Raw genomic sequence first — 72089 nt, forward strand, 5'->3', positions numbered from 1 at the left:
TCTTGTGATTCTTGAGAGCAGGATATTTTTTATATCCCAGAAAATAGTAAAAAAGAAAGAAAGAAAGAAAGGGAAGTTGCTCAGTCGTGCCCAACTCTTTGAGACCCCATGGACTGTAGCCTACCAGGCCCCTCCGTCCATGAATTTTCCAGGCAAAAGTACTGAAGTGGGTTGCCATTTCCTTCTCCAGGGAATCTTCCCGACCCAGGAATCGAACCTGGGTCTCCTGCATTGTGGGCAGATGCTTTACCATCTGAGGCACCAGGGAAGCCCCAAAGCTTTTTCTTTTTTCCATAGAAATGTTGTTATTCAAAGATTCTACTAAAAGTACTGGAGCTATTAAACAGATTTAAACTGTGCTATATACTTAATGGGACTCATTTCTGCAGCATCTTTTAGTCACAATTCAGTTCAGTCACTCTGTCGTGTCTGACTCTTTGCGACCCCATGAATCGCAGCAGGACAGGCCTCCCTGTCCATCACCAACTCCCGGAGTTCACTCAGACTCACGTCCATCGAGTTGGTGATGCCATCCAGCCATCTCATCCTCTGCCGTCCCCTTCTCCTCCTGTCCCTAATCCCTCCCAGCATCAGAGTCTTTTCCAATGAGTCAACTCTTCACATGAGGTGGCCGAAGTACTGGAGTTTCAGCTTTAGCATCATTCCTTCCAAAGAAATCCCAGGGCTGATCTCCTTCAGAATGGACTGGTTGGATTTCCTTGCAGTCCAAGGGACTCTCAAGAGTCTTCTCCAACACCACAGTTTAAAAGCATCAATTCTTTGGCACTCAACTTTCTTCACAGTCCAACTCTCACATCCATACATGACCACTGGAAAAACCATACATAGCCTTGACTAGACGGACCTTTGTTGGCAAAGTAATGTCTCTGCTTTTGAATATGCTATCTAGGTTGGTCATAACTTTTCTTCCAAGGAGTAAGCGTCTTTTAATTTCATGGCTGCAGTCACCATCTGCAGTGATTTTGGAGCCCCCCAAAAATAAAGTTTGACACCGTTTCCACTGTTTCTCCATCTGTTTCCCATGAAGTGATGGGACCAGATGCCATGATCTTCGTTTTCTGAATGTTGAGCTTTAAGCCAACGTTTTCACTCTCTACTTTCACTTTCATCAAGAGGCTTTTTAGTTCCTCTTCTCTTTCTTCCATAAGAGTGGTGTCATCTGCATATCTGAGGTTATTGATATTTCTCCCGGAAATCTTGATTTCAGCTTGTGCTTCTTCCAGCCAAGTGTTTCTCATGATGTACTCTGCATGTAAGTTAAATAAGCAGGGTGACAAAATACAGCCTTGACAGACTCCTTTTCCTATTTGGAACCAATCTGTTGTACTATGTCCAGTTCTAACTGTTGCTTCTTGACCTGCATACAAATTTCTCAAGAGGCAGGTCAGGTAGTCTGGTATTTTCATCTCTTTCAGAATTTTCCACAGTTTATTGTGATCCACACAGTCAAAGGCTTTGGCATAGTCAATAAGGCAGAAATAGATGTTTTTCTGGAACTATCTTGCTTTTTCCATGATCTAGTGGATGTTGGCAATTTGATCTCTGGTTCCTCTGCCCTTTCTAAAACTAGCTTGAACATCTGGAAGTTCACCATTCACATATTGCTGAAGCCTGGCTTGGAGAATTTTGAGCATTACTTTACTAGCGTGTGAGATGTGTGCAATTGTGCAGTAGTTTGAGCATTCTTTGGCATTGCCTTTCTTTGGGATTGGAATGAAAATTGATCTTTTCCTGTCCTGTGGCCACTGCTGAGTTTTCCAAATTTGCTGGCATATTGAGTGTAGCACTTTCACAGGATCATCTTTCAGGATTTGAAATAACTCAACTGGAATTCCATCACCTCCACTAGCTTTGTTTGTAGTGATGCTTTTTAAGGCCCACTTGACTTCACATTCCAGAATGTCTGGCTCTAGGTGAGTGGTCACACCATTGTAGCCACAGTCTTTTCAAATTCTCCAAAACCATGTGTGAAAATTTCTGTGTTCCCTTAAACTACCTCAGCATCAGTTTATAGTATTTATTACCTTAAACTTAAAAATAGTATATGACTTCTTCATAGAATTAAAAAAGTTTCTTTATTATATTTATATAATATAATATGAAGTGTGGAAAGCTAGATGTACTTTACATTTAGGTCCAACTTTTATAATCAACTCTCCTCACTCCTAAAGGAGACATATAAAGAGGAATTGGTCATATCTGGTACCTCAAGATAGACTCAATATTGTTATTAATACATTAAACACTTAATCCTTGCACTTCCCTGTGGTTCAGTGGTAAAGAATCCACTTGCCAATGCAGGAGATGTGGGTTTGATTTCTGGATTGGGAAGATGCCCTGGAGAAGTAAATGGCAACCCACTTCAGTATTCTTTCCTGGGAAGTCCCATGGACTGAGGAGCCTCGCAGGCTACAGTCCATGGGTCGCAGAGTCAGATATGACTTAGTGACTTAAATAACACCAACCGTTAATCCTTACAGGTTGAACTTGCATTTGCATCCTGCCTTGCCCAGGTCGAGTGAGTTTGAGTGAGTTATTCCCTCACATTTTACCAAAGTTCTATCATATAACCTTTCTTAGTTGTTCTTTCAGTTGTTACTGGTGGTTAGATATAATAAGTTAGATACTGTCCATCTTCATTCCCCCAAACTCAGGTCTATCCACAAGCCCAGAATATGAACTTACATGAAAATAGGATCTTTGCAGGTGTAATTACTCAACATGAGGTCATACTGAATTAGAGGGGGTCCTAACTCCAATTGTTCTATCTTTATAGGAAGAAGATGAACACCTAGATATATGAAAGAGAGGAAGGCCATGAGATGATGATGGCAAAAAGTGGAGTGATAAAGCTACAAGCCAAAGAATATCAAGGATAGCTGACAATCACCAGGAGCTAGAAGAAAGGTGTGGTACAGATTCTCCTTGTAGATAACTCCAGAAAGACTAGCCCTGCCTATAGCTTAATTAGAGATCTTTGGCTTTGTGAGCTGTGAGAGAATACATTTATATTGTTTTCAGCCAGCCAGTTTGTGGTAATTTATTATCTCAACCCTAGAAAACCAATACATTAAGCTATTTTCATTATAGCTCCTATGCTTAAATTTATTAATCCCCAGATTTATGTGTGACTATGATTTCTATTCGGAGAAGGTAATGGCAACCCACTCCAGCACTCTTGCCTGGAAAATCCCATGGGCAAAGGAGCCTGGTAGGCTGCAGTCCAGGGGGTCAGGAAGAGCTGGACACGACTGAGAGACTTCACTTTCCCTTTTCACGTTCATGCATTGGAGAAGGAAATGGCAACCCACTCCAGTGTTCTTGCCTGGAGAATCCCAGGGACTGGGGAGCCTGGTGGGCCACCATCTATGGGGTCGCACAGAGTCGGACACAACTGAAACGACTTAGCAGCAGCAGCATGATTTCTATTGCTGATTCTACTAAAGACAGAGAACTTCTTCTGAAAATAGTGAGGCTCAAGTCTCAGAGTCCCCACAGTTTCACATTTCAAGAGTTCCTTCCAAAGCCCTGTATTAGCACAGTAAATACTCTGTTAGAATGAATTTATTTTCATCAAAGCAGGTCTACAAATAGCTTAAGCATCAAGTATCATAAAACGTTTGTTAACTCTTGGTAAAGAGGTTCCTGGGCACCTAGTAGAAGGTCAATAGATGAATATGGAATGAATGAATATTAAATAAATGAATAAATATCACATTTATATGATATTCTTTAAACTCAACCAGCTAAAAAGTGAAATTTAAAACTAAAGTTATAGTCTTTGGATATTCTTAATTCTCATTGGCATCATCCTTCTTTTCTAGAAACAAAAAATGCAGGGAGGAGTATCCAGAAGTAGGAATTAGGACAGGAATAACTTAAGGAACCAAAATAATAAAGGGACCAATCAGTAGGGAAAACTAAATTCAAGGTAAGTATGGATAATAAAATATATTCTAAATGACTTTATCTTAAACCATATTTTAAAATGTTTACAAAGTCATTTTAAAATATTTAAAAATACTTCATCAATTACCTGATTTTTAACACAGAATAAAATACAATTTCTTAATATTTATTTGTTTGAAAAAATAAGGTCATCTAGTTTTTCTCATTAATGTTAAAACTACCAGAATACTGTGTCAACAAATATACCATATATAGCCAATTCTCATTATTTGCAGTAGTTATGTTAGATAAAGATTCCATGAACACCAACTCTGCAAATACTAAACCATTGCTCCTGAGGGGAAGGCAGGGTTAGATTCCTAAAAGTCTCTGACTATGAATTGTTTTGCCAAGTGGTAAATACATAATCTGGTCTTAAGGACATCTTATTTAACATATATTATTGATTCATTAACATTGAACTCATGTCCAACAACAATGTTACTCGTGCCTGAAAGATGCTTATCTAAGACATATTTTTCCCCCATAAGGCACATCACAGTCCTTTTCTGCCATGGGACACTAAAACACCACTTAAAAACTATTCTTGAGGACCATTTCAAAGAGTGAAATTACCATTGAAAAGAACAACACAATTTTTTAAAATGTTGCTACTAAATATACCACAACAATGACACTCACTTACATTATGAGATCAGAAAGATGAAGGCAAGGCATTACTTTTTCCAAGCTGGGAATGTTCACCCTGTTTTCGTTCAGTCACTCAGTTGTGTCTGATTCTTTACAACTCCATGGACTGCAGCACGCCAGGCTTCCCTGTCTTTCACCATGCCCCAGAGTTTGCTTAAACTCTTGTCCATTGATTCGGTGATGCCATCCAACCATCTCATTCTCCGTCATCCCCTTCTCCTCCTGTTTACTTTGGACAACTCAAGTTTTTCAGTATTCTAAGATGTCCATCATAGAACTGTGAAAGTGTCTCAAGTATTGCTTTTGGGGTTGTAAATAAATTTTAGGGGTAGGTGAATTTTCAAATGCAGACTCTATGAATAATGAGAACCAACTATATTATGATTTTGTAATGAATGATACTTACCTTTGTTTTCATATTCTGTGATAATTTCTGTTATCACCCTCTTATTTTCCCTCTTATTTTTGTCAACTTTTATTACCTACCTACTACTAGGGTTTTTTGCTATGCTCCTTATCACTATTTTTAATATCAAGGTCCAATGCTGCATTTCCTAATGTCCACCATAAAATTCAGCATGGGTAGTCTATTAACACTTTGATTTTGTCCTACTATTTTCTTTGTAAGGGCTGCAACTTCTCCTTACTCACTATTCTAGTCAATGACAGTATGATGGTTAATTTTATGTGTTAACCTGTCTGAGACAATGTGTGCCCAGTCATTTGATCTGAGACTGTGGGGGTTTTTGAATGAGACTAACATCTGAATAAATAGACCAAATAAAGCAGATTGTCCTCTCTAATGCAGATAAGCACCACCCAATTCAGGCTAATTCAAAGTCTGAATAGTATAAAAAGAAAAGGGAATTGGCTTGCCTGACTGTTGAACTGTAATCCCAGTCTTCTCCTGTCCTTGGACTGGAATTTATATCATCATAAAATCTGACTTCTTCAGATTTGGTCTCCAGGGTCTCCAGCTTGTTAACTGCAAATCCTGGAACTGCTCAGCCTCCATAATCATATGAGACAATTCCTTAAAATAAATCTATCTACCTGCTATCTATGTCTATATCATTTATATCTATGTCTCCTATTGGCTCTGTTTCTCTGGAGAAAGCTAATAGAGGCATGACTATCCTTCAGTTCAGTTCAATTCAATCTCTCAGTCATGTCCAACTCTTTGTGACCCCATGGACTGCAGCACCCCAGACTTCCCTGTCCATCACCAGCTCCCAGAGCTTGCTCAAACTCATGTCCATTGAGTTGGTGATGCCATCCAACCATCTCATCCTCTGTCATCCCCTTCTCCTCCTGCCTTCAATCTCTCCCAGCATCAGGGTCTTTTCCAATGAGTCACTTCTTCGCATCAGGTGGCCAAAGTATTGGCACTTCAGCTTCAATATCCATCCTTCTAATGAAAATTCAGGACTGATTTCCTTTAGGATTGACTGTTTTGATCTCCTTGCTGTCCAAATTTTGGACTTAGCTTTGCTTAACCTCTTGCTTCTCTCTCTCAGAACTAAATTTGTCAACCCCTCTCATTTTTCTCTTTCATTAAATGTACCCTGACTATGATGACAGTTCTCTAACTAGACTCTGTTTTAGACATCCTAAACAGTGGATTATAAATACATATATATTTAAAATAGAAGCCTATGTAACAACAATTTATAGAAGTACATACCCTAACAGTAGTATATATGAGAATGTTGCACATTCTGTGGTACTTATCATCATTTTATAAAAGTTCAACTAATAGGAAACCAAAAAGAGTAAGCAAAATAAAACAAGTCTCCATTGTAAAGGTGAAGGTTCAGTTAGATATTTAAAGATGAATAATATTTAAATAACAGGAAAGGATGAGAAGGCACCATTGGTAGTGAGAATATGTGCATAGTCCCAGAGTAATTATGTCAGGAGTATATTCAGCAAGAAATCTGCCAGAATGAAGTGAAGTTGGTTTGGGATAATGATTAATTTTAATGTGTAAAAAGCAGAAATGGCCAGTTTATGAATGTACATGGAATTCAAACAGGAGGACTGATACTATGAATTCAGAAATAGTGTGCTACAACTTGTTTATCTAATAAAAGTACTATGTAGTAGTGGTCTTGCAGGAGGATGCAAGATTGCTTGGAGTGAAGAAACACCTGAAGAAGAGCTTGGGATGAATTCGTTCAGCACATGCAGTACTGGGTTCCAAGTGATAAAATCTGGATTAGCTGCAGAAAGTTGGAAAAGGAGGGGGGGAAATATACAGGTGCTATTAATATAATTTTATTTTTGTTGCTTGGATGTCATCTGGAAGCAACTAAAATAAAATTATATTAATAGCACCTGTATATTTTCCCTTCTCCATTTCCAACTTTCTACTGTTAATCCAGACTTTATCACTTGGGACTCAGTACTTTCCAATGACAGGTGGACTTCCCTGATGGCACAGCAGGTGAAGAATCTGCCTAAAGTTCAGGAGACACAGGAGATGTGGCTTTGATCCCTGGGTCAGGAAAATCCCCTAGAGGAGGAAATGGCAACCCACTTCAGTATTCTTGCCTGAAAAATCCCATGGACAGAGAAGCCTGGAGGGTTACAGTCCAAAGGGTTGCGAGGAGTCGAACGTGACTGAGCGACTAAGCACATAGATGACATATGTTACAACAATTTTTTTTCTTTTTTAAAAAATCAGAAACTACCCAAGAGCAATAGTTCTCAACAGGGACTGCAAATGCCTTCAAAATCAGACTCTGAAAATATCTTGGAGATTTTTAGATGCCATAATGTCTGGAGAGTGTCATTGGTATCTAGCACACTGAAGTAAGAATCTTAATTTTCCTTCATTGCTAGTGGAGTCACAAAAAACAAAGACATGCTACACCCAAAGCATCAGTAGTATTGCCTCTGAAATGCCCTGAGAGAAAGTGGTCTTAATTAGAAATCTTTGGCAGTTTAAAAATATTCTTCACTTTGCTTCACACTGTTTTATGTACATAGTACACTTTTCCCAAATCTGTCGACCAATCCAGGTCCTGAACCTCTGGTAAGACACAGGTAAGCCCAGTTCAAATGGCACCCAACCTCCAGTCGGTGTTGACATCTTCCTTTGCTGGGCTCTGTTAGGCCTTGCTAATCTTTTAAAACATACATATGTGTTTTAAAACATATGTCCTGGAATGCGAAGTCAAGTGAGCCTTAGGAAGCATCACTAGGATCAAAGCTATTGGAGGTGATGGAATTTCAGTTGAGCTATTTCAGATACTAAAAGATGATGCTGTGAAAGTGCTGCATTCAATATGCCAGCAAATTTGGAAAACTCAGCAGTGGCCACAGGACTGGAAAAGGTCAGTTTTCATTCCAAACCCAAAGAAAGGCAGTGCCAAAGAATATTCAAACTACCACATGATTGCACTCATCTCACACACTAGCAAAGTAATGCTCAATATTCTCCAAGCCAGGCTTCAACAGTATGTGAACTGAGAACTTCCAACGTTCAATCTGTATTTAGAAAAGGCAGAGGAACCAGAGGTCAAATTCCCAACATCTGTTGGACCATTGAAAAAGCAAGAGAGTTTCAGAAAAATATCTATTTCTGCTTTACTGACTATGCCAAAGACTTTGTGCCAATCACAGCAAACTGTGGAGAATTCTTCAAGAAATGGGAGTACCAGACCCCACTACCTGCCTCTTGAGAAATCTGTATGCAGGTCAAGAAGCAACAGTTACAACCGGACATAGAACAACAGACTGGTTTCAAATTGGGAAAGGAGTACATCAAGGCTGTACATTGTCACCCTGCTTATTTAACTCATATGCAGACTACATCATGCAAACTGTGGAGCTGAATGAAGTACAAGCTGGAATCAAGAAGCCAAGAGAAATGTGAATAACCTCAGTTACGCAGATGACACCACCATTATGGCAGAAAGCAAAGGGGAACTGAAAAGCCTCCTGATGAAAGTGAAAGAGGAGAGTGAAAAAGCTGGCTTAAAACTCAACATTCAAGAAACTAAGATCATGGCATCCAGTCCCAACATTTCATGGCAAATAGATGGGGAAACAGTGGAAACAATGGCTGACTTCATTTTTGAGTGGCTCCAAAATCACTGCAGATGGTGACTGCAGACATGAAATTAAAAGATGCTTGCTCCTTGGAAGAAAAGGTATGACCAATCTAGACAGCATATTACATAGAAATTACTTTGCCAAGAAAGGTCCATCTAGTCAAAGCTATAGCTTTTCCAGTAGTCATATAAGGATGTGAGAGTTGGACTATAAAAAAAGCTGAGCGCAAAACAATTGATGCTTTTGAACTGTGGTATTGGAGAAGACATTTGAGAGTCCCTTGACCTGCAAGGAGATCAAACCAGTCAATCCTAAAGGAAATCAGTCCTGAGTATTCATTGGAAGGATGAATGCTGAAGCTGAAACTCCAGTACTTTGGCCTCCTGATGTGAAGAACAGACTGATTGGGAAAAACCCTGATGCTGGGAAAGATTGAAAGCAGGGGGTGAAGGGGACAACAGAGGATGGATGGTTGGATGGCATCACCAACTCAATGGACATGAGTTTGAGCAGTCTCCAGGAGTTGCTGATGGACAGGGAAGCCTGTCATGATTCAGTCCATGGAGTCACAGAGTCAGATACGACTGAGTGACTGAACTTCACTGAACAGATGCTGTATATATAATAGCTAGAACAGGGAAGCAATCTAGATGTCCATTGACAGATGAATGGATAAAGAAGTTGAGGTGCATAACACAATAGAATATTACTCAGCCTTAAAACATATATTTGACTCAATTCTAATAAGGTAGATGAACCCAGAGCCTATTATACAGAATGAAGCAAGTCAGAAAGAGAAAAACAAATATCAACAAAATATTTATTAATAAATAATAATATTTATTCATTAACATTTATTATAATAATAATAATGATAATGATAATAATTATAATGATAATGATAATAATGATAATAATAATTAATGATATATATCATTATTGATATATTAATATTTAATATATATTAATATATTATATATTAATATTTAATGTTATATTTATATTTAATATTTAATATTAATATTTAATTAATATTTAATAATTAAATAATAATATTTAACATTATATTTAATAATTAATATAATATATTAATATATTAATATATAATATATTAATATATAATATATTAATATATAATTAATATATAATATATTAATATATAATTAATATATAATTAATATATTAATTAATTAATGATAATAATTAAAATAGTATTAACAAAATATAAAGTATCACCAAATATTATCAACAAAAATAAATATAATGCAGATATATGAAATCTTAAAAGATAGTACCGTTGAACCTATCTGCAGGGCAGCAATGGAGACATAGCCATAGAGAACAAATCTGTGGACACAGAAGGGAAAAGGAGGATAGAGCATAATAAGAAAGCAGCACTAAAATGTACATTAATACACTGCCATATGTAAAATTAGATAGCCAGTGGAAATTTTCCGTATGACCCAGGAAGCTGAAATCCGGGGCTCTGTGACAACCTGGAGGGGTGGGATGGTGTTGGAGGCTGGAGCAAGGTTTAAGAGGGAGGACATACACATTCCTATGGCTGATTCATATTGATGTACAGCAGAAACCAACCCAGTATTGTAAAACAATTATCCTCCAGTTAGAAATAAATTTAAATTCTGCTCAAAAAAAAAAAAAAAAAAAAAGGATGCTAAATACAGACAGTACCTAGCTTAGTTAGGATGGTTCAACTTATGGTGGTTTGACTTGAGACTTTTTGACTTTATGATAGTACAAAAGTTGTACAGATTCAGTAGAAACTGTATTTCAGATTTTGAAGCTTGATCTTTTTCCCAGGCTAGTGATGTACAGTGATACTCAGTGCTGGAGAGTGGCAGCCAGTCAATACCATCAAGTGTGAACAACCCATACACATATAATCGTTCTTTTTTTAACTCTCAATAGAGTATTCAATAAGTTACATGAGATATTCAATACTTTATTATAAAATAGGGTTGATGTTTAAATAATGTTTACCCAACTACGAGCTAATGTAAGGATTCAGAGCATCATCAAGGTAGCCTAGACTTAAACTACAATGTTCAGTAGGTTAGCTGTATTATATTAAATTCATTTTCAACTTATAATGAGCTTATCAAGACATAATGCAATTTTAAGCCAAGGAAGGTCTGTATTAACATACGATTAATATGTAATATATAATTGGAGAAGGAAATGGCAACCCACTCCAGTATTCTTGACTGGAAAATCTCATGAACAGAGGAGCCTGGTGGTCCTGGGGTAACAAAAAGTTGGACATAACTGAGCAGACATTATTATATTATATAATGCAATAAATATTATATGAAATAATATATTGATGTATGTTAAATAATATTGATTTGATATATGATATCATATATAATAGTGATTCTAGTTATATGTTTAGCAATCTAATTCCATTATGACTCAGCTATACTGGGTAGGAATTGTGCTTTATTAATCTATTCCTACAACATAGACAACATATTAAAAAGCAGAGACATTACTCTGCCAACAAAGGTCTATCTAGTCAAGGCTATGGTTTTTCCAGTAGTCATGTATGGATGTGAGAGTTGGACTATAAAGAAGGCTGAGTGCCAAAGAATTGATGCTTTTGAACTGTGGTATTGGAGAAAACATTTGAGAGTCCCTTAGACTTCAAGGAGATCCAACCAGGCCATCCTAAAGGAGATCAGTCCTGGGTGTTCATTGGAAGGACTGATGTTGAAGCTGGAACTCCAATACTTTGGCCACCTCATGCGAAGAGCTGACTCATTGGAAAAGACCCTTATGCTGGGAAAGATTGAGGGCAGGAGGAGAAGGGGACGACAGAGGATGAGATAGTTAGATGGCATCACCGACTCAACGGACATGAGTTTGGGTAAACTCCGGGAGTTGGTGATGGCCAGGGAGGCCTGGCGTGCTGAGGTTCATGGGGTCGCAAAGAGTCGGACACAACTGAGCTACTGAAATGAACTGAACTGAAGTGAACAACACACTGATGTTTAGCTGGCGTTTAAAAAATGATTGTTTAATGAGCAAATAACAAGATTAAGTTGTTTCATGTCCATTGGCTAAGTAAATTGACGAAGAATATGTACTAAAAACTCCACACAAACAAGTAGTAGCTTTCCATGCTTGGTTAATAGTTAAGGTTTCTTTAAGGTATTTCCTATTTACACAGTGAAGTTACTCCCATTTCAAAGCTAGGGTTTGGGCCTAGGTATAAGATTAAAAGTAAAAAGGTCTAGGAAGTAAGAAAGGCAATGATTTGTGTGAGCATGCCTATTGAGATGTACTTTAGCTATTAATTGTGCATATACTAGATACTTGTGTTCTCATCTTCTTTTTACAACTATTTCTAATTTCATGTGATTTTTTTACCTGTTTCTTCTAATCCTCAACCATGACAGTGTGAATTTTATCTAGGTTTACCCTGTGAATAACAGGGATTATTCTAATACAATCAAAATACATGACAAAGTAAATTAGAAAACTTATTTTATGATCCCTCTAAATGCTAGAGAAGGCTTTCCAGGTGGCGCTATTGGTAAACAACCTGCCTCCCAGTGCAGGAGACACAAGAGATGTGGGTTCAATCCTTGGGTCAGGAAGATCCCCTGGAGGAGGAAATGGCAACCCACTCCAGTAATCTTGTCTGGGAGATGCCAAGGGCAGAGGAGCCTGGTGGGCTACAGTCCGTGGGACTGCAAAAAAGTTGGACACCACTGAGCACACACACACTAAATGTTAAAGAGAGTAGGTCTTTATGCTGTCTGAGACCAGGAAGTTTTAGAATTAGGTATTCTTGAATATCTAGGGGCATATTTCTTGGCATGTGAAAAGAACTTGAAAGAAAATAAAACACAGCAGAGAAAAGATCCACTGTAAGACAATGAGAAAGAGAGGATGCATGTATCAAGAAGAAAGATTTCTAAAACTATCACTTGATCTTTTGCATATAATGATGCTTGAATCTACCCATTCAAATCTAAGACACTGCAATTAAGTGATTTATAAATTTCTTTTGGTTATGCTGGTTTCAATTTGTTCTGCTTCCACTAGAAGGGTCTTGATTATGCTTCTCCCTCTTTCTTTCTATTATCATGATTCTTTGAGAAATGATAGCATAGTTGGTCTGATTTTATATTCTAGAACATGGTGACTAATATTAAAAATATTTTTAAAATCTGTAACTTTTCCTTCACTAAACATATACTAAACATTATTTGTTAACATGACCTCCACATTCTTATAGAATCTATGGCCAAAAGAACATTGATATCTTCTACTCTATTTCTGAGATGAATCACTAATTTCAATTTTCATACATCCAGTGAGTGGGAGATACCAACTTTATAATGTAAACAACATCAATGAAGAGAAGATCATGGAAAATTCTTACATATGTTGATTCATTATCTGTGTTCTTATAACTTTTAACTTCAGCACAATACTGAGTAAACACCTTCTTTTTGCATTTGACAACTCCTCACACATTTGAATGGAGAAGGCAATGGCAACCCACTCTGGTACTCTTGCCTGGAAAATCCCATGGACGGAGGAGCCTGGTAGGCTTCAGTCCATGGGGTCATGAAGAGTCAGACACGACTAAGCGACTTCCCTTTCACTTTTCACTTTCATGCATTGGAGAAGGAAATGGCAACCCACTCCAGTGTTCTTGCCTGGAGAATCCCAGGGATGGCAGAGCCTGGTGAGCTGCCATCTATGGGGTCGCACAGAGTCGGACATGACTGAAGTGACTTTGCAGCACACATTTGAATACATATATTTACTTTTCTCAAGTTCTCTTATTTCTGAGTTAATCTTATCTCATTCACTCAATTATTCCTATTAAATAAAATTCAGATTATATAATATTTTCCTTCCTTTTCATAGATGTTTTCTTTTTGACTATGTCATTTCCCCTTAAAATATATTCCCTTGAATTGAAATCAATTTGCAAAATGCTTTTCTGGCTAGCTTAGTATATAATGAAAACATTACTAATCATGACTAGAATACAACATAGTTCTTAATATAATCTAAGCCTATGCGGTATTTTAAAGACTCTTGAGGTAATATTGAACTGTGGTTAGTTAGAACCTAAAGATCATTTACACACAAATCACTGCAAACACTGAGCTTTACTATCTAAGCTGACAGTGTGGAGAACTAAGCAATCCATCTACTATTTGCTTTTCTGCATATTTCATTATTAATCAGTACAGATCAAGTAATTATAAGTTATTCAGTAGTATTATTTTGAAGATTCTTAGCAGAGTATTTTACAAAGACAATTTAATCTAAGTTGACTAAAATAATTATCATACACATATAGTAACCTTACAAATGGCTAGTGGATTGTCTTTTCATTTTTAGCTGAACTGTGTAGTTCTGCTTAATACATTAAATAAATCAATAAGTTAATATGATTGTAAACTCCAATTTCATACTATATCATATTCTGAAGGCTATATTTTCAGTAACATCTATTGTACATGTTTCTGACTATGAAATTTAAATATGCTTATTTTGAAAAATTCGGAATATAACCAAAGGCATAAATGACTTAAAACATTTTTCAACACTAAAAGAGGACAATTAGTAAGGTTTATACACATATACCAAGGAAAAAACACACAATATACACAACGCTGAAAACTGTCCTTCTCTGTAGCTCATTAAATTCATTCTACTTTACTTACAGGAAGCTTTTAAATGTACTTCATCCTCAGTAGCACTCTTTCTAGCTCTAACTAGTTCAAACTGAAAACCCAACTGCCCAGAGCTTATCTCATAACAATTTTCCTTTCTGTCCTGGATTTGTATATCTTTTGTAAAGGAGCCTAGTTATATCTCCACTGCTATGTTACAAAGCCCTATTATTATTCTGATTTTGCCTGTGCCATATTTTCAAGACAACCAATAACTTGAGAAGCACATACATATGCTTGTTTGGCCTCAAGGGCATCTCTGACATTAAACAGTCAAGCAACCACTACAAAACAGAAACCTCCTTTCCTCCTAAAACTTGGCTCCCTTGTTTTATGAATCTTAATAATCAAATTTCTATTACATTAACCAGGGGCAGTCTCTAAGAAATACGGAACTGGAATTGCTTTTTACTTCTTTCTCTCATGCATTAAAACTCAGATACCAAGTCTTTAGCTCCAACAGCTTAATCTGCACATTAACACAACTTCAGTGATGACTATCCATTATACCATTGATTCTTAAAGTTGGATTGAAACCCTCTGAGAATTCATTCTCCCTCAAATCAACTCCACATCCCCATTCTTTTAAATATGTTTCCCTCTCTCTAGAGTTTGAGAACACGTCAATGCCATCCCTTTCAAGTTTTTCTTCTACATGTTAAATTTCTGAATTTCAGTGATTTCCATAGTTATTTTTTTCCTTAAGGGACTATGTGGAACATCTTAGATATTTATATTCTAGCCTGGAATAACTAGGAAAGAAACTAGCTGTGAGGATAAATTGTCCTTTGAAAAAGAGTAGAAGGAAACATTTTTATCTGAAAGAATAAAAATTTGAGTTTAGAAGTGAAACAATAAACTGTGGAAAATTCTGAAAGAGATGGGAATACCAGACCACCTGACCTGACTCTTGAGAAACCTATATGCCAGTCAGGAAGCAATAGTTAAAACTGGACATGGAACAACAGACTGGTTCCAAATAGGAAAAGGAGTACATCAAGGCTGTATATTGTCACCCTGCTTATTTAATTTATATGCAGAGTACATCATGAGAAATGCTGGACTGGAAGAAACACAAACTGGAATCAAGATCGCCGGGAGAAATATCAATAACCTCAGATATGCAGATGACACCACCCTTATGGCAGAAAGTGAAGAAGAACTAAAGAGGCTCTTGATGAAAGTGAAAGAGGAGAGTGAAAACGTTGGCTTAAATCTCAACATTCAGAAAACTAAGATCATGGCATCTAGTCCCAGTACTTCATGGCAAATAGATGGGGAAACAGTGGAAACAGTGTCAGACTTTACTTCTGGAGGCTCCAAAATCACTGCAGATGGTGACTGCAGCCATGAAATTAAAAGACGCTTACTCCTTGGAAGGAAAGTTATGACCAACCTAGATAGCATATTCGGAAGCAGAGACATTACTTTGCCAACAAAATTCCGTCTAGTCAAGGCTATGGTTTTTCCAGTAGTCATGTATGGATGTGAGAGTTGGACTGTGAAGAAAGCTCAGCGCAGAAGAATTAACGGTTTTGAACTGTGGTGTTGGAGAAGACTCTTGAGAGTCCCTTGGACTGCAAGGAGATCCAACCAGTCCATTCTAAAGGAGATCAGTCCTGGGTGTTCATTGGAAGGAATGATGCTAAAGCTGAAACTCCAGTACTTTGGTCACCTCATGCGAAGAGTTGACTCATTGGAAAAGACTCTGAAGCTGGGAGGGATTAGGGGCAGGAGGAGAAGGGGACGACAGAGGATGAGATGGCTGGATGGCATCACCGACTTGATGGACATGAGTTTGAGTGAACTCCGGGAGTTGGTGATGGACAGGGAGGCTTGGCATGCTGCAATTAATTCATGGGGTCGCAAAGAGTCGGACACGACTGAGCAACTGAACTAACTAAGTAAAACAAAATGATATTAATTTAATAAATATGAATAATTGGGGCAGTATTTTTAGTACAAAAATGGTCAGGAAAAAGTGGAAAGGCTTGGAAATGGGACAAAAATATTACTGAGATTTCTTTAAGAGAATGCTGGATATTTTCTAGTGGACTCTCTGAGGTTATCTGATGCTATAGAATGTGTACCTTTAAATATCTTTGACTAAACTACTTTATAGGGACTTCCTTGGTGGTCCAGAGGCTAAAACTCTATGCACCCAGGGCAGAAGGCCCAGGTTCTATCCCTGGTCGGAGAACCAGATCCCACATGCCATAATTAAGTGTTTGTATGCTGCAACTAAAAAGACCCCACATCCCGCAACTAAGACCTGGCACAGCTAATAATAAATAAATACTTAAAAAAAAAAAAAAGTATCTTAGAATTCTGAAGGAATAGAAATTAACTTTAATTTTAGTAGAAAACTAAAAGGAATACAAGTGTTTCTTGATCATAGCAATGAAATATTTCTCATTTATCCTTATGCAAAAGAAGTTTAACTGATAGAGGATGTAAATGTCTGTGATCCAAGTCTTTATTTTACTGATTTTATACTCTTACTAGTTTCCTAAGTAATTGGTGAGTTAGAAAATACTTGATATGTTTATTTTATATTTATATGAGAAGTGCGACGGACCATGTAGAAGCATGGCCGAGAAGAGTTACCCCTCGCCTGAGGTTAGTGGCGGCGTCAGGGAGGAGCTAACCCACGCCCGAGGTCAGGGGTGGCAGCCGAGAGGAGCTACCCCACGTCCAAGGAGCAGTGGCTACACGGATGCAGGAGGGCCAAGAGGAGCTACTCCACGTTCAAGGTCAGGAGGGCGGCTGTGAGGAGACACCCCTCATCCAAGGCAAGAAGTAGCAGCTGCACTTTGCTGGAGCAGCCGTGAAGAGATACCCAACGTCCAAGGTAAGAGAAACCAAGTAAGATGGTAGGTGTTGCGAGAGGCATCAGAAGGCAGAAACACAAACCATGATCAAATAAAACTAGTCAATCTAATCACATGGACCACAGCCTTGTCTAACTCAATGAAACTAAGCCATGCCCTGTGGGGCCACCCAAGACGGGCGGGTCAAGGTGGAGAGGTCTGACAGAATGTGGTCCACTGGAGAAGGTAATGGCAAACCACTTCAGTATTCTTGCCTTGAGAACCCCATGAACAGTATGAAAAGGCAAAATGATAGGATACTGAAAGAGAAACTCCCCAGGTCAGTAGGGGCCCAACATGCTACTGGAGATCAGTGGAGAAATAACTCCAGAAAGAATGAAGGGATGGAGCCAAAGCAAAAACAATACCCAGTTGTGGATGTGACTGGTGATAGAAGCAAGATCTGATACTTTAAAGAGCAATATTGCATAGGAACCTGGAATGTTAGATCCATGAATCAAGGCAAATTGGAAGTAGTCAAACAGGAGATGGCAAGAGTGAACGTTGACATTCTAGGAATCATCGAACTAAAATGGACTGGAATGGGTAAATTTAACTCAGATGACCATTATATCTACTACTATGGGCAGGAATTCATTAGAAGAAATGGAGTAGCCATCATGGTCAACAAAAGAGTTTGAAATGCAGTACTTGGATGCAATCTCAAAAATGACAGAATGATCTCTGTTCGTTACCAAGGCAAACCATTCAATATCACAGTAATCCAAGTCCAAGCCCCAACCAGTAATGCTGAAGAAGCTGAAGTTGAACGATTCTATGAAGACCTACAAGACCTTTTAGAACTAACACCCAAAAAAGATGTCCTTTTCATTATAGGGGACTGGAATGCAAAAGTAGGAAGTCAAGAAACACCTGGAGTAACAGGAAAATTTGGCCTTGTAATACAGAATGAAGCAGGGCAAAGGCTAATAGAGTTTTGACAAGAGAATGCACTGGTCATAGCAAACACCCTCTCCCAAAAACTCAAGAGAAGACTCTACACATGGACATCACCAGATGGTCAACACCAAAATCCTATTGATTATATTCTTTGCAGCCAAAGATGGAGAAGTTGTATACAGCCAGCAAAAAAAAGACCGGGAGCTGACTGGGGCTCAGATCATGAAATACTTATTGCCAAATTACGACTTAAATTGAAGAAAGTTGGGAAAACCACTAAACCATTCAGGTATGACCTAAATCAAATTCCTTATGATTATACAGTGGAAGTGAGAAATAGATTTAAGGGACTAGATCTGATAGATAGAGTGCCTGATGAAGTATGGACAGAGGTTCGTGACATTGTATAGGAGACAGGGATCAAGACCATCCCCAAGGAAAAGAAATGCAAAAAAGCAAAATGGCTGTCTGGGGAGGCCTTACAAATAGCTATGAAAAGAAGAGAAGTGAAAAGCAAAGGAGAAAAGGAAAGATATAAGCATCTGAATGAAGAGTTCCAAAGATAGCAAGGAGAGATAAGAAAGCCTTCCTTGGCGATCAGTGCAAAGAAATAGAGGAAAACAACAGAATGGAAAAGACAAGAGATCTCTTCAAGAAAATTAGAGATACCAAGAGAACATTTCATGCAAAGATGGGCTCAATAAAGGACAGAAATGGTATGGACCGAATAGAAGCACAAGATATTAAGAAGAGATGGCAAGAATACACAGAACTGTACAAAAAAGATCTTCACGTCCAAGATAATCACGATGGTGTGATCACTCACCTAGAGCCAGACATCCTGGAATGTGAAGTCAAGTGGGCCTTAGAAAGCATCACTATGCACAAAGCTAGTGGAGGTGTTAGAATTCCAGTTGAGCTATTTCAAATCCTGAAAGATGATGCTGTGAAAGTGCTGCACTCAATATGCCAGCAAATTTGGAAAACTCAGCAGTGGTCACAGGACTGGAAAAGGTCAGTTTTCATTCCAATCCCAAAGAAAGGCAATGTCAAAGAATGCTCAAACTACCGCACAATTGCACTCATCTCACATGCTAGTAAAGTAATGCTCAAAATTCTCCAAGCCAGGCTTCAGCAATATATGAACTCTGAACTTCCAGATGTTCAAGCTGGTTTTAGAAAAGGCAGAGGAACCAGAGATCATATTGCCATCCTCTGGATCATGGAAAAAGAAAGAGAGTTCCAGAAAAACATCTATTTCGGCTTTATTGAGTATGCCAAAGCCTTTGACTGTGTGGATCACAATAAACTGGAAAATTCTAAAAGAGATGGGAATACCAGACCACCTGACCTGCCTCTTGAGAAATCTGTATGCAGGTCAGGAAGCAACAGTTAGAACTAGACATGGAACAACAGACTGGTTCCAAATAGGAAAAGGAGTACGTCAAGGCTGTATTTTGTCACCCTACTTATTTCACTTATATGCAGAGTACATCATGAGAAATGCTGGGCTGGAAGAGGCACAAGCTGGAATCAAGATTGCCAGGAGAAATATCAATAACCTCAGATATGCAGATGACACCACCCTTATGGCAGAAAGTGAAGAAGAACTAAAGAGCCTCTTGATGAAAGTGAAAGAGGAGAGTGCATAAGTTGGCTTAAAGCTCAACATTCAGAAAACGAAGATCATGGCATCTGGTCCCATCACTTCATGGGAAATAAATGGGAAAACAGTCAGACTTTATTTTGGGGGGGCTCCAAAATCACTGCAGATGGTGACTGCAGCCATGAAATTAAAAGACGCTTACTCCTTGGAAGGAAAGTTATGACCAACCTAGATAGCATATCAAAAGCAGAGACATTACTTTGCCAACAAAGGTCTGTCTAGTCAAGGTTATGGTTTCTCCAGTGGTCATGTATGGATGCGAGAGTTGGACTATGAAGAAGGCTGAACACCGAAGAATTGATGCTTTTGAACTGTGGTGTTGGAGAAGGCTCTTAAGAGTCCCTTGGACTGCAAGGAGATCCACCCAGTCCTTTCTAAAGGAGATCAGTCGTGGTTTTCTTTGGAAGGAATGATGCTAAAGCTGAAACTCCAGTACTTTGGCCACCTCATACGAAGAGTTGACTCATTGGAAAATACTCTGATGCTGGCAGGGATTATGGGAAGGAGGAGAAGGGGACGACAGAGGATGAGATGGCTGGATGGCATCACCGACTTGATGCACATGAGTTTGGGTGAACTCCGGGAATGGTGATGGCCAAGGAGACCTGCTGCTGCTGATGCTGCTAAGTTGCTTCAGTCGTGTCCGACTCTGTGCGACCCCATAGACGGCAGCCCATCAGGCTCCCCGTCCCTGGGATTCTCCAGGCAAGAACACTGGAGTGGGTTGCCATTTCCTTCTCCTATGCATGAAAGTGAAAAAATAAAGTGAAGTCGCTCAGTTGTGTCCAACTCCTAACGACCCCATGGACTGCAGCCCACCAGGCCCCTCCGTCCATGGGATTTTCCAGGCAAGAGTACTGGAGTGTGGTGCCATTGCCTTCTCCAACAGGTAGGTGTGGATTGCCGCAATTCATGGGGTTGCCAAGAGTTGGACACGTCTGATCGACTGAATTGAATTGAACTGATGATAATACAGTTTAGTTTATTGGAAATCCTACTTTAACAAAATTATTGCAAAAATTACATTGCGAAAAATAAAATAAGAAAGGTCTGTTCTGCTTCTGGTCATAAAAAAAAAAAAATTGCCAGATATTGTTATACTATAAGCAACCTAAACCAGTTATAAATATGTTTGAGAAGCTGTGGTCTTAACAAAGCAAGTTTTGTATATGTGTATGTATGTGTGTGTGTGTGTGTATATAATTATAAATGATCCTCTATGATGGAAGTAAAATTGCATTTTTGTATAATACTTCACCTTTTAAATACCTTTTCACCCAATTTTCTTTTGTTCAAGCCTGTTGCCTCAGTCTTCACTACTTTAGTGGAATAAGTCAGATAGTGGAAGATAAACAGTTTTTATCTCACTTCTCTGTAGAAGGTAAAAAAGTCAAACTCAAAGAATAGTGGTTGCAGCAGCTGAGAGGTGACAGGGGGCAGGGGGGCGGGAAGGAAGTTAGTTGTTTGTCAAAGGATACACACTTCCAGTTATAAGATGAATACTTTCCAGGGAGTTAATGTACAGCATAGTGATTACTGGTAATGATATTATATTTTATATTTAAATTTGCTGAGAGTAAATATTAGATATTCTACTACACATACATGAAATATGAGGGTAATTATATGATGTCGTGAATGTGTTATTGACCTATTGTGGTAATTGTTTCACAATACATATGTATATAAAATCATCACCAAGTTGTATACCTTATGCTTACATAATGTTGTATGTCAGCTATATCTCAATAAACCTGGGGCTGGAATAAGCAATACAATCCTGGTGTGTGGCTAGCAGTAGCTTCTGGGCAAAGTAAATATTAACAGGTAGAGCTTAATGGGACAGTTGTTCGAACTCACCTGAGAAGAGAAATATCACTAAAACACACTGGTTCCTCTCTAGACAAGATAGGGTTATGAGATCTTAAGGGGAAGCCTAGGGTTTTATTAAGCCTTGAAAATAAGGACTTTATTTTTATGAACTCTTTTGTTTCCATAAACTTCTAAGGCTTGAAGGACAATCTATGGGATGATGACAAAGGTCTGGAGATACTGTATATTAAATGTACAGTGCCTTGCAGAGGAAGGAGTTTCATAGACTCTCTTGTTTTAAGTAAAAGAACTTTAATTAAAGACATTCTCCAATTATTAATAATTTTTCCCAGAAGTTGTTTTTCTTTTCCACTATCAAATTTTTCATTACTTGTAACAGATTAAGTTAAAATTAATATATAAATTGCTTTGTTGAGCTTTTTACTCTCTATTTCTCTTATATTTGAGCTTTATGAACAAACTTTTATAAGTAAAAATTTCCAGTCATAAAATAAATAAAAACTAAGGATATAATGTACAATATGATAAATATAATAACACTGCTATATGTTATATATGGAAGCTGTTAAGAGAGTTAATACAAATAGTTGGTCTCATCACACAAAATAATTTTTATCTATTTTTTAAAAAATTTGCACCTTTCTGAGATGATTTATTGTGATAATCATTTCATTATGTATGTAAGTCAAATCATTGTGTTGTACACCTTAAACTTGAACAGTGTGCCAACTGTATCTCAATAAAATGGGAAGAAAATTATTTTTAAATGCATATATGACAAAAGGGGGAAAATAAAATGAAAGGAATATTTTTTGTATCTATAGTATTTTCCTTTAAAAAATTATTCTTTGTCCCCTTTTGGGGATAATATCTGGCAAAATATATTTGTGATTTCAGAATAATAAAAGACATTCATAATTTATGATCAAATTATTCATGTATCCACTCAATATATTTCATTAAGCTGCACTCTATAACAGACATTTTTGCTCTGCCTGTGAGGCAGGGCCAAGGTGAGGAGGAGATGAGAAAAGCATATAGTCTAGATTTCAAGACTTTACAATTTAGTGGTAAGGACAGATACATATAGTCACAACTATTTTTCAAATCAAACTGTGGTTGGTACATTAGGAGAATTAAAAACAGAGTACTATAAGATCACAAAGATGGAATAAATTAATTCCAACCAGGTAATATGTAAAGATTTCAGGGAATAAGAGGAGCATTTTATAAGAGCTGTGATGATAGGTAGGAATTTACTGAGCAGAGCTGTAGAGGAAGATGGATGAGCAGGCACTAGGCAGGGAGAAACACAATAAGAGGCAGAACTGAAACAGTACACAGGGAAGGGTTAGAAGAGGAGGAAGGTGGGGATGACTGGAGGCTTGCAAAGACACGTATATAATAAGAGGAGAGAGATGGTGTGCAATGTGATACACAGCTGCTGCATACAGTTCACGCCAAAATAAGAAATACTGATGAAATAAGTGCACAGTGAGGAGCCACCAATATGTTTGTCCATTGTGAGGTGATGGCAGAGAGTCACAGATGCATATGTAAGAAGTTTGCAATGATTACATTATTCTGACAAAAATGAATGATTACATTAATAACTCAAAACTAGTAAGTGACAAAACTGATAGTAAAACCCAAATCTTGACTCTACATTGATTTGTGTCTAAAATTATAAAAGTTTCCTTAAATATCAGACATTTTATTTGGGTTTGTATTTTTAATTTCCAGAACAGGTCAAGAAAAGATTACGTGGAATGAATGCCAAGATCATTTAAAAATATATCACTTTAGAATTATTCCCTGCAGTAGCTATTTGAAATGTTTACAAATAATGTATTATTATTGTAATAGAAATGTTGATACTAGTGACAGGTACATTAAGAAAAAATACTCAAATTCACTTTTTAAGAGAGATACTCAAGAAAAGTTATTTTTTCAATTATTTTTCCAGTTTTATTAAGATATAATGGACAAACAGTGCTATATAAGTTTAAGGTAGTTACTTGGTTTACATATATCATGAAATGATTACCACAATTAGTTTGATTAACATTGATCATTTCATATAGGTTAAAAAAAAGAGAGAAAGGAAAAATAAATTCCCATGTGATGAGAAATCCTAGGATCTACTCTCTTAACGACTTTCATATGTGGCATGTAGCCATGTGAATCATCATGCTGTACATTATATCCCCAGTACCTATTTTTCTTATAAGTGGAAATTTCTAAGTTTTGAGAAAAGTCCCTTTTTAAAGTGTGAAACTCAGTATCCAAAATAAGATTATGAAGGTTTCTTCAAACTTCCAGCATGTATTTATATTTTCTGTATTTTGAAAATACTAATTTAGAGTTTTATCTTTTGGTATGCAAATAAACATACCCTTGGTCAAATTACATAATATATAAATATATTTTACATACAGAACATCTTAAAGCATATGTTTTCATTTTAAATTTTATGCTGAAGTAAGAAAATTGCCAAAAATGCATCCCTTAAAGTTTCTTAAATATTTCCATTTTTTTCCACAGAGCCTATATCACACCTAGATTTTTAAAGTAATAATAATAATAATAATAAACTCTCAAGCTAGAATTCATGGTCATTTATGTCATGCTAGAAAGGTGAGTGAACTCCAGATTTGAACCATGGAGATTTCTCCCCTACTATGAAATGGCCAGTATATAAAGTCTGCTCTTATATTTTTTTATGATGCTATTTGACCCCTACATGGGTACTTTCATTATTTGACAATAATATTCCATTTGCAAAACTCTACCCAGCCACTTGAAAGTGCTCGGCATGCAGGGACATCTTTGGTATTTTGTGTTGGTTTTACAGAGGGCCTTGTAGTGACCAGACTGGTACCTTCCATTTTTCCCTTGTAACAGTTGGGTTACTGATCTCACAAATCATATTTTAGTTGGAAATGAAAGGTGCACCGCTGCCAGCATTTTGTTAGAAATAATGACACACTTTACTACCTGTAAGTGCTGACCGAGTGCTTCTGCCTTTTCTTCCCAAGGTGACTGTAACACAGATTGATGAAAGATTCTGCAGGACGACAAAGGTTAAAGATGCAGACCCAGAGCGAGAAGCCAGTGCTGACACTGATGGAGTGGAGTGCAATGAGAAGGCCCACATTATTGTCCTATCCACTGATAACCAATGTAATATGAAAACTGACTACAGAAGAAAGGAACAAATTAAATCCATTAATCAAGCATATCTCTGCTAAACAGTTGTTCTAAAAAGATGAACAAATGAAAAATTTACTGTTTGTTTTCATGCTTGCAAGGATTGAGGAAGAAAATTAATTATAAAGTACTGGCCACGCTATTAGTTAAGTTTTTCTTGAGGAAACATTTATTGCTTTGTCAAAGGACAAATGAACCTCATTAGGGAGATTAGTTTCAGTTGGTAGTTTTGCATTAGGACAAACTAATAATATACACTTCAAAAGATACCCTAAGTGAAATTATGAAAACCGAAAATCCATTTTTTTTTTTACTTCTTAATTTATGAACTGTTTGAAAATGACCACTCTATTGCCTATCACAGAACTAGAAGGAAATCAGACATAGCCCCACTTTTCAACCAAGTGCCTGAAGGACAATTATTTCAATGTGGGACTTGCAAGTGTTGTGATGATGAACTTATGTATTCAGGGGTTATAACTCGACCATGGCATTTTACTCTTATGTTGAAGCATGTCAAGCAGAGCTCCATGCCAAAAGCAATTTTTGATAAGCTCCTTTGAAATCCTTTTCTTTTCAAAATGTTTTAAGTGCCCTGAACAAATAGCAAGCTGCCGCCTGGTATTTTGAATTTCCCCTTCAATCTGCACAGTGCGGGGCAGGAAAAAGAAAATCCTGCTCGGCTATCAATCCTGTCTGGCCAGTGGACTGAGGCTCCTGGGTCAGCCACAGTGTTGTGCTTCAGTTTCAGTGTTCATTTAATCCCTGGCCTTTCTTGTCCAGGCTGCTAACAAGGGGGCCAATTACTGCTCTGTGGGAAGGGGGTGCTCGACTGCAGACACCTGTCTTCCAAAACCTGGAGCGAAAATAGACTCATTCCATCGATTGTATAAATCAGCTGTGAAATAATAATGACTTTCTTGGCTTCAGCTGACCTGGGCAGGATTCAGACAGCTGACCCAGAAAGGAAAGCTGCATATATCCCATTACTGATCCTGTGAGGCATTGAAGACATTCCCATCCGATTCTGACTTGCTTTTATTTACAGAAGTCTTGCTTTTGTTTATGGGAATGCAAGCCAAATTGACATTTCCTTATTGTTTTTGTTTTTGTTTGGTTTGTTGGTTTAACTTCTCTAATTTAACAGCAGCTTAGGGGCATGGCTGCTGAATGAAAGAGGTCAAAATGACATCCAAGTTTACGGCTTCAACCTCGAAGCTCTGATATTGAGGGATGATAGAGGTCGAGGTTTAAAATAGTTTTCTTAATATAAAACTAAAGGTTTTCCTTTGCACAGATTATCTCATGATATTAAAAAAAGTTTCAGCATTTATTTTAAAGATCATGTGAATCTATAACAGTAATTCCCACTGCCTACCTATTGGCTTGTGGTGAGTGAGAAGCTTTCAGAATTAAATAATAGTTTTCTTTTTTCCATAAGTATGCCACATTGAATGGAGGATCTAGGTTGTATAGACCTTGAAGTTTACACAACACAGGGAATGCTTTGGTAGTGGTAAAGAATTTACCTGCCAATGCAGGAGACACAAGAGATACAGCTTCAGTCTCTGGGTCAGGAAGATCCATGGGAGGAGGACATGGCAATCCACTTCAGTATTCTTGACTGGAGAATTCCGCAGACAAAGGAGCTTGGCAGGTTTCAGTCCATGGGTTCGCAGAGTTGAACATGACTGAAACGACTTACCACGCACACATGAGAACATTTACAGAAAAATAGTACAAACATGCAAACACAAAACCAAATGTATTTGACTTTACCAGAAGCAAACTCTAGGAAGAGAACATGGGTACAGTTGACTCACATGGGAAGTTATCTCACAAGCCTAGTTAGGAAGTGAGACAATGATATGGAGAAAACCAATACAAGAACATAAAAAATGCAGTCACCACTTTGAGCAATTGGTGTCAGCCCTTTGAGAGACATTTTAAATCACACCTCAGAATGTCAGGCTGAAGGGCAGCTGAACTGGGACTATACCACTCCCACTCCGCATTGCCTGAGGGTTGTTCCTGGGGTGACCCCTGGACATTTCTGCCCTTCTCTATGCTTGTGCACATCCATGTGCTGTGCATGCTCCTGCAGCTAGAGAAAGTCCTAAAGAGGGGGAGGACAAGCAGAGAAGAGCACAGAACCATCTAGCAGAGCCCAGCTCAGTTCCTGAGTAAGCTTGGGGCAGGAAGTACCAGAAGTGTACTGACAACTTCTTCTACTCTGGGGATGAAAGTAGATATGCAATTAAAAGATAAACATCAGAAAATTACAAATTAGGGTGACAACTGTGGTCATTTCAGAGCTACCCAACAAGTAAGTAAATATGACAGAGGGGAACTCAGAGTGAAGTAACAGTATTAAATGACTTGTACTAAACTATCTTATTGCTGCAACAGAATAAGAATCTATTGTAATAAAATCACATGAACATATTGCTAGGACCTTTCCCAGCACCTCAAAAAATACAGCATGTATGAGGGCCCCTGAAACTTGAACTTTATTTTTATTATAAATTACCTATGGCTACTACTATTGAATTTTTCTTATATTTTTCATATGTGAAGTTCAGAAATTAAGGTGGGCATAACCTATCAAAGCATTTCTGAATAAACAAAAGCAATCAAAAATTAGTAAAATAATTCAAAGTATAAATTTTAATACATGAAAATATTTGTGACAATTAATAAAATATGATGCATGTGTAAAAAGTATTCAACATAAGATATCCACTAATAAAAAATAGTCTTATTGTCTTCTTGAAAACTATAAGTATGTGGCAAAAATTTCTTTAAACTCAACTATCATTTAGCAAACAACTGCCAGATATTGTAAAACTTCACAAATTTCCTAAAGGTAAGCAACTATAGGAAGATAAACCTTTTTTCCCATAAGAATCAACAATCAAGGAAAGGAAGAAATACATTTTTTATGGATAATTGCAGCTACAAATATAACAAGTAAGTGCAACAAAATATTGTCAAATAGTACTATTCCTCTCAAATAGTATTCTCTGAGTAAGTAATTCTAGTATCCACAAAAAAATAATTTGCTTAATTAAACAATTTTGAGAATTGATGATTGGCATATTTCCCTCTTAAAGACATCCCATTATCATAGAAAAACCTCTGAAGGCTTATGAGAAGAAAAGCCTATTAAAGTATGTTTAACCCAATATTTTACAAACCAATTTGTACAGAGAAAAATTATTTCACAAGATCAAAATTTGGTGAACCATAAAGTCATAAAATTTGCACTAGAAAATTAATTTGCACTGAAAGAGGAGAATAAGCATAATAAAGGCAGTAGAATTTGAAGTGGGAACTATAAGATGGGGGAAATTTGTACATAGAGGAATGTCAGTGGACACCACTATAGGTATAGGAAATACCAGGTTGGAAAAGGCAAGTCATATCAGAATACACCAAGACGAAAGCAGATATGCATGTGGGAGGCTTTTCCAGCAAAGGTAAAGGCTCATCAAGGTTGGGCAAGTGCTTCTGAAATTTTAGTTTGAGGTCAGAGGCTAAGATACCTGGACTTTGTTCTGAAGGACATATGCAGACACTAAAACTTTTTGAGTAGGACTATGTGATCAAAGCAGCAACTCAAAATCAGGGTGGAAAGATAAAAGTAGGAAGCAAGTTACATATTCCATACTCAAGAGAGGATTTACAGTATGTCTTGAGAAATATGAGCACGTACACAGCTCCAACCAGAGTCCCTGTTGGCCTCTTAAGGCCACAGTTCACAGCATGATGCTTACGGCCCTCACATACTGCTTCCCAGGTGGTGCTAGTGGTACAGAATCTGCTTGTCCATGCAGGAGACAAAATAGATGTGGGTTCAATCCCTGGGGCACTAAGATTCCCTGAAGAAGGGCATGGCAACCCACCTCAGTCTTCTTGCCTGGAGAATCCCATGGAAAGGGAAGTCTGTTCACGAGCCATGCCATGTAAGGCCACCCAAGATGGATAGGTCATTGTGGAGAGTTTTGACAAAATGTGGTCCACTGGAGAAGGGAATGGCAAAACACTTCAGTATTCTTGCCTTGAGAACCCCATGAACAGTATGAAAAGGCAAAATGGTATGACAATGAGAGATGAACTCCCCAGGTCGGTAAGTGCCCAAGATGCTACTGGAGAAGAATGAAGAAGTAATTGCAGAAAGAATGAAGAGATGGAGCCAAAGCAAAAACAATTCCTAGTTGTGGATGTGACTGATGATGGAAGTAAAGTCCTATGTTATAAAGAACAATATTGGAAGGAACCTGGAATGATTGGTATGTGAATCAAGGTAAATTGGAAGTGGTCAAACAGGAGATGCCAAGCGAACATTGACATTTTAGGAATCAGTGAACTAAAATGGACCAGAATGGGCAAATTTAATTCAGATTAATAGTCATCAGGAGATGACTATTATACGTACTGCTAAAGGCAAGAATCCCTCAGAAGAAATAGAGTAGCCCTCATAGATAGCAAAAGAGTCCAAAATGCAGTACTTGGGTGCAATCTCAAAAACAACAAAATGATCTCTGTCCGTTTCCAAGGCAAACCATTCAGTATCACAATTAATCCATGTCTATGCTCCAAACACTAATGCCGAAAAAGCTGAAGTTGAATGGTTCTACGATGACTTACAAAATCTTCTAGAACAAACACTCAAAAAAGATGTCCTTTTCATCGAAGGAGACTGGAATTCAAAAGTAGGACTTCAAGAGATACCTGGAGTAACAGGAAAGTTTGGTCTTTGAATACAAAATGAAGTAGGGCAAAGGCTAACAGAGCTTTCAAGGGAACACACTAGTCATAGCAAACACCAGCTTCCAACAAGGCAAGAGACAGCTCTACACAGTGACATCACCAGACGGCTGATAACAAAATCAGAATGATTATATTCTTTGTAGCTGAAGATATAGAAGTTCTATACAGTCAACAAAAACAAGACCAGGAGCTGACTGTGGCTCAGATCATGAACTCCTTACTGCCAAACACAGACTTAAATTAAAGAAAGAAGGGAAAACCACTAGACCATTCAAGTATGACTTAAATCAAATCCCTTATGATTGTATAGTAGAATGACAAACAGATTCAAGGGATTAGGTCAGATAGACAGAGTGCCTGAAGAGCTGTGGATGAAGGCTCATGACATTGTACAGGAGGCAGTGATCAAGACTATCACCAAGAAAAGCAAAAAGGCAAAATGGCTGTCTGAGGAGGCCTTAAAAATAGCTGAGACAAGAAGAGAAGCCAAAGGCAAAGGAGAAAAGGAAAGATATATCCACGTGAATGCAGAGTTCCAAAGAACAACAAGGAGAGATAAGACAGCTTTCCTCAGTGAACAATGTAAACAAATAGAGGAAAACAATAGAATTGGAAAGATGAGAAATCTTTTCAGGAAAATTAGAGATACCAAGGAATATTCCATACAAAGAGAGGCACAATGAAGGACAGAAATGGTATGGACCTAGCAGAAGCAGAAGATATTAAGAAAAGGTAGCAAGAATACACAGACAAACTACACAAAAAAAGATCTTAATGACCCAGATAACCATGATGGTGTGATCATTCATCTACATCAAAACATCTGGAATGTGAAGTCAAGTGGGCCTTAGGAATCATCACTATGAACAAAGCTAGTGGAGGTGATGGAATTCCAGTTGGCCTATTTCAAATCCTAAAAGATGATACTGTGAAAGTGCTACACTCAGTATCCAGCAAATTTGGAAAACTCAGCAGCGGCCACAGAAATGGAAAAGGTCAGTTTTTACTTCAATCCCAAAGAAAGGCAATGCCACAGAATGTTCAAGTACTGCACAATTGCACTCATCTCACTCTAGCAAAGTAATACTTAAAATTCTCAAGAAAGGCTTCAATGGTATATGAACTGAGACCTTCCAGATGTACAAGCTGGATTTAGAAAAGGCAGAGAAGCTAGAGGTCAAATTGCCAACATCTGCTGGATCATAGAAAAAGCAAGAGAGTTCCAAGAAAATATCTACTTTGGCTTCATTAACTACGCCAAAGCCTTTGACTGCATTGATCACAACAAACTGTGGAAATTTCTTCAATAAATAGGAATACCAGATCACCTTACCTGCCTCCTGAGGAATATGTATGCAGAACAATAAGCAAGAGTTAAAACCGGACATAAAACAGTAGCCTGGTTCCAAATAAGGAAAGGAGTACATCAAGGCTGTATATTTGTCACCCTGCTAATTTAACTTATATGCAGAGTACATCACATGAAATGCTGGATTGCATGAAGTATAAGCTGGAATCAGGATTTCTGGGAGAAATATATACAGATATGCAGATGACACCACCCTTAGGGCAGAAAGCAAAGAGGAAATGAACAGCCTCGATAAAAGTGAAAGAGGAAAGTGAAAAAGCTGGCTTATTCCAAAAACTAAGATGATGCCCTGGAGTCCCATCAATTCATGGCAAATAGATGGGGAAACAATTGAAACAGTGAAAGATTTTATTTTGGGGGGCTCCAAAATCACTCCAGATGTTACTGCAGCCATGAAATTAAAAGACCCTTGCTCCTTGGAAGAAAAGCTATGACCAACCTAGACAGAATATTAAAAAGCAGAGATATTACTTTGCCAATAAAGGTCCATCTAGGGAAAGTTATGGTTTTTCCAATAGTCATGTATGGATGGGAGACTATAAACAAAGCTGAGCACAAAAGAAATGATGCTTTTGAACTGTGGTGTTAGAGAAGGCTCTTGAGAGTCCCTTGGACTTCAAGGAGATCAAACCAGTCAATCCTAAAGGCAATCAGTCCTGAATATACATTGGAAGGGCTGACATTAAAGCTCCAGTACTTAGGCTACCTGATGCGAAGAACTGACTCATTAGAAAAGACTCTGACGTTGGGAAAGATGGAAGGCAGGAGGAGAAGGTGACAACAATGGATTAGATGGTTGGATGGCATCACCAACTCGATGAACATGAGTTTGACCAATGTCCACCAGTTAGTGATGGACAGGGATGCCTGGCTTGCTGCAGTCCATGGGGTCACAAAGAGTTGGACACAACTGAGTGACTGAACTGACTAATCTACTCCTCCCAGCTGGATTTTACATGCTACCTTTCTTACTATCTAATGATAAAGGTGAAAGAAGAGAGTGAAAAGGCTGATTTAAAACTCAACATTCAAAAAACTAATATCATAGTATCTGGTCCCATCATTATATGGCAAACAGATAGGGAAAAAATGGAAATAGTGACAACATTTATTTTCTTGCACTCCAAAATCACTGCAGATAATGACTTCAGTCATGAAATTAAAATATGCTTGCTAATTGGAAGAAAAGCTATGATAAACCTAGATAGTGTATTAAAAAGCAGAGCCATCACTTTGCCAACAAATGTCCATATAGTCAAAGTTATATTTTCTTGTAGTCCTGTACGGATGTGAGAATTGGACCATAAAGAAAGCCGAATGCAGAATAATTGATGTTTTCACACTGTGGTGCTGGAGAAGACCCTTGAGAGTCCTTTGGAGAGCAAGGAGATCAAACCAGTCAAACCTAAAGGAAATCAGCTCTGCATATACATTGGAAGGATCGATGCTCAAGCTCCAATAATTTGCCCACCTGATGGGAAGTGCCAACTCACTCTAAAAGACCCTGATGTTGGGAACGATTGAAGCCAGGAGAAGAAAGGGTGACAGAGGATGAGATGGTTGGAAGGCATCATCAACTCAATGGACATGAGTTTGAGCAAACTATGGGAGATGGTGAAGAATAGGGAAGCCTGACATGCTGCAGTCTATGCGGGTTCAAATAGTCAGACCTGACTGAGTGAATGAACAATACCTCAACCTAGCTGAACTATTTGCTCTTTAAGTAGCTGGGTCTACACATCAGAAAGAAAACTGGGCGTAGACATGTGATATGGAAATAATCCATAATAAATGTAAATCAGTTACATTAAATAACTCTCCCCCCAAAATTACCCACAAAACACATGTATTACTTTGATTCTTAGTCATATCCAATCATTGTTATTTTAATAGACTGTTTCAGGTCCTATCTCAATGATTAGCCTCATGAATTTGACTTACCATATAACTGTTAACTGTGTGTCTCTGAAAAGTATTTACCTCGTCAATCACATCTTTCTCATTTCTTAAAAAAAAAGGTTATGACAGAACTTACCTCTAGGATTTCCATAAAGTTTAACATGCTTAGTGCCAACTTTAGCATATTCTAAGCATCCAATGATATTATTATAACATTAATAAGTATGACCTAAGCACCACTACTTTATACACAAATTCCTCACAGAGGTATTATGAGTCTCAGATGATCTACTTTATGTGGAAGTGTTGTTTACACTGTTAAGGAGCTAATTACATAGAAAATATTAAGTCCTATTAGAGAAGTTTTTACTTCCATTTATAGTAATTCAATGAATCAAATTATTTCCTCTTCTACCCTTATCAGTCAGTATTGTTTGGCATGGAAATCAGATTTCAAACTCTAGGTTTTGCTGAAGGATCCTTCTTTAATGGAAGGATATTGGAGTAACTCTGAGTTGAAGGAAAATCTGCAGAAACAACAGCTCCTCTGATCGATATTAAGAAATAGATATTTAATCCAACAAAAATTCTCATCATCTTTTTCATCTTATCTCTACTTCTTACTGTGGGTCAACTTTATTCTTTAAGATTTTTCCTTTGGAGACATGAAAGCCAGTAGCTCTGAGAATAGCTGTTCATAACTTCAGAATTCAAGAGAAGGAAATTTCCCTGCCAACTACACTTAGAAAACTCAATTAATTGTGTTTTATACCATATTGCTATACTTCCAGTCCATTGACTCAGTAAATATTATATAAAAACTTATGTTCCAGGTCATGATCTCAATCTAGGTATATAGGAGTGAACATGACAAACTCTCTCTTTGTATATATTAAATTACAATTGGAGAGATAGAGAACTGGCATGAAAAAGAAAATTAATAAAACAAATTTAGGTAGAAGTAAAGTACTTAGTAGAGAATAGTGTGACACAAAGAAGATGTATTTAATTAGCAAGGAGAATGGGAGTATTGTGATAGGTCAATATAGGCAGAATTTCTTTAAGAGAATGGGTTGGGAAAATAAAGTTGGAATGAGGAAAAAATAATTCTCTCAAAGAAAAAAGGTGCAGTTATCTCTCAACTTGTTATTCCCAAAGACATCAGAACTGATCATATCATGAATATGATCCGACTCTTTGCGACCCCATGAATCGCAGCACACCAGGCCTCCCTGTCCCTCACCAACTCCTGGAGTTCACACAGACTCACATCCATCGAGTCAGTGATGCCATCCAGCCATCTCATACTCTCTCGTCCCCTTCTCCTCCTGCCCCCAATCCCTCCCAGCATCAGAGTCTTTTCCAATGAGTCAATTCTTTGCATGAGGTGGCCAAAGTGCTGGAGTTTCAGCTTTAGCATCATTCCTTCCAAAGAAATCCCAGGGCTGATCTCCTTCAGAATGCACTGGTTGGATCTCCTTGCAGTCCAAGGGACTCTCAAGAGTCTTCTCCAACACCACATTTCAAAAGCATCAATTCTTTGGTGCTCAACCTTCTTCACAGTCCAGGTCTCACATCCATACATGACCACAGGAAAAACCATAGCCTTGACTAGATGGACCTTTGTTGGCAAAGTAATGCCTCTGCTTTTGAATATGCTACCTAAGTTGGTCATAACTTTCCTTCCAAGGAGTAAGCGTCTTTTAATTTCATGGCTGCAGTTACCATCTGCAGTGATTTTGGAGCCCAGAAAAATAAAGTCTGACACTGTTTCCACTGTTTCCCCAACTATTTCCCATGAAGTGGTGGGACCAGATGCCATGATCTTCGTTTTCTGAATGTTGAGCTTTAAGCCAACTTTTTCACTCTCCTCTTTCACTTTCATCAAGAGGCTTTTTAGTTCCTCTTCACTTTCTGCCATATGGGTGGTGTCATCTGCATATCTGAGGTTATTGATATTTCTCCCGGCAATCTTGATTCCAGCTGTGTTTCTTCCAGTCAAGCTTTCTCATGATGTACTCTGCATATAAGTTAAATAAACAGGGTGACAATATACAGCCTTGACGAACTCCTTTTCCTATTTGGAACCAGTCTGTTGTTCCATGTCCAGTTCTAACTGTTGCTTTCTGACCTGCATACAAATTTCTCAAGAGGCAGATCAGGTGGTCTGGTATTCCCATCTCTTTCAGAATTGTCCACAGTTTATTGTGATCCACACAGTCAAAGGCTTTGGCATAGTCAATAAAGCAGAAATAGATGTTTTTCTGGAACTCTCTTGCTTTTTCTGTGATCCAGTGGATGTTAGCAATTTGATCTCTGGTTCCTCTGCCTTTTCTAAAACCAGCTTGAACATTACGAAGTTCACGGTTCACATATTGCTGAAGCCTGGCTTGGAGAATTTTGAGCATTACTTTACTAGTGTGTGAGATGAGTGCAATTGTGCGGTAGTTTGAGCATTCTTTGGCATTGCCTTTCTTTGGGATTGGAATGAAAACTGACCTTTTCCAGTCCTGTGGCCACTGCTGAGTTTTCCAAATTTGCTGGCATATTGGGTGCAGCACTTTCACAGCGTCATCTTTCAGGATTTGGAATGACTCAACTGGAATTCCATCACCTCCACTAGCTTTGTTCGTAGTGATGCTTTCTAAGGCCCACTTGACTTCACATTCCAGGATGTCTGGCTCTAGGTCAGTGATCACACCGTCGTGATTATCTGGGTCGTGAAGATCTTTTTTATACAGTTCTTCTGTGTATTCTTGCCATCTCTTCTTAATATCTTCTGCTTCTGTTAGGTCCATACCATTTCTGTCCTTTATCGAGCTCATCTTTGCATGAAATGTTCCTTTGGTATCTCTGATTTCCTTGAAGAGATCCCTAGTCTTTCCCATTCTGTTGTTTTCCTCTATTTCTTTGCGTTGATTGCTGAAGAGGGCTTTCTTATCTCTTCTTGCTATTCTTTGGAACTCTGCATTCAGATGTTTATATCTTTCCTTTCCTCCTTTGCTTTTCGCTTCTCTTCTTTTCACAGAGACATGATACTAAGCAAAACCAAGATATCCATTAAATCCTCTTCAATTTTTTGCTACTCTGGGTGATTTTAAACTTTGGAAAATAAGTGATAAGTACCAAGGGTCACATAGATGGCCTCTTAGCCAATTTAGCTACAGATTACATTTACGGAAGATGTTGCTTAAGCATTTGGTCACTTAAGTCATTTATAGAACCATCGTAAATCTTCCAAACCTTTTATTCAGGAAGTAACAAAATTATTAAGCAATAATCCTGAGAAATAATTGAAAATTGTGAAAAAAGTATTTGTTGATTAGTCATTAAGTCGTGTCTAATAGACCCCATGGACTCTAGCCCTCCAGGCTCTTCTGTCCATGGGATTTTCCAGGCAGGAATACTGGAGTGGGCTGTCATTTCCTTCTCCAAGAGATCTTTCTGACCAAGGGATCAAACCCACATCTCCTGAGTTTGTAGGTGGATTCTTTACCACTGAGCCATGAGGGAAACCCACAAAAAGTGTACTTCCAAAAATTACTATATGATGATATGTATATTAAACTGTATCTATTGTACAACTAAAAGTTTAAAAATTGATCCTTGACATAGTGGTTGAAAGAATGAACAAATGACCAAAGATTTTCAAATATTCAAATTTGAGTATTACTATTTATTTTGTACAAGTTTTTGAAAGTACTAGTAACCTAACTTTATTTTTATGGGTTTTGTTTTTCTTTTCATGAATTACAGAAGTCTGAAGATGACAGGGAGAATAGAGAGAGACAGTGAGTCATTCTCTCATCTGTACTGCCTCTGTTCCTTGTATACAATCTTTACATATTTTTTACATTCTTCTAATGTATTTGTTTACAATTCTGTCTCTCCTGTGGGCCTGGATATTTATTAGGGGTAGTTCTATTTATAATTCACTTTCATCTCTAATTCTGAATATAATATCTAACATATCACCATGGCTTAATTAATATTCAATAAACAAATTAATGAATCCATTTCAACAATATCAACATTGAATGACTTTTTCACCTCGCCAGTTGGAGATTATTGGGATAAAATTGATGTTATGAAAATACATTAGGTATTTGATGTGCATTGTTCAAATCTACTAAGCCATGCAATAAACAAAAGGCAAATATAATTTTTCCAATTTTAAGTAGGAGAGGAAGAGAACAAAAGGAATGTCCTCAACTCTTCCTGTTCCATAGGAGTCCTGGAAAACCTCTTTCTCTCTTTGTGACCTCAATTAAAACATTTTTTGCCTTAGAAAACTAGAATGGATGATGCAAACTGATGCTTACTCATTTCCCTTCCAATCAGAATGTTGAAAGAGTCATAAAATTGTTTCTCTTCATCAGGGATGCAATGTTGCAAACCCAGGAATGGCCATGCAAACCCAGCTCAACCTTTCCAGCAATTTAATTGGATGCTATTAGGTGCTGTCTCTGTGGAGCATTTCCCATAAGAAAAGGATTCTGTTCTGTGACCTCCAATGTAGTGAAAATTATTTGGCTCAATTTCATCTTTTCCAAAAGAACAGATCCAAGGAGAAATTATAAAAGAAACGTAATAGCATTTTTACTCCTTTCTGCTGGAGGGGTTTGCAGTGTTACTGCTTTAAAAGTTACTATTTGCAAAAGCCAATTTTCTTCAAGAGGCCGTTGGCACTCAAATCAGCAGCACAATAAACTTGCCGGAGTCAGACTATGTTTTTAATGATGAAAAAAATCGCTGCAATTTTATAAAGCAGAATGACTTGCTTTGTGATATTATTTATTTTACCATATAATATATGTTAGAATGGAGAGGAAATGGGTGTTATTGGTTTAAGTTCAATGCTTACTTCAAAAATTGGTGAACCTCAAAGCAGAAACTCTATTATACTTTCAGAATAGGCAGCATCATACAAGTTGAATATTCAGATATCTGGGCCTGACAGCCTGAATTCACACATCAGTTCTGTCCCTTACAACTGTATAAAAGTATGTAGCTTTTCTGAACTTCTTTTCTTTTCTATGAAATAAGAATAGTACATATGTATCCATATATAAACATACATTTAATATATTTTATAATATATATGTGTGTTTGTGTGTGTGTGAGTGTGTGTATGTGTGTGTGTAGTAGAGAAGGAAATGGCAACTCACTCCAGTATTCTTGCATGAGAAATCCCATGGACAGAGGAGACTGGCAGGCTGTAATTCATAGGATCACAAAAAAGTTGAATATTACTTAGTGGCTAAACAACAACAGAAATATGTGTGTATATGTGTGCAATATATCTCTTCCATTCATATATTCAGGAACTGGTAAATATCTCCTACATGGTTCTGCAGAACCACTGGAACCACTAGACTTTAGCTGTTATTGGACCTTGATGAACTGAATTAATCAGTTTGTGCCCATCCTCCATGTAAGCCTATTCTAACAGGGAAGCCATAATGACACTTCAGGTCATTACAGTCTCAGGTATTCAGGCATCGATGTCAGCTTCAACCCTGTATGCCGTAATCCTGCTAGGAATATCTAAACGTTTTCCTTTCTTCAGTGTACTATCACCAAACACTCCCCTCCATGGCTGCCGCAATTGCTAATCACTTGTTTATGAACTATTTTTTTACCTTTACCAGCAGTAACTGCTTATTAAGGTTTGTTGAAAATGTGCTTCATCTTTTATTTTGCCTCAAGTTTAGAATTATGTCTACCTCTACTTACTTCTTACTTTATTTCCTTTCTTGATTGAAAGTTGGGTATATTTCTTGGTTCTCTCTCCTAAAATCTCTCCCTCATGTTGCTCCCAAACATGGTTTAAGTTTCACCATCTTGACTTTCTCAGTGACACAGTAACTCTCCTCTGTTCATGATTCTAGTTCAGCTAAACATTTCCAGAAAGAGTGTATCACATAGCAACAGATCTAAAATGTCCAATTTTTCCTCTTCAAACTCTAAAACCTCTCTTTTGCTGAGCTTGTAATTAACAGTATTCCTCTGTGATGACAGAAAAAGTTTTACTTCTTAATTTTCCAAGCCAATTATGAACCTATGTTTACATTTGATTTTATAAAAATATGGTCACCTATGTTTTCCTTTTCTCACTAGCATCCTCTAAATAAGCTTTTAGATTACCAACATCATCCACTTTTCTTTTTTGCTCTGGTTGCCAAAACAGAAACTGACTAAATATTCAGAATACTTTGAGGAATCAGAATAATATGTGACATTTACTTCTAACTGAATACTCATTCTGTTCAAGTATTTTAAGCCCTAGACTGCTCCACTGGGGAAAGTTTCATATCCTTGTGATTTTCTAAATCTTTGTAGAGGACAAAATAGTCACACAACTTATAGATCTAGCATTCTAATATCTTCCTTTTATACTGAATGCTTTATCATAATGAAATGTCTCTCTTTGAACCTAGTTATGAGTTAGGGTGGGGATCTATCTTGGTAAGTGTCATCCAGTAAGATCATGTTCTGACATTGCTTTCTTTCTGGGGCTTTTAATTAAGAGCTTATAAGTCTTTGCCATCTATCAATGCAAGACTTCAGAATATTGTGTTTTCCTCTTCATTTTAATTTTTTAGCTCAGCTCCATAACATTTCACCCCACACAACTTTAAAATTTAGTTATCTACTCAGTATTATTATTAATTTTGACCAGGACTTTTCTTAGGTTTTTCTGGCTCTACATAGCCCCAAGGGCATCTCAGGTGGCACCAGTGGTAAGGAACCCACCTGCCAATGCAGGAGATATGAGATGTGGGTTTGATCCCTGGGTTAGGAAGATCATCTGGAAGTGGTGATGGCAATCCAATCCAGTATTCTTGCCTGGAGAATTCCATGGAGACAGTAGACTGGTGGGCTACAATCCACAGGGTCAATCCAAAGAGTCAGACATGACTGAAGCAACTTAGCACACACGCTTGCAAATATAGCCCCAAAGAAATGTGGACAAGTGAAAAGGAGCTCAAAATCCCCAATGTCAATTTGTCACTTTCCTTAAGGCTGTCTTATCCAGCCTCTCTGGTTTTCACATTTCTTTTCCCAGATGAGTGCTTGACCTTTGGCTCCTATGCATGCCAGACAATGGACCAGTTTACCTGCCTTTTTGGATTCAGAAAATGTCTAGTACGGAAAACTAACCATACATCCACGACCTCCAGGACTCCAGTTTTGTAATTCTAGCCATTCATGACACCACTGAAACTTTTGGTTGCTTTGTTTGTATCTCAGCAGGAACCCTTGGCCTGGCCCATGCTCGAATCTGCCACCTGTGCTCAGCACCAGCAAATGATTACAGAGAAAAATAATGGCTGCCAACTGTCAGCTCATGTGTGAACAATTCTCCCTTCTTTGGCGTTTTCCTTCATTTTAGTCCTCATTGCTTCCATAGCTCTTCAGTACTTTAAAAATACAGTGTTTGGAACTTATTCAGATTTCTCTAGTTGTTGTCAGAAGGAGCAGTGTGCTGCCAAGACCAACTACACCTAACTCAAAAGCAAGAGTTTTATTTTGTTTTAATGTTCAATTTGTCCCTCTTGGCCTCTAGTTTTCTGCTCTATAAATTGACATTTCTATCTGATCCTACTTAATATCATCTCCAATACCTCTGAAAAAAATATTTTCTTTCTCAGAAGGATTACCTTAAGTTTTCCTGTTTCAAATATAGAATCGGTCACTCTTGATTCCTAAAAATCCTGGTTCTTTTAGTAACAAATAGCATCAGCGCATTGGTGGTCAAAAACTTGGGTCTGAGGTTATATTTCAGATTGTTTCATGTGCGAGCTGAGAAAATGCTCCTGGAAATCCAGTAGTTACTTTTAAAAAGTCCCTTTAAAAAAGTGAACAAATTAATGTATGTTCCAGCTTGATTACAAATATTACTATAGTAACTTTATTGATCTATGTTCTCCCTCCTAATACAACTTGATATAATATCATTATGATATGATAATATATTATGTAATATATATTATAAATCTCCATTTTTCTTCCTTTTAGCTCTTGAGTTAAGTTTCCAGAGGTTGGGCATAGAATATAAGGAAGATAGTATAAAACCATTGTCAGAATTACTTTAATGAAAAAAAAATACTTTCAGCCTTTCTCTAAAAACAAATAATACAGACCAATAAATTCATGAGCCTTGGAGGCATGTATTTTGTCACAAATAATTAAGGACAAGGAAAAGTATAATATGGATTAAAATAACATTTTGGTTTTGCTTTTTATTTTCCTAAAGTTCACCTTCTCTCTGAGACATTAACATCATTAATCATAAGTTTTTAATAATTGTTCTTATCTGAAAGGGTAATAGGCATTCCTATTGTCTCAAGTGAATCAGATAGTTATAGCCTAGACTAGGTGCCTAGATTAAGCTTCCCAAATGTCAAGTAAAAGAACTATCAACAGCCATCTTCCTAGGTTTTTACATTTCAAGAGAATGAAGTGCAGACCTGAAAGACAGCTCTAGGTCATAAAAGCCAGAGACAGCAGGCATTTATCTGGTCCTTGGGAAAATGTATTTATATTCAAGAAAGTCAGTGTGTGAGAATACAGGATCCTTTCCATAAAAAGAGCAAAGTGTTTTCCTTCTTTTAGGAAATATATGCATGCATATGTATATGCTGCTGCTGCTGCTAAGTCGCTTCTGCCGTGTCCGACTCTGTGCGACCCCATAGATGGTGGCCCACCAGGCTCCCACGTCTCTGGGATTCTCCAGGCAAGAACACTGGAGTGGGTTGCCATTTCCTTCTCCAATGCATGAAAGGGAAAAGTGAAAGTGAAGTCGCTCAGTTGTGTCTGACTCTTCGTGACCCCATGGTCTGCGGCCTACCAGGTTCCTCCGTCCATGAGATTTTCCAAGCAAGAGTACTGGAGTGGGGTGCCATTGCCTTCTCCAGCATATGTATATACATATGTGTATATGTATATGTTTATATGTGTGCTATGCTCAGTCATTTCTGACTCTTTGTGACCCCATGGACTGTAGCCTGCCAGGCTCCTCTGTCCATGGGGATTTTCAGGCAAGAATACTGGAGTGGGTTGTCATGCCCTCCTCAGAGGATCTTCCCAACCCAATGATCAAACCCAGGTCTCCTGCATTGTAGGTGGATTCTTTACCATCTGAGCCACCAGGGAAACACAAGAATACTGGAGTGGCTAGCCTATCTCTTCTCCAGGGAAACTTCCTGACTCAGGAATTGATCTGGAGTCTTCTGCATTGCATGTGGATTCTTTACCAGCTGAACTACCCAGGAAGCCTGTTTGTATTTGTACCTATGTACATAAACTGAGAAAATCCATTGGTTTTGTCCCTCACCAACGAAGTCTCTGGCTCTTGTACAGGATAGTTTGCCAGTTGGCTTGATCGAGTCACTGAAGGAGTAAGATCTGGGGCATGGAGGACTGAAGCAGTGGGGTAATTAATTAGAAATCTGTATCTGATTCAGAGCACACTCAGGATAAAATGAATACAGAAAAGTAGCTCCTTTAGTAGCTAGTATATTTTATGTATAGTTCAAAATTTACATTATGTTAGGTATCTACAGTATCAGAACATGCAGAGAGTCATGACCTATGATCCACTGCACCTATTCTCATGCAACTATTCAAATGCAAGATTTCTCCATTGACCATCACCCTGAACCCTCAGCTCAGAAACTCAATTTTGGAATTTCTATTGCCATTGGACTTATATGTTTATGTGTATATTTGATTTATATGATATATACATATTATATACATGTATATATTTATTAATAATCTGCACAGTGTTATCCATTTAGCATCCTTAATTTGAAATAAAAAAAAATATATTTTTATGACATTTCATTTTTTTCCCCCAAAGGTTTGTGGAAAGACACAATGCTACTATGCTTTACTTTCTTCCTAGTTCTTATGCTACCAAAATTCTAGCCAGAAGTCAACTCAAACTATTACAATGTTTGTAGCTCTGAAGCAAAATAATTTTATAATAATTGCATAAGCATTTTGTGAAACTTCATCTTATTTTCTAAATTAAAAATGTCACCTTCTTCTAAACAAAGTTATATTGGGAGTAGGAAAGTCAATCAACACATTAGTTGTAATGCCTAGAGGCCATTTCAATTTATTACATACAGTAACACTAGAAATAAAGACCCGTATGTTTAGCAATTTCTCAGGCATGGATAGGTAAAACACTTGTTTTTTTTCTTTGTAGTCTACTATTACATATACATTTATATATCTGTAGGGAAAGAGAAATTATCCAAGGTGGCAGTATTCAGGCTCACTCCCCCCATGCCCCGTGCCCCATGCCCTCTTGCTCTCACCCCATGTTTTGTAAATAATGATTATGTATGAAACTCCAATACTTTGGCCACCTGATACAAAGAGCTGACTCATTGGAAAAGACCCTGATGTCGGGGAAGATTGAGGGCAGGAGGAGAAGAAGACGACAGAGGATGAGATGGTTGGATGGCATCACTGACTCAATGGACATGGGTTTGGGTGGACTCCGGGAGTTGGTGATGGACAAGCAGGCCTGGCGTGCTGCAGTTCATGGGGTCGCAAAGAGTGAGACATGACTGAGCAACTGAACAGAACAGCTGAGATCACTTTTAGCACTGTGCATGCCTGTCATGAGGTATTCCCTTGGCCGTGGTCTACTTTTGTTCTGTAAGTAGGCACATATGAGCTCCACCTGAAAAAGCCCCTGCAGCTTTGTTAGGGCTACATCATGGCTGCAGCAAGGCTGCATTATGGCTGTGTCATGGCTCATTCATTCACTGAGTCAACCACAAGAGGAGAGAATACATCATACCTGCAGCTGCTACAGCTCCTGTGCCAGTCCAGTGAGAATAAACATGTCTGCAGTTGTTATGGTTCTTACAGTTTTCATCCAGCTTCCCTGCTTTCACCTTGCCTACCCTGGGTTCTGCAAACAGTGTGAGAAGTGAGACAATAGCTATATAATAAAATCAGAGATTTCTTTTTGTACACTTTGTAGAAGTTTTACTGTCAGTTGAAGGAGATCAGTACATTCCACCCCAAAATATTCTGCTTTTGTATTAATATATTGATTACTTGAGTTGAAGCTACCTGAAAAAATAGCAAATACAGAGAGAAACTTTCTCTGAGCTTCCCTTATCTACCTAAAGACATCAGTTGTCATAAATTCCCTTCCAGGGAGTTTCAGCAACCAAGTAAGTTTGACTCTTCTAACAGTAGAGGAGATTAGAAGTCAGAAGGCAAACTTTATCAAAAACTATCAAACTCCCATTTCTTCCAAGGATCCATTCATCTCTGGAAGTTACTTACACTTCCCTAAGTCCCCTACATCCCTCTTCTCTTTTCCTATGAAAATGGTGTATATGCGCACAAGTCTCATTGCCTTTGGTTTTCATTTTTTCCTCTTATATTAAAAACTTAATAAATTTATCTACCTTTTATCTGCCTGTTGCCAGTTTATTTTATAGACCCTTACTATGGAACCTAGAAGGGGAGAATGAAAGTATTTTTATTCTCTAGTTTTATTTTCATGCACAAAAATGTCCAATCACTTCTACATGGTGCATGAGATAAACCTTTTAGGCTCTCCTTAAACTGACTTTAATCTTATTTTCTACCATTCTAACCCTTATTTTCAACAAAGAAATTCTCATATCCACTTTGATTTTGATACCATTTGTCGCATAAATGTACCACAGGAATTGCTATGTCCATATTTTCCAAGTTTATCTGATCAATCACAGCTTTCTCCATTCTTTCAACATTAATCTCCTTGTCTAAGAAACAAATTAAAGTGAAAGTTGAATTTTTCAAGTCCAATACCCACTTCCCATCTGTCTTGAGGCTGAACCTCTATTTTCCTCAGGGAATCAAATATTCTCTACTCTCACTACTGTCCCATCCAGCAGTAACACCAGGTTCTGTCCTATCCAATCAATAGGTCCCACCCTTTGGACCACACTTCAAAAATGGTCATATTACTTAAGTCAGTCAGAGACAGACAGACCTGAGATTTTAGCTGGGACAACCTGGAGAAAGTGTGGGTATTAGTTATTTATTATTTGTTGATTTTTTACTGTGCCTGAGAGTTCTGTGGACTTATGCCTGAAGCTGCAAGGGATGAAACATGGAAAGACTCGGGTTGGAACAAACTAGAAGAGGTATACAGAGAACAGAGCCAGAGAGAGAAAAGAAAAGGGAAGAGAAGATGAGGGAAAGGATATTTGGCTCTTAAAAACACAGTGAGCTCCCTAGAAAGTAACCTTGCTTAAAGCAATTTCCTTTCCTAAATATTTCCCAATTCATTTCCAGTCAGGAGAATTATTATAGTCCACATTCCTTTGCCCTAAATCAAATGCTTAAGAGAAAGAATTTCTGAGTGATATACACACTTTTCAAATTTATAACATATTAAGTACAATATATATCTTATCTTTAGAAAATTGCAATTTTGTTTTTAAAGACTTATTTAAAACACATCTATATCATCTATACAGATTATCTGTATAATCTTATTATATATCTATATAATAATCCATTATCATTATTACCTCTAACATAGTTTGGGCTCAGGCCAAACAACAGAGAGGGAACAGAGCCCAGTCCATCAACAGAAAATTGGATTAAAGATTTACTAAGCATCCCCCCACCCCCATCAGAACAAGACTCAGACTCCCCCACAGTCAGCCACTCTGATCAGGAAGCTTCTACAAGCCTCTTATCCTTATCCATCAGAGGGCCAGAATGAAAACCACAACCACGGAAAAGTAACTAAACTGATAATATGTATCACAGGCTTTTCTAACTCAATGAAACTATGAACTATGCCATGTAGGGACACCCAAGTCGGACGGGTCTTGGTGGAGAGTTCTGACAAAACGTGGTCCACTAGAGAAGGGAATGGCAAACCACTTCAGTATTCTTGCCTTGAGAACCCCATGAACAGTATGAAAAGGCAAAAATATATAACACTGAAAGTTGAATTCCCCAAGTCAGTAGGTGCCCAATATGCTACTGGAGAAGAGTGGAGAAATGAATCCAGAAAGAAGGAAGAGACAGAAACAAAGCAAAACAATGCCCAGTTGGAGGTGTGACTGGTGATGGAAGTAAGATTCAACACTAAAGAACAATATTGCATAGGAACCTGGAATGTTAGGTCCAAGAATCAAGGTAAATTCAGTTCAGTTCAGTTCAGTCACTCAGTGGTGTCCAGCTCTTTGTGACCCAATGAACCGCAGCACGCCAGGCCTCCCTGTCCATCACCAACTCTTGGAGTCCACCCAAACCCATGTCCATCGAGTCAGTGATGCCATCCAGCCATCTCATCCTCTGTTGTTCCCTTCTCCTCCTGCCCTCAATCTTTCCCAGAATCAGAGTATTTTCCCATGAGTCAGCTCTTCGCATCATGTGGCCAAGTATTGGAGTTTCAGCTTCAACATCAGTTCTTCCAATGAACACCCAGGACTGATCTTTAGAATGGACTGGTTGGATCTCCTTGCAGTCCAAGGGACTCTCAAGAGTCTTCTCCAACACCACAGTTCAAAAGCATCAATTCTTCAGCACTCAGCTTTCTTCACAGTCCAACTCTCACATCCACACATAACCACTGGAAAAACCATAGCCTTGACTAGACTGACTGTCAGGAAGCATTTAACAGGAGGCTTCCTGTGTGCTCTTTTGGATCTGTCATGAATCCTCTGTTCCTTATTAATTTCTGAATATTCAGGAATTAAGAAGATTGGCAAACTGCTCCCGGGGCTGAGGAATGCATGGATTTCCTTTGTTAGTTTTTCCATACTGTGATAAGTAACTATTTATGACCCTTTTCCTTTTTATGAACCATACAGTAAAAGTGATTATTTACAACCCTCTCTCTTTGATATGGATTGCCTTATGTTTCCTTGATAATTTGTAAGTCTGGACTTTTGATCTTTATCTTTGCTGAACAAATCTACTTTGTAAGACAGTATATATACCCACACTATGTTGAATAAAACACCTTTGTTCCATCAGAGCTTGGGTCCCCGTGTCTTTCTTTCTTTTTCTCTCCCTTTCTTTCTCTCTCTCTCAGGCTAATTCTTTGGAGCACAGTCAGCTCCCGGTCTTGTTTTTGCTGACTTTATAGAGCTTCTCCATCTTTGAATGCAAAGAATATAATCAATCTGATTTCAGCACCGACCATCTGGTGAAATCCATGTGTAGAGTCTTCTCTTATGTTGTTGGAAGAGGGAGTTTCCTATGACCAGTTCATTCTCTTGGCAGAACTCTATTAGCCTTCTCCCTGCTTCATTCTGTACTCCAAGGCCAAATTTGCTGTTATTCCAGGTGTTTCTTGACTTCCTACTTTTGCATTACAGACCCCTATAATGAAAAGAACATCTTTTTTGGGTGTTAGTTCTAGAAGGTCTTTTAGGTTCTCATAGAACCATTCAACATCAGCTTCTTCAGAGTTACTGATTGGGACATAGACTTGGATTACCGTGATATTGAATTGTTTGCCTTGGAAATGAACAGAGATCATTCTGTCACTTTTGAGATTGCATCCAAGTACTGCATTTAGGACTGGAAATGGTCAAGATGATAAGAGTAAACATAGGTGTTTTAAGAATAAGTGAAATAAAATGGATTGGAATGGGCAACTTTAATTCAGATGACCATTACACCTGTGTCCCATATAGCTCAGTGGTAAAAGAATTTGCCTGCCAATACAAGAGACATGAGTTCGATCCCTGGGTCAGGAAGATACCGTGGAGTAGGAAATGGAAATGCACTCCAATATTCTTGCCTGGGAAATTCCATGAACTGAAGATCCTGGAGGGCTACAGTTCATGGGGTCACAAAAAGTCAGAAAACACTAAGCATACACACACATGAACATTATATCTACTACTGTGGGAGAAAAATCCCTTAGAAGAAATGGAGTAGTCCTCATATCAAGAGTCCAAAATGCAGTACTTGGGTACAATCTCAAAAATGATAGAATGATCTCTGTTTGTTTCCAAGGGAAACTGTTCAGTATCACAATGATCAAAGTCTATGCCCCAACCACTAATGCTGAAGAAGCTGAAGTTGAACAGTTCTATGAAGACCTACAAGGGCTTCTAGAACTAACACCCAAAAATGATGTCCTTTTGATCATAGGGGACTGGAATGCAAAAGTTGGAAATCAAGAGATATCTGGAGTAACAGGCAAGTTTGGCCTTGGAGTAGATAATGAAGCAGGGCAAAGGCTAACAGAGTTTTGCCAAGAGAATGCACTGGTTATAGCAAAAACCTTCTTCCAACAATGCAAGAGACAACTGTGCACATGAACATCACCAGATGGTAAATACTGATATGAGATTGATCATATTCTTTGCAGCTGAAAACGCAGAAGCTCTGTACAGTCAGCCAAAAAAAGACTGGGAGCTGACTGTGGCTCAGATCATGAACTCCATACTGAAAAATTCAGACTTAAATAGAAAAAAGTTAAGGAAAACCATTAGACCATTCAGGTATGATCTAAATCAAATCTGTTATGATTATGTACTGTAAGTGACAAACAGATTCAAAGGTTTAGATTTGATAGAGTGCTTGAAAAAATACGGATGGAGGTTTGTGACACTGTACAGGAAGCAGTGATCAGGACCATCCCCAAGAAAAAGAAATGCAGAAAGACAAATGGTTATCTGAGGAGGCCTTACATATAGCTAAGAAAATAAGAGAAGCTAAAAGCAAAGGAGAAAAGTAAAGAACACAGAGCTCCAAAGAATAGCAAGGAGAGATAAAAAAGATTTCCTCAGTGATCAATGTAAAGAAATAGAGGAAAGCAATAAAATGGAAAAGACTAGAGATCACTTCAAGAAAATTAGAGATACCAAGGGAATGTTTCATGCAAAGATGGGCAAATAAAGGACAGAAATAGTATGTGCCTAACAGAATCAGAAGATATTAAGAAGAGGTGGCAAGAATACACACAAGAACTATACAAAAATGTTCTTCATGACCAAGGTAACCACGATGGTGTGATCACTCACCTAGAGTCTGACATTCTGGAATGTGAAGTCAAGTGGGCCATAGGAAGCATCACTATGAACAAAGCTAGAGCAGGTTATGTATTCCAGTTGAGCTATTTCAAATCCTAAAAGATGATGCTGTGAAAGTACTGTACTCAATAGACAGCAAATTTGGAAAACTCAGCAGGGGTCACAGGGCTGGAAAAGGTCAGTTTTCATTTCAATCCCAAAGCAAGACAATGCCAAAGAATGTTCAAACTACCTCAAATTGTACTCATCTCATACACTAGCAAAGAAATTTTCAAATTTCTCCAAGCCTGGCTCAAACAGTGTGTGAACCAAGAACTTCCAAATGTTAAAGCTGAATTTGGAAAAGGCAGAGGAGCCAGAGATCAAATTGCCAACATCTGCTGGATCATCAAAAAAGCAAGAGAGTTCCAGGAAAACCTCTACTTCTTCTTTATTGACTACACCAAGGACTTGGACTGTGTTGACTTTGACTGTGTTGATCAAAATAAACTGTGGAAAATTCTCAAAGAGATTGGAATACCAGACCACTTTCCATGGATCCTGAGAAATTTGTATACACATTAAGCAGCAAGAGTTAGAACCAGACATGGAACAATGGACTGGTTCCAAATTGGGATAGGAGTACTTCAAGGCTGTGTATTGTCACTCTGCTTATTTAACTTATATGCAGAGTACATCATGTGTGACGCTGAACTGGATGAATCACAAGCTGGAATAAATATTGCTGGGAAAAAAATCAACAAACTCAGATATGCAGATGACCACCCTTATGGCAGAAAGTGAAGAGGAACTAAAGACCCTCTTGATGAAAGTGAAAGAGGAGAGTGAAAAAGCTGGCTTAAAACTCAACATTCAAAAAACTAAGATCACGGCATCTGGTCCCATCACTTCATGTCAAATATATGAGGAAAGAATAGAAACAGTGAAAGACTATTTTGGGGGGCTCCAAAATCACTGCAGATGTTGAAATTAAACTTCAGTCATGAAAATAAAAGATGCTTGCTCCTTGGAAGAAAAGCTATGACAAACCTAGACAGCATATTAAAAGCAGAGATATTACATTGCTGACAAAGTTCTGTCTAGTCAAAGCTATGGTTATTTCAGTAGTCTTGTGTAAATGTGAGAGTTGGTCTATAAAGAAACCTGAGCACTGAAGAACTGATGCTTTTGAAACGTAATGTTGGAGAAGACTCTTGAGAGTCCCTTGGACTGCAAGGAGATCAAACCAGTCCATCCTAAAGGACATTAACCCTGAAGAGTCATTGGAAGGATGGATGCTGAAGTTGAAACTCCAAAACTTTGGCCACCTCACACAAAGAACTGACTCTTTGGTAAAGACCCTGATGCTGGGCAAGATTGAAGGCAGGAGGAGAAGGGAACAACAGAGGATGAGATGGTTAGATGGCATTACCAACTCAATGGACAAGAGTTTGAACAAGTTTTGGGTGTTGGTAATGGACAGAGAAGCCATGCGTGCTGCAGTCCATGGGGTCACAAAGAGTTCAACACGACTGAGAGACTGAACTGATATAAAAATCTAATGAAATATTTGCGATGGAAGCAGAAATTATTTTCCTTTTCTCTCATGGTTCAAATGTTCTAATATAAAATTACATTGATGTATTTCAAAAAAGTATATCATGTACTGATTTTATTAAAATTAGATCAAATTAATTAGAGGATTATGTATTTATTTATTTTCTTCAGGTCACATTACTTATCTATTCTTCTTCAGAGTTATACTAAACACCACAATCAGTTCAGTTCAGTTAAGTCGATCAGTCATGTCCAACTCTTTGCAACCCCATGAATCACAGCACGCCAGGCCTCCCTGTCCATCACCAACTCCCTGAGTTCACTTTAAACTCATGTCCATCGAGTCAGTGATGCCATCCAGCCATCTTTATCCTCTGTCGTCCCCTTCTCCTCCTGCCCCCAATCCCTCCCAGCATCAGAGTCTTTTCCAATGAGTCAACTCTTCGCATGAGGTGGCCAAAGTATTGGAGTTTCAGCTTCATCATCAGTCCTTCCAAAGAACACCCAGGACTGATCGCCTTCAGAATGGACTGGTTGGATCTCCTTGCAGTCCAAGCGACTCTCAAGAGTCTTCTCCAACACTACAGTTCAAAAGCATCAATTGCACCGTCGCAACCCGGCACTCTCTGCCGCTGCCCCTGACCTCGGACGTGAGGTAACTCCTCTTGGCTGCCTCCCTTCGGGCATGGGGTCCTCCCGGCTCCTGCCCCTGACCTCAGACGTGGGCCGTGCTAATGTTCCTTGGTATCTCTAATTTTCTTGAAGAGATCTCTAGTCCTTCCCATTCTGTTGTTTTCCTCTATTTCTTTGCATTAATCACTGAGGAAGTCTTTCTTATCTCTCCTTGCTACACCACAATAATAGATAACAGAATCTGGGACAGTATGCTTAAAGGAAATCTGTTTATACTGCACATTATTGAGTAATCAAATATGTCCTTAAAGATGAAAAAAAACTTTTCTATAAATAACACAATAAAATATATTTTCCTACATTTTAATTTTTTAAGATAATTCAGCCATGAAAATGATAGAAGAACACAGAAACCTAATTGTCATTTCTTTTCTTTTTTTTTTTGGCCTTGCTGTGCAGCATGCAGGATCTTAGTTCCCAATCAGAGATCAAAGCATGTACCCTGCAGTGGGTGCACCAAGTCCTAATGACTGGATCCGTAGGGAAGTCCCCTAATTGCCATTTCAATGTTAGTTCTGTTCTCATTCTTTCTTAAATTAACTCTGGAAGATTTTGATCTATTTCTCATTCATTCACCACCATACTTTATATAAAAAACAAATAAAAATCAGATTATGTTGTTAATGGAATACTGTTCATATATATTTATATTACATGCATATATATTATTCATTATATTTGTTTGTCACTTCTATAACTCATGTTGGATTTATTGAATCCATAACTGGTTATTAACTTCAATATTAGTAGTGGCTTGCCACAGGTATGATTATCTGAGTTATCATCTAAACAAAGCCTTTTCCAAATCTCTGTCAAATAATTGCTAAATCATAAGAAAGAGTTTCTGTGGTCCACATAATACCAGTTAGAACAAAAAGACAAATTGTCCAATTAAAAAAATGATTCATTTTGCTTTCATTATTCAATACGTATGAACATTGATGTAGGTGTACAGATAGTGACAGGAAGTAAAATAGTTTATCGGTGCCATCATAAATATTTTATATTCTAACAGTAGACTTTTCCCAATACATTAATTTCATTTTTCTGTAACAAAGGCAATATTTTCATTGCCTCCAAAATAAGAGAGATGATAAAATAAAACCAGCAACAAGCCTAGACAGGACTAAGCTTGAATAATAAAGTATTCTGGAAAGGATGCATTTTCTTAGCAGACTCATTCTGTTCACTAAAATATTACTTCAATTGTGAGTCAGGTCTCATGAGATTGAATCTCCTCTCTATAACAATATCAGGAACAGAGTTATTTTAGTTATTATTTAACCATTTATACAAACAGCTGAAACACTAACATATGATTAACTTACATTATATCATAAAGACACATACAGTTTATTTCACAATTAAAGCACAAATATATATACATACATATATATATATATACCAAAATATCTACAGGTAGGTAGCTTATCTTTAAACCATATTAATTATGCAAAGTGTATTCTCATCACTATGTGAATAACTGACCTCCTTGATGTCTGTCACCAAGGAGGACGGAAGGCCATACACATCCACCCATATGAGCCTGGAAACTTTGAAAAAGGGAGAGACTTAATTTCTACAGCTTGTTAGAAACTCTCTATCCTATCTGGTCTCACAGGGGACAAAAAGTGTTTATTTGGGTAGATTCACAGTGGGGAAGAGAAGATAATCTGACCTTTTAAATGGAGGCATTTTGACCAATTATTGCTGCTATAATTGAAAAATCTATCAACTAAAAATAATGATGTTATTGCTAGTTAATATAGAAGTTTAACATATTATGTAAACATATTCACTATATTAATGACATTTCATTCAGTGAATTGATGCTTTTGAACTGTGGTGTTGGAGGACTCTTGAGAGTCCCTTGGACTGCAGGGAGATCCAACCAGTCCATCCTAAGGAAAGGAAATCAGTTCTGAATATTCATTGGAAGGACTGATGCTGAAGCTTAAATTCCATTACTTTGGCCACCTGATGTGAAGAACTGACTCATTGGAAAAGACCCTGATGCTGGGTCTTTGAAGGGAGGAGGAGAAGGGGATGAGATGGTTGGATGACATCACTGACTTGATGGACCTGAGTTTGAGAAAGCTTCGGGAGTTGGTGATGGACAGGGAGGCCTGGTGTGCTGCAATCCATGGGGTTGCAAAGTCGGACATGACTGAGCAACTGAACTGAACTGATTCAGTGAATATTGTCTATGTTCCCATATCAGCAATTGTATGTCTTAATGCCTCGTACCCAGTAGGCAATTAACAAGTGATTCACTGAACTGACTTTAAGTGGAATGAGGCAAAGCATTATATTTCACAAGTTTTTTTTTTTTTTTTTAATCTAATGGAGCTCTTAATGTACAGATTGAGCAGGGACTACGAGAAATTAAATATACTTTCAACATAGTAAATATATGTTGAAGTTCCACATATAGGAAACTCAACAACCTGTAAATATTTAAATACAAAGGGAAATCATTATCAAGGAAAGGATAGAGAAATGGTTCTAGAACTATATTTGTTACTCTTTGGGACAGTTAAGATTGAGGAATGGAAGGAAATATAAATGATATATCCTTTACCTACAAATATCTAATATTCAGTTTTCTACCAATAGCCACAATCTGGAATGTGTTCTATGATCTGAAAACCACTAATTTGGAATATATAGTAGAATATATTTAAATAGTACAGATGGCTGAGTTCAGAGTACTTCAGAAGATCTCCACAGTACTCACAAGCAGATTGCATGAAGCAATCTGGAAAGAGTAGGCTCTGCATAAGGAAACATATACAAATATTGACCTTTCCCTAAAATATTTGATTTGCTGAAACTAGGATTTTCTGAAATCTCATATATGAAATGGGGTGGGGGAGATGAAAGTATACAATAATTAATGGGATGTATCTGCTAGATGATATGGAAATCAGAATATTTTGTTTGCTCAAATATTGAGTCATCTTAATCACAGATACTTTTAGTCATGATAATAAAGGCCTAAACTTGGTCTACATGTCATTTGAGTATTATAATTACAGGAAATAATAATTTTTGCCTAAATTCTCTAAGCATTTAGGGGAAAATAAAAACTAAAGAATTTGGGGTTTTTTGGCCTCCTGAAGGATCATGAGTTACTGATACAATTTAAGTAAAACAATGGCACCCCACTCCAGTACTCTTGCCTGGAAAATCCCATGGGCAGAGGAGCCTGGAAGGCTGCAGTCCATGGGGTCATGAAGAATCAGACACGACTGAGCAACTTCACTTTGACTTTTCACTTTCATGCATTGGAGAAGGAAATGGCAACCCACTCCAGTGTTCTTGCCTGGAGAATCCCAAGGACGGGTGTGCCTGGTGGGCTGCCGTCTATGGGGTTGCACAGAGTCAGACATGACTGAAGCGACTTAGCAGCAGCAGAACTTCTTCTAAAATTATTCATGGTTTCTCAGTCTTTTGTTGTTGTTGCTATTGTTGTAAAGTATCAACTCTTATGATTCTAAAACTTTTCTAAGTTCAGCTTGTTTGCCTCTGGGGGGAAGAAAAAAGTCTCTCCGAGGCTTTTAGCACTGGCATTGGTTAGACTCAGGAGATAATTAGGTCTGCAAATGGTGAACAATAAAATCGCTCTTCTCAAATGGTTAGAGCCAACCTTGGGAAAAGGTTTAGGTCAGTTGTTAATTTAACCAGAGCAGATAGCTCATCTCTAATGTGTTAGAGCATTAGTATGCTCCCAAAGTTAAATCTTGGGTATAATAATTGGGAAGAGATTTAAAGGGGCAATGTTATGGAGTGCAAAGTGAACTTTTCAGGTTTCTGTTCGCCCTAAAGCCCTCGGAGATGTTCTTAGAGTATAAATAAATTTTCCAGCTATGCTACATTGACCAAACACAATAAAAATTAAAGATTTACTTCAGTCAAGTGTAGCATAAGATTCTTCACCTTAATAAGCAATAAAACTAAGTTTAACTACTAATGTTTTCTGTTTGGAACGAGAATTCTCAGCCTGAATAAATTTTTGTTAAATAAGAAAAATTAGATCTAAAAGGATATCAAGATGGCAAAGTGGGAGGATGCCTAGCTTCCCTCCAAGTACTGATATATCCAAACAACATCAATCTGTAGAGCAATTCTCATGAAAACAAATTGGAGAAGGGCAGAAAGACTCTTATGCAATCAGGCTGTAAGAAAATTACCTGCAGAGTTGGGTGGGAAGGGAAAAGAAGCAATTTGTTGGGGACCTGACCCCTAGGACAGCATACAGAAGAGGAGGGGAATTATAAGGCTCAGAGATTCTCCCAAAGGAGGGGATCAAACCACATATTGGGCTCCCCAGACCTGCAGTCCAATATGAGGAGGATGAATTCCCTAAGCTGGTTTGAAAACTAGTGGGACTAACAGCAGGAATTAAGTATAGACCTGCCCATGAAGACTACACACACATTTTATTACTCCTGAAACAAGGTGGAGAAAGCAGATTGAAACTGCCTGGACTCTGGCTAGTTTCCCTTGAGTACCCCAGCATGTATTCCAGGATAAGCTGAGCACTTGCTCTGACCCATTTTGCTCAGAGATACAGCTCGAGTTTCACAGAGAAAAATAAAATAAAAAGACAAAAGAATCTGTTTCAAACAAAAGGACAAAAAAAAAAAAAGTCATGAAAAGAACAACTAATGAAATAAAGATAAATAATTTACCAGATAAAGAGCTCAGGCAATAGCAATAAGAATGCTAAGTGAAAAACAGAAAAGAAAAAATGAACACAGTAAGAATTTTAACAAGGAACAAAATAAAATAAAAAAAATTATCAGTCAGAATTGAACAGAATAACTGAAATAAAAAATAAACTAGAAGGAACAAACATCAAACTAGGTGATACAGAAGAACACATGAAGAATTTGAAAGATAAAATAATGAAAAGCAGCTAATCAAAACAGGCTAAATAAATACTTAACATAGCTAATCAACAGGGAAATACAAATCAAAATCATAATGACCTATCACCTCACATGTCACCTCACATGTCAGAATGACTATCAATGAAAAGTCTACAAATAATAAATGTTGGCTAGGGTTCTCCAAAGGGGAATCCTCATACACTGTTGATGGGAATGTAAATCAGTGCAGTCACTATGAAAAATAGTATGAACATTTCTCACAAAACTAAAAATAAAACTATCATGTGCTGTGTGTGCTAAGTAGCTTCAGTTGTGCCTGACTTTTTGTGACCCCATGGACTGTAGCTCACCAGGCTCCTCTGTCCATGGCATTCCCCAGGCAAAAATACTGGAGTGGATTTCCATGCCCTCCTCCAGGGGAATCTCCCCATCCAGGGATATGACCAAGCAATTCCACTTATGGATATATGTCTGAAAAAAAAATAGTTTGAAAAGATACATGCAACCCAATGTTCATAGAAACATTATTTACAACTGCCAAGATAGGACAGTAACCTAAGTATCCATCATCAGTTGAATGGATAAAGAAGATATGGTATATACAGTGGGCTACTACTCAGCTACAAATAGGATAAAATTTTGTCATTTGTATGTAAGATTGTGGATAGACTTACAGGGTATTAAGCTAAGTGAATATGTCAGAGAAAGGCAAATACTGTTAAACATCACTTATATGAGAAATCTAAAAATATATAACACACCAATGAATATAAGGAAAAGAAACAGACTCACAGATATAGACAACAAACTAGTGGTTACAGTGGAGAAAGGGAAAGAGGGAGGCAAAATATAAGTATAGGAAATTAATAAGTATAACCTGTTATGTATAAAATAAGCTATTAGTTCAGTTCAGTCGCTTAGTCATGTCCGACTCTTTGCGCCCCCATGAATCACAGCACACCAGGCTTCCCTGACCATCACCAACTCCCGGAGTTCACCCAAATTCACATCCATCGAGTTGGTGATGCCATCCAGCCATCTCATCCTCTGTCGTTCCCTTTTCCTCCTCCCCCCAATCCCTCCCAGCATCAGAAAAGAGTTGACTTTTCCAGTGAGTCAACTCTTCACGTGAGGTGGCCAAAGTACCAGAGTTTCAGCTTTAGCATCATTCTTTCCAAAGAACACCCAGGGCTGATCTCCTTCAGAATGGACTGGTTGGATCTCCTTGCAGTCCAAGGGACTCTCAAGAGTCTTCTCTTGAGAAGAGAAGTTCTCAAGTTCTCTTGAGAACTGTATGAACACCACAGTTCAAACATCAGCTCTTCGGCGCTCAGCTTTCTTCACAGTCCCACTCTCACATCCATACATGACCACTGGAAAAACCATAGCCTTGACTAGACGGACCTTTGTTGGCAAAGTAATGTCTCTGCTTTTCCATATGCTGTCTAGGTTTATGGATATAATATTCAACACAGGGACATAGCCAATATTTTATAATCACATCATGAGAAATGCTGGACTGGAAGAAACACAAGCTGGAATCAAGATTGCTGGGAGAAATATCAATAACCTCAGATATGCAGATGACACCACCCTTATGGAAGAAAGTGAAGAGGAACTAAAAAGCTTCTTGATGAAAGTGAAAGTGGAGAGTGAAAAAGTTGGCTTAAAGCTCAACATTCAGAAAACGAAGATCATGGCATCCAGTCCCATCACTTCATGGGAAATAGATGGGGAAACAGTGGAAACAGTGTCAGACTTTATTTTTTGGGCTCCAAAATCACTGCAGATGGTGACTGCAGCCATGAAATTAAAAGACGCTTACTCCTTGGAAGGAAAGTTATGACCAACCTAGATAGTATATTGAAAAGCAGAGACGTTAGTTTGCCAACAAAGGTCTGTCTAGTCAAGGCTATGGTTTTTCCAGTGGTCATGTATGGATGTGAGAGTTGGACTGTGAAGAAGGCCGAGTGCCGAAGAATTGATGCTTTTGAACTGTGGTGTTGAAGAAGACGCTTGAGAGTCCCTTGGACTGCAAGGAGATCCAACCAGTCCATTCTGAAGGAGATCAGCCCTGGGATTTCTTTGGAAGGAATGATGCTAAAGCTGAAACTCCAGTACTTTGGCCACCTCATGTGAAGAGTTGACTCATTGGAAAAGACTCTGATGCTGGGAGGGATTGGGGGCAGGAGGAGAAGGGGACGACAGAGGATGAGATGGCTGGATGGCATCACTGACTCGATGGACGTGAGTCTGGGTGAACTCTGGGAGTTGGTGATGGACAGGGAGGCCTGGAGTGCTGTGATTCATGGGGTGGCAAAGAGTCGGACACAACTGAGTGATTGAACTGAATTGAACTGATAATATTTAAAAATTCAAATTACTATATTATATAATTGTAATGTTTTTAATATTGCATTTTAACTATATCTTAACTTAAGAGATCTATAGGACAAGATCTAATGTACCAACATTCACACTACAGAGGTCCCAGAAGGTGGAGAGAGGAAAAAAAAATCAAAAATGTAAATGACAAATCAATGGCTGAAAACTTCCCAAACCTAAAGAAGGAAACAGAATCCAGGTACAGGAAGCACAGAATACCAAAGAAATAGGAAACCAAAGAGACATACACCAAGACATAATTAACATGGCAAAATTTAAAGATAATGAGGTGATTCTAAAGATAGTAAGAGAAAAATAAAAAGTTACAAAGAAAGGAACACCCATAAGGCTATTAGCTGGTGTTTCAGCACAAACTTTGAAGGCCAGAACAGAATGGCATGATATGCTTAAAATATTGAAATGGAAAAACCTGCCACCTATGATACTCTAATCAGCAAGATTATCATTCAGAATTGAAGGATATAATGAGAACATAAGGGAAATATTCTAGAATACAAGGATACATCAGTGAACAACCTAGTATTCACAAATCACTTTCTAGATGTTGTGCAGTGCAGTAGAACTTCTGAGATAATAGAAATGCTCCATGTGGAAAATTCTGAAAGAGAAGGGAATTCCAGACCACCTTACCTGCCTCCTGAGAAATCTATATGCAGATCAAGAAGCAAGAGTTAGAACCAGACATGGAACAAAGGACTGGTTCGAGATCGGGAAAGAATTGTGTCAAGGCTGTATATTGTCACCGTGCTTATTTAACTTATATGCAGAGTACTGCATGTGAAATGCCAGGCTGGATGAAGCACAACTGGAATCAAGATTGCCGCGAGAAATGTCAATAAACTCAGATATGCAAATGACAACACCCTTATGGCAGAAAGCAAAAAAGAACTAAAGAGCCTCTTGATGAAAATGAAAGAGGAGAGTCCAAAAGCTGGCTTAAAATTCAGCTTTCAAAAAACTAACATCATGGCATCCAGTCCCATCATTTCATGGTAAATAGATAGGGAAAGAATGGAAACAATGACAGACTTTATTTTGGGGGGCTCCAAAGTCACTGCAGATGGTTACTACAGCCATGAAATTAAAAGATGCTTGCTCCTTGGAAGAAAAGCTATGACCAACTTAGACAGCATATTAAAAAACAGAGACATTACTATGTCAACAAATATCTATCTAGTCAAAGCTATGGTTTTTCCAGTAGTCATGTATGAATAAGAGGGTTGAACTATAAAGAAAGGTGAGTGCCGAAGAATTGTTGCTTTTGAACTGTGGTGTTGGAGAAGACTCTTGAGAGTCCCTTGGCCTGCAAGGAGATCAAATCAGTCAATACTAAAGGAAATCAGTCCTGAATATTCATTGGAAGGATGGATACTGAAGCTGAAACTCCAATACTTTGGCCACCTGATGTGAATAACTGACTCATTGGTAAAGACCCTGATGGTGGGCAAGACTGAAGGCAAGAGGAGAGAGGACGACCGAGAATGAGAGGGTAGGATGGCATCACTGACTTGCTGGACATGAGTTTGAGCAAGCTCCTGGAGTTGGTGTTGGACAGTGAAGCCAGGTGTGCTGCAGTCCATGGGGTCACAAAGAGTTGGGCAAGACTGAGCAACTGAACCGAACTGATATCTGCACTTCCAGTATAGCAGTTAGTCACTAGTAATATGTGGCTACTGTAGTCAGTGTAAGGACTACATTTCTAATTTGATTTAATTACATTTAAATCACCATATGTGATCAGTAGCTTCTGTATTCCACAGCACGATCCTATAGTGTTTGTATGTGTGTTTGCAGGAGTGGTGTGGGCATGGGAGAGTTGTCTAAACGTGGCGTAAGTGATTAAAATGAGGTAGGAAGGAAGAGGTCAGAAGAGACTTCTTCCTTTAGATTCTTTAGTCTCTTTAAAGACTTAAAGTCTGGTTAAAGTGACTCTGAAAACCACAAGATATATGACTCCTTGAAATACATAATTAAGCTGCAAAATTGTCTTTTTACTGATAGGCAATCATATTCATGTCACAATCAATGCCTGCACACCAGTTAATGTCCACATAGGGGAGAGTAATTATAAAAGTCATTAATTAGGGTCTCTTTACTGTTCCATTGTCAAAACTAATTGCCTGGAGTAAGATGTTCTCCCTTGATTAATGGGATTATAAATGCAAGGGCAAATCTGTGGAGGCTACAGTGTGCTTCCCAGGTGAAATACTCAAGTTTCTGGTAACCATTAGCTCCAGTTTACAACCACATGGTGTGCTCTGGTTGCTCAGTACAGATCTTAGTGTTAGTTTAGTTCAGTTCAGTTGAGTTCAGTTGCTCAGTTGTGTCTGACTCTTTGCAACCCCATGGACTGCAGCAGGCCAGGCCTCTCTGTCCATCACCAACTCCTGGAGCTTACTCAAACTCAAGGCCATTGAGTTGGTGATGCCATTCAGGCCATTTCATCCTCTGTCATCCTGCCTTCATTTTCATCTTCTCCTCCTGTCTTCAGTCTTTCCCAGCATCAGAATCTTTTCCAATGAGTCAGCTCTTCACATCAGGTGGCCCAAGTATCGGAGTTTCAGCTTCAGCATCAGTCCTTCCAATGAACACTCAGGACTGATCCCCTTAAGGATGGACTGGTTGGATCTCCTTACAGTCCAAGGGACTCAAGATTCTTCTCCAACACCACAGTTCAAAAGCATCAATTCTTCTGAGCTCAGCTTTCTTTATAGTCAAACTCTCACATCCATTCATGACTACTGGAAAACCATAGCCTTGGTTAGACAGACCTTTGTTGGCAAAGTAATGTCTCTGCTTTTTAACATGCTATCTAGGTTGGTCATAACTTTTCTTCCAAGGAGTAAGTGTCTTTTTCTTTCATGGCTGCAGTCACCATCTAGAGTGATTTTGGAGCCCCCCAAAATAAAGTCAGCCACTGTTTCCACTGTTTCTCCATCTATTTGCCATGAAGTGATGGGACTGGATACCATGTTCTTTATTTTCTGAATGTTGAGCTTTAAGCCAACTTTTTCACTCTCCTCTTTCATTTTTATCAAAAGGCTCTTTAGTTCTTCTTCACTTTCTGCCATAAAGCTGGTGTCATCTGCCTATCTGAGATTATTGATATTTCTCCCAGCAATCTTGATTCCAGCTTGTACTTCCTCCAGCCCAGCGTTTCTCATGATGTACTCTGCATAGAAGTTAAATAAGCAGGGTGACAACATACAGCCTTGACGTACTCCTTTTCCTATTTGGAACCAGTGTTATATCAGTGACAGTTAATTGAGTTTTGAGCATCCAATAGATGATCCATCCAAATACCACACTTTCCCTAAAGAAGAAACTCTTTCCAAAAAGAACCTTCTGTTGTGTAAGTATTAATTCAATATGTAACATGGAATAGTAGTGAAAAATAAAATGTCCCTTTTACTGATAGGCAATCATATTGCCTTTGTGATGGGCTACATGTGTTCTCTACACTATATGACAATTATATTCACCTTAATACAACCGTAGTTTTTGTTTGGTTTGCTTTCTGTAGAATTTCAGTTCAGTTCAGTTCAGTCGCTCAGTCATGTCCAACTCTTTGCAACCCCTAGACTGCAGCACACCAGGCTTCCTGTCTATCACCAACTCCCGGAGTTTGCTCAAACTCATGTCCGTCGAGTTGGTGATGCCACCCTACCCTCTCATTCTCTGTTGTTCCCTTCTCCTCCTGTCTTCAATCTTTCCCAGTATTAGGGTCTTTACCAGGGAGTCAGTTCACGTCAGGTGGCCAAAGTACTGCAGTTTCAGCTTCAGCATCCATCCTTCCAATGAATATTCAGGACTGGTTTCCTTTAGTATTGACTGGTTTGATCTCCTTGCAGAGCAAGGGACTCTCAAGAGTCCTCCAATACCACAGTTGAATATCATCAATTCTTCTGTGCTCAGTTTTCTTTATAATCCAACTCTCACATCCATACATGACTACTGCAAAAACCATAGCTTTGTCGAGATAGACCTTTGTCAGCAAAGTACTGCCTCTGGTTTTAATATGCTGTCTAGGTTGGTTATAGTTTTTCTTCCAAGAAGCAAACATCTTTTAACTTCATGACTTCAGTTACCATTTGCAGTGATTTTGGAGCCCAAGAAAATAAATTTGTAAAATCTAGGATGTACCTACTTACTGGGGCCTTGGGTACTAAGGAGGTGTCTGAACAGCAGCATAGTTCAGCAATAAAGAATGCTCTTCAGTCCTTCTAGTTAATTCACATACCCTTCTTCTGTGCTTCCAAAGCTTGTTCGTTCCTCTCTTTAACACTTTACACAAAATCCTTCTTGCATTATAGCATTTTTGATTCCTCTTTGTTTCATGTACCAACTTGAAGATTGAACAGGTATCGAAAACTGCAAATATTTCCTAATCCAGGAATTCAATAGAAGCTCATTGAATAAGTGGGTAAGTAATGAATAAATAAAGCCCATGAAGAGACAAAAACACATTTGAATGTTGTATTTCTATAATAAAAATGGAAGCTTAGCTACTAACTTCATACAACTTTGTTTTCATCAACATATTACCAAATCCATCAATAGAAAAATAAACAGAGTCCCAGTTGAACAATTTGAAATGGTATTCCCCTGATATTGGCAAGTAGTATTATTCAATATTTATTTCTAACTCTACTATTTTTCAGCAGTTTGTAACAGTGGGTGTGAAAATATAGGCAGGGGCAGGTTATAACCCATATTTGAGAATAATTTATTAAACTATTATTCATTCAGCGTCCTGTAGTGATAAAATTGGAAAGCATTATATATAATAAATAAGATGGAAAGAAATATTTATTTGCTTATAATGCATATGTTGTTTTTATTTTTGTATATTTTATATATACATATATATGTATATATACCTATATTTGTGTGTATATATTTTTTTGATAGTTCTTAAGGAAGACCAAATTGAGATGAAGAGACTTTTCTACATTCCCTGTATTACATTAAAAAAAAAATTATTTCAGAAGAGAAGTCTCTATATTCTCTGTATTACATTTTTAAAAAATCATTTCAGGACCTCAAAAGTCACCAACACAGATTTGGATATGTAAGAAATTGGCTGGGAGTAACCTGGGGAGAATAAGGCTTTTGAGTGAAAGCTGAGGTGAATCCCGAATGTACAGTACCTGGAGGCTGTCAGCTGAGGACACTCCGCAGTAGTTTCTGCATGAAGGATATCTGAGCAATGCCCTCCCACAGCTGCAACAAACTTCAACCACCCTAACAAGATGAGAGTGGAATTGCCATTCTGAAGTATTTCCCCTTACAATACTTCAGTAACTCATTATAAAATCCCATGTTAGATTGTTTGAGATAAAAGGGACTTAAGAAACATAACAAAAGATAATGTGTCATTCTTATTTGCATGCTGGCCGTGGGGGGTGGGAAACAGTTTAAAATAAAAAAGCTATTAAAAATATAAAAATATTTGGAGGACAATTGGTAATATCTCAATTTGAACTTGATAGTAAATGACTTTAGGGAAATATTTTTAACTTTTTACGAGTTAATGGCATCATGGTTATACAGAGAATGCTCATATTTCTTACAGAAGAGTACTGTAATATTTGAGGGTAAAATACCATATCATTATTTATAAACACAACAGCCAAAAATGTATTAAAATAAGTCCAAATGTTAACAGTTGTTAGATATGTTGTGAGTATATGTATGCTTATTTAATTATATATTTTCCTACTGTAATCTGTTTGTATATTACCATAATAAAAATATTAAAGAAAAATACAAACCAGTGTCTTTCTTTTAAAACATTTCAACCAAAAGAAGAGCTGCAATAAATAATGAAATAAAATTTTGCTACTTCTCATTCTTAGTGAACTTAGAATAAAGATATTGGTAAAGATATTATTTCATCTTTATACCAGTAAAGATATTGGTAAAGATATTGGATGTAATTAGCCTCTAATTAAAATTAACAAATTTAAATTAAAAAAAAAGATATTGGATGAAAACAATTTAATTTTATTTTCTAATAGAAATTTATTTTATTGGAACAACTTTTAGAATCACACTGTACAATGAGACATACTTCTAACATGCATGGCTCAGACACCAAGGGACCCACTTTTCTCCAACAATTTCTAAAGATAAAGGAATATTTAATGTGAAAGCTATTTATAAATGTTAATTTGTTTTAATTAGGAAATTTTTAAAGAATAAACAACGTGCACTGGTATATGAGTAGTCAACAGATTATCAAGTCTTATATCTCCCACATCAAGAACTACAGCTTTCATTTTCTGTGGCTTCCTCTCTAGTTTCAGCATTATCCTCCTTAACATGAAAAGTCAGAACATGAGATTAAGGTAGACAACCTATAAAGTTTACAATATGTTAAATAATGAAAGAATCACTTTGGTACATAGAAATATTTTTTAAAAAGAGCATTCAAAAGGCTGTACTTTTTGCCAAAATTATTGTTATTATAAACAATGATTTTATGCATAAAGACTTTAATGTGTATCATACTAATTATCACCACTTAATTCATTCAAATCAATAATTTCAGTGAAAAGTCTGAATTTATGCACAAAATAGAGATCACTGAAGAGTAATGATTTAGTTAGGAAAAGATTAATGCACCATCTGCATTTTCCCAAGCATAGGGCCATCTCTGTGTGCCAAGAAATTCAATACTTTTAGATTTGAACTTGTTCAAGTTGAGGGCATTTTTTATTGTTGTTTCCAAGTCATTGCATCAAAACCATGTTTAAGGAAGGTAGCTCCATGTTACAAAAGCAATAGTCAAAATGTACGTCTCCATCCCTACCTTCTCTGATTCTGATTCTACTACTTTTATACAGGCTTGCTTTCTATTCCTTTGGCAGCCATAACAATTGTGGTAATGTTTCATGTACCTTAATTTGTTATACAATGCTCCTTGTGTGAAAGATATGTTCTAACATCCTCTCACTGTCAAGTTACTTCTCGTCCACTCTCTCTCCTAACCAAAACTATCTTCTCTTTTCAAAGAATGTTTGCACATTAAATTTTCCTACATACTTAAACAAAAAAGTTATAGAAATCTAGGAGAATAAAGCTCTTATAATAATATATGTGGGGTGACACATGTTTGGGTCACAAAGCATTTCCCAACAGGCATGTAGAGTGATGGTAAGAGATAGGAACAGACCACTAACATCCTCTGTGAAATTCAGGAAGTCTGTCCACAGGAGCTAAAGATGAATACATCAGATTGTACAGCAAAGAAGGACACTTTGAGAAAATAAAATGGCTATTTGTTCTTTGTGGTAAAGTAAGATAGAATGTGTTGTGTATAGGGAAAGCATATGATTTATTATTGTTGAATTATAAGGTTTGCTGAAGAGAGTTGCTGTCTGAGGAAATTAACTCAAACAGATGACAAGTATCCACTAATAGATAACCTTTTACTATGTAGAGTATAACTGGATTTCAAGTTACATGTGAGAAAATACAATAAATAAATTTAATCAGAAAATTTATATGATTTAAATTTGAATTTGAAGGAATATTCTTTCTCAATAGTAAGGGATGAATAGTCAAGAGTTAGTTTAGAATCTATAAAGACAGAATTACCTAGTTCTGAGATGAATAAAACCACAAGAATATAATTCATTTTATTTTTCTCCAGTGTCTCTGTTAAACAGAAATACATAGATTATATAATTGTGTGTGCCCCAATAAGAGAGAATATCCACAACAAAGACCCAATATGAGGTAAATAAAAGAGTCTAAAGATAAAAAGAAAAATGTGGAGTAAAGAAATATAGATATCAGGTCCTATATATTAAAAGACCTCATAGACTTCTAGTTGAGATTGATCTTTTTTAAGGCTACATCTTGATAAAATTCCCAAACTGCAAGTATAAAGAGAATGTATTATAAATCTACAAACAGAAAGAATCTGCTATGTGCAAAGAAAACCATTTCAACTCACACATCTCATCTGAGAAAATAAATTGAAATGACCCTAATAAAACAGAAAAATAAATAAGCACAGTGATGTTAATAGAGACAAAGATAACTTCAAAGTTAAATTCAATAATGACATAAGTACTGAGATATCTTTGCAATGGAAAAAATCAGATGGCAATAAAAATGTTAATGCTAGTTTAGAACAAAAATGCAAAATCTAGGAGAGAAAAATTTAGAGAAATAAGAAGGAAAGTGTCCAATATTCTTACTGGGTGGAAAAGAGGTAAAACTAGCAGAGGGCTTGAAGCAGGAAAATATTATAAAGGTTTCAAATGTCTTATGGGCTTCCCTTATATAGCTCAGTTGGGAAAGAATCTGCCTGCAATGTAGGAGACCCAGGTTCGCTTCCTGGGTCAGGAAGATCCCCGGGAGAAGAAATGGCAACCCACACGAGTATTCTTGCCTGGAGAATCTCATGGACAGGGGAGCCTGGTGGGCTACAGTCCATGGGGTCTCAAGAGTTGGACAAGTCATGGTGACTAAACCACCAAAGATCTTAACAAAGCAAATGAAGGAAATGAGAAAAAAGCATATTGCTGGGCCAAATGAAATTTGAAATTTAATTTTCGTATGTGGGTAAATATTTATATGCTTGATTATAAATACTGGCAAAAAGGCATTAACAACGAGAAAAAATTGAGAAAAATTCCCAAATTAACATGGGAAAACAAAAGGAATAGTTCCAACATTATTAGAACACTTAATACAAGGAAAATAAAAACAACAAAATTAAAATGAACTTTAGATATTGATTTAAGTGGAAGGAATGATATCAAATATACAGGTTATTTTCCAAATTCTCCATTCAAATTAGAAAATTGTTACACTGAGATTTTATTTAAAACTTGATATAAATGGTTGGTTATTTATTAACATAAATATAAGCATGTATTATAATATTAATACCAAACCAGATAGACTTTAACATCAAATAACAAAAGAATACAGAGTATATAATAATAATAAAAGCATATAAACAGACGTATATGTGTGTGTACACACATGAAGAATGGAAAATGAAAGGTAAAATCTCTTGCACAAATAATTTTGAAGCTAGAAATAATAAAATCTAACCAAAACAAAAGGAAACTACAAAAAAAAAACAAAACCTGCAATACATTTCCCAAATTGGATAGAACTAATTATTAGGTTGGTGCAAATGTAATTGCAGATTTGGACCATGAATTTTAAATCATTATAACTCAGCTCAAACACATTTTAATTAATCAAAATAGGAACCATTACAATTACATAGCAAAACATACTTTTGCCAATGAGAAATAACTTTGTTTATCAGTTCAGTTGCTCAGTCATGTGTGACTCTGTGACACAATGGATTGTAGCACACCTGGCTTCCCTGTCCATCACCACCTCCCAGAGCTTGCTCAAACTTATGTCCATCGAGTTAGTGATGCCATCCAACCATCTCAGCCTCTGTTGTCCCCTTCTCCTCATGCCTTCAATCATTCCCAGCATCAGGGTCTTTTCAATGAATCAGTTCTTGCTTATCAGGTGGCCAAAGTATTGGACTTTCAGTTTCAGCATCAGTCCTTCTAATGGATATTCAGGACTGATTTCCTTTAGGATTGATTGGTTTGAATTCCTTGATGTCCAAGGGACTCTCAAGAGTCTTCTCCAACACTGCATTTCAAAAGCATCAATTCTTTGGCGCTCAGCTTTCTTTATAGTCCAACTGTCACATTCATACAAGAATACTGAAAAAACCATAGCTTTGACTAGATGGACCTTTTTTGGCAAAGTAATGTCTCTGTTTTTTAATATGCTCTCTAGCTTGGTCATAAATTTTCTTCCAAGAATCAAGGGTCTTTTAATTTCATGGCTGCACTCACCATCTACAGTGATTTTGGAGTCCTAAAAAATAAAGTCTCTCACTGTTTCCATTCTTTCCCCATCTATTTGCCATGAACTGATGGGATCAGATGCCATGATCTTAGTTTTCTGAATGTTGAGTTTTAAGGCAACTTTTTCACTCTCCTCTTTCACTTTCATCAAAAGGCTCTTTAGTTCCTCTTTGTTTTCTGCCATAAGGATGGTGTCATCTGCATATCTGAGGTTATTGATACTTCTCTTGGCAATCTTGATTCCAGCTTGTGCTTCATCCAGCTTGGCATTTCACAGGATGTACTCTTTATATAAGTTAAATAAGCAGAGTGACAATATACAGGTTTGATGTGCTCATTTCCCAATTCGGAACCAGTCCATTGTCCCATGTCCAGTTTTAACTGTTGCTTCTTGATCTGCACACAGATTTCTCAGGAGGCAGGTAAGTTGGTCTGGTATTCCCATCTCTTGAAGAATTTTGCAAAGTATGTTTATTCCTGTAGCATGAACATCTACAAGAGCTTCAAGATTTGAAGAACAATTGGAAAGCATTTTCTGTGTCTTTATGTTTGTGGAAGCATTTTTCCACAAAAAGTGTGGAGATGCTTGAAGAAGTGTTAGTCAGTTGGTGAGAGGTCAGATGAGTATGGTAGGTGAGGCAAAACTTTGTAGCCCAATTCGTTCAACTTTTGAAGAGTTCCTTGTGTGACATGCAGTTGGGTGTTGTTATGAAGAAGAATTGGGCCCTTTCTGTTGACTAATGCCAACTGCAAGCATTGCAGTTTTCATTGCATATCATTGATATGAGAATAATTCTCAGATGTAATGGTTTCTAAGGGATTCAGAAAGCTATAGGGGATCAGACTTCCAGAAGACCACCAAACAGTGACCATGACCTTTTTTTGGTGCAAGTTTTGCTTTGAGACATGCTTTGGAGTTCTTTCTCAACTGGCCATTGCCAGTTGTCATATAAAATTCACTTTTAGTCACATATCACAATCCAATCAAGAAATGGTTCAGTGTTGTTGGACAGAATAAGAGACTACACTTCAAAATGAGGATTTTTTTTTATTTTCAGTCAGCTCATGAGACATCCACTTATCAAGCTTTTTGACCTTTCCAATTTATTTCAATGCTGAATGACTGTAGAATGGTCAACACTGATTTATTCAGCAATAGCTGTAAGAGAATTAGGTTCAATGATTCTTCTCAGTCGGTTGTTGTCAACTTCTGATAGCCAGCCATTATATTCCTCATCTTCAAGGCTCTTGTCTCCATTGCAAAACTTGTTGAACCACCACTGTACTCTACATTCCTGGGTCAAATGCACTGTTGAGGTTGTGAATTGTCTCTGCTGCTTTATGACCCATTTTGCACTTGAGTAAGAAAATCACTCAAATTTGCTTTTTATATAATATCTTTTCCATGGCCTAAAATAAATATAAAATAAACAGCAAGTAATAAATGTCTAATAGGATTGAAGATATAGGCCCAAATAAGATTGAAGGCAGAAGGAGAAAATGGCATCAGAGGACGAGATGGCAGGATGACATCACCAGTGCAATGCACATGAACTTGGACAAATTTCAGGAGATGGTGAGAAATAGGGAGGCCTAGTGTGCTGCAATCCATGGGGTCACAAAGAGTCAGACATGACTGGGAGGCTGAACAATAACAATAGCAATGACTTTGTGCTCAGTTGTGTCTGACGTTTTGTGAGCCAATGGACTATAGCCCTCTAGGCTCCTCTGCCCATGGATTTTCCAGGCAAGAATACTAGAGTGGGTTGTCATTTCCTTCTCCAGGGGATTTTCCCAACCCAGGGATCAAATCCATGTCTTCTGTGTCTCCTACATTGGAAGGTGAATTCTTTACTACTGAGCCACCCAAGAAGCCCCAGAAAGTAATGTCATTAGCAAAACAGTAAGTAAATAAATAAACCAAGAAGTGTGCATTAAGATGATGTATAATATATCCACAGTTATGTAGAATGTATTCCAATATCAAATGGCAAATTTCAACAATGCAAAAATCACAATTACCTTTGCACCAACCTAATACATTAAAAATATAACGTCGAAAATGAAAGAAGATATAATCAAATCCTTGATTTAAAATGTATGTGAAACTTTATATCCCTCAGCCAAAGAATATACTTTTTGAATTACCACAGAACATTTAAAAAAATAAATATTGTTTTCTACCCATTCAAATTCATCCAGTTAATAAATGATTTTTTACAGACAATATCTTCTGAGACCGTATCAATAAAATGACTAAAAAACTTAAAATTCACTGAATATCAGAAATTAAGACACAGGCATTAAATAGTTCTTAAATGAAAGGCAACATAAAAATGGAAATTATAAACTATCAAGGAATCAATATAAAAGAGAATATCTCATATAAAAGTTCTGGGGAAAATCATAAGCTGTGAATAATTTAAGTTTTATCATCATTAGATGCACTCTTTACTAATAAAGAAACATTGTGAACCAGGTATTAATATTAAGGAATTTTGAAAATACATTAAAGAGCTAAAACTAAAATACATGAAACACCTCTCTAAATACTAAAATGGAAAAAATAAAGCTATAATAAATTACTATAAAATCATCAATAAAATAGGTAAAGCTCTTGAGAAAATGATTGAGGGAAAAAAAAAATACCACCTCTTCCCTCATATGCTCAAGGAGGCTGAAGGCAGATTTGCCTCTGTGGACTTTCCTTCACAGTGACATATTACCCAAGATGCTAATTCCAATATTTGAGCCCTGGGTCAAGTTTCATCTCCTGCTCTATCCACTACTGGACTATTTGATTATATAAGCTAATTAATTCCTCTTTATAAGTTGAGTTTTCTGTTACTTACAGCACCAAAGATCACATCTGTAGTCAGGTGGTAATGTTTGAGAGTACGCAGACTGCAAAATACACCTTATTATTTCCCTATTATGATACATGTTTTTTAATCAAAGGTTTATACAATGGGGCATAAAACTTCTGAAAACTCTGCTTATGAAATATTTGCATGAGTTTCATGATAATTCAAATCTATAGTTTTCAAGACTAAATAAAAATGTAACTGATAAAATTTTAAAAAGCAAAAATTAATATTGAGAATAAAATTATGCAAGTATGAAAAAGAATATGTATATACAGATTACTAAAAAATTAGAAGCTTCATAAGAGTAATAAACAGCAAGATTAGACCAAATACTTGCACACATAAAAGTCAAAGAATATTTACTAAAAATTATGACTTACTCAATTTGATATAAAGTAGAAATTTTGAATTTAGTTTCTATGAAATGCAATTTTAAAAGTGATTTAAAATCTGTTCTTTAAATGCAACAAGTAAATGATTTCACAAAGAAGTACTAAAACAATTTTACATGAGTAACAGACATTATTTAAATTTTTCTAGAGCATCAAGATTGATGAATCATCTTCCTAAGTAATTTTATAGAACTTAGTTTTAACAGTCAGTTCAGTTCACTTCACTCGCTCAGTCATGTCTCACTCTTTGCGACCCCATGAACTGCAGCACGCCAGGCCTCCCTGTCCATCACCAACTCCTGGAGTCCATCTAAATCCATGTCCACTGAGTCAGTGATGCCATCCAACCATCTCATCCTATGTTGTCCCCTTCTCCTCCTGCCCCCAATCCCTCCCAGCATCAGGGTCTTTTCAAATGAGTCAACTCTTCGCATCAGGTGGCCAAAGTATTGGAGTTACAGCTTCAACATCAGTCCTT

Source organism: Bos javanicus, chromosome 1, assembly GCF_032452875.1.
Source record: "Bos javanicus breed banteng chromosome 1, ARS-OSU_banteng_1.0, whole genome shotgun sequence".
Classification (NCBI taxonomy): domain Eukaryota; kingdom Metazoa; phylum Chordata; class Mammalia; order Artiodactyla; family Bovidae; genus Bos; species Bos javanicus.